At 42.2% G+C, this 60,948-nt stretch overlaps 1 protein-coding gene across 2 annotated transcripts; it reads right to left on the bottom strand.

The window, feature by feature from the left end:
* Positions 1–428: 428 nt before the first annotated feature.
* Positions 429–56,760, bottom strand: map1aa (microtubule-associated protein 1Aa). 2 transcript variants are annotated; one of them, XM_061975106.1, is made up of 5 exons: positions 56,659–56,760; positions 11,835–11,965; positions 4,947–11,723; positions 4,649–4,863; positions 429–3,983 (listed from the first exon to the last, which is right to left on the bottom strand). In XM_061975106.1, the coding sequence occupies exons 3-5, from the start codon at positions 11,566–11,568 to the stop codon at positions 3,828–3,830; spliced, it is 6,993 nt and encodes a 2,330-aa protein (XP_061831090.1). In that variant the 5' UTR covers positions 11,569–11,723; positions 11,835–11,965; positions 56,659–56,760; the 3' UTR covers positions 429–3,827. The 2 variants fall into 2 exon arrangements, with proteins under 2 accessions (XP_061831090.1, XP_061831089.1); XM_061975105.1 differs by lacking the exon at positions 56,659–56,760 and adding an exon at positions 56,440–56,652.
* Positions 56,761–60,948: the final 4,188 nt, after the last annotated feature.

The raw sequence follows: 60,948 nt of genomic DNA, 5'->3' as shown, positions 1-60,948 counted from the left end.
AGCCACAATACAGATGCCAGAACACAACAACTGCAAGGCAAAAAACATGACAATATTAAGACTCAACATAAGGGACAACGGACAAGTTTCGGCGACTCACCGCAAGTTGACTACGGTGTAATGAACAAAGTTGGAAAAGTAAGCGAAGTGTGACTACGTTTTCAGTCATAAATCACTCTTTCAATAATATTAATATACTGTGATCATTACAGTTTTTAACCTTCTGTCTTGGCTTGGTCATTCGGCAAAACTTACTACGCTGTCACTTCCGTTGTGTCTATCACGTCCTTTGTGGCGTACAGATGTGTCGCGGCTTTATAACATTGTCTTGTGGCGTTTGCATTTGTTGTGACTTTTCTCGGCCATCGTAGGTGTACACCATTTTTGTTTTGATTACTGATGGCGTCAGGCAGACAGACTTGAGTATCATTGAATCTAAAGTTTTCTTTTTTGTAGTATCCATAAAATTAGTATTTCCTTTTGAAACAATGTTGGATCAATACCTATTTTCCGGAAGGTCAACTTGCCGAGCACGGATCAAAATAGTTGAATCTTAGGAATGTAAATCGCCCGTAATAGCATGTGTATTAGAGATGCGCGGTTTGCGGATACAACCGCGGAGTCCGCGGATTATCCGCGGATCGGGCGGATGAAATTTAAAAAAATAAGATTTTATCCGCTCGCGGGTCGGGTCGGGCGGATTAATTAGATTTTTTTTTTTTTTTTTTTTTTTTTTGCGGGTGGCAGTTAAACCAATTGGGAAATATATATACATAGTTAAATGTTGTTACCCACATACGAAAAACGAGCAGGCACCTGCTGCATATGCCACAACAGAAGAAAAAAAAAAAAAGAGATGGACACTTTTACGGAGCGGAGGGACGCCTCGCCGGGGTCCGGGACCGAGGCTCCTTCCCCCGAGAGGGCCCCACCGGGAGCCGTAGCTGAGGCGATCCGCGAGAAGGGCCCGACGCACGTCCAGGGTCACTACCGCGCCCACCGCACCGACACCCCGCCTCGTCCGCTTTCGCCGCGGCCGGCGTCACGCGCAGCAGGTAAACAGCTTACCTGCCCGCCACCCCCGTGGCCGGGGGCTCGTAACATGGGTCACTCCGCGCGCTCCGCCCGCGCAGCTTACCTGCTTGCTCGCAAAATGATTATTAGCATTCAGACAGGTTAAAATGTTGCTAAAACCATCACTTTTCTATCAGTCACAGTGACTTTTCAAAACAAAAATATTACAGCAAAAATCATATGGGTTGATTGACATGTTTATTCTGTAAGCTAACTTCAATAGTTTGAAATTATTTTGACAGTTAATGCCAGTTATCCTGTCAACCTTTCACAAGACTTCAATTTGTTAATTGAAAGTATAAATAGTATAAACACTTTTAACAGTGTGTCGTGCTGTGAAATACAGCCGACAGGATGGCGCACCAAACACAAAGCAAGGCCATGCTGCAGGAGAACAATTAAGGACTTCTTTCATTTAAGGTTTGTAATAAACCATCAAACTCATTCGTTAAAAGGACTCTATAGTAATATAAAGCGAATTTTTCTGGACATTATCATGCAAGAAAAGTTTATTTTTGGGATCGCGATCACCGTGTAATGATTTTTAAAGGTTGCATTACATTATTAACTGTCCCATGTGATCAGCCAGTGCGATTGGAAGTCCATGCTCAATTATTGCCTCCGTAAATAAAACTTCGGCATTTATCACATCCAAAGAATCTGTTTGGGCGAGGAAAAACGTTGAAAGTTTTCCACTTGTATCGCTAGCAACGGCATTAGACTTGTGTTTTTTTGTCCCAACGTGGTCTTTTACATCACTAATTCCTCCGTGTCCGATCGAAAAATCTTGTCTGCACAAGGTGCAATTCGCGTAGTTTTCACCCTTTTTTTTTTTTTTTTATTAATATTAGATATATAACAACGGGCGGATGGCGGGCGGATGCAGTTCTGATCAAACGTTACATCGGGTGGATGGCGGATGGTTGACGACTTTCTGCCGCGGTTGCGGATGAAATAAATTGCCTATCCGCGCATCTCTAATGTGTATGTATCAATGCAACAATTGTGTAGCAGTTACCATAGCAACACAAATGCAACTACGTTCTACTAAGAATTTGGCGGCTTTAAAAGGTCTTTACACAAACTGTACAATAGAGCTCCTTGGTAAAAAAAAAGCTTTGGACACCCTTGATATTCGTTGCCAATCATATCATCTTCCAACACATCAGGACAAAAAGGCACTAAAGGTCTCACCTCGACCGCTAACCACGCGGGCCGACGCAGACACACGCTCTCCTTTTGCAATTCATGTTTCTCTTGTCGCACATTTGTCGTTGATTGAAGATCCTAAAAATGCAGCATTTCCTTCCTTCAAATGCACAGTCATGTTCTTTATGAAGACAAAGAAGGTTCTCTGCAACAACTGGACACACATGGCAGGGGTTAAGGGGAGCTTTAACACTGAGCAATGAAAGGTCAAATCCACAGAAGTTGTAACTGCAACAAGGTGATTTTCATCATAGAAATATTGCACAACATTATAAATCTTGGAATAAGATATTCTCTATGCTATATATAGATATATTTGAAAGACATTGACAGGACATTGTGGGTTCTACTTGAATACTTTCTATGTTACTATGTCAGTTTGAGGCACGCAGGAAATAACTGGAGGAGAAGAAACTGATAACTAGCATCATTTTCTAGCTTACATATAGTTGTACTGCAAAACAAAGAGATACTGAAGAGGATAATGACTCCATCTGACCTTAAGGTGCACAAATATGGTCTTTGCCAGGTACGGGTTGAGCGATTTCTGACCCTTTTTTTTGTTATTGCAGAAACTGCCTATTTTGCTTGGCTGAGTCTCAGTTGGCACACTTACAGTACACTTACTATTTTGAGTGCATTCACATAGAGAAGTGCAACAAAATGAAGTGCACTGTCAGTGCAGGAGGTCCTCGGCCTATGAGCAAGTTCCCATCCTATGACTTAAATGAACACCTAAGTTACTCAAACTGTACACAGAACATATGACAATAAAGTAATAAAAAGATACCATCTCTATCCTTGATGATGGTAGCGGCTTTTGAGCAGCTTAGTCAAAGTAGCAACAATTGTTGCTAGACATATCTCTCCTTTATGAGCATTTGACTGTCTAAATGCACTTAATTTTCCTTTTCTTTGACACTCTGCCATCAGAAGAATCTGCCCTACGCATGAGAGGCATAATAAAGGTAAAAATTGTAACTAAAAAGAACAAATGTGACAATTGAGTACATATTTCTCGTCTATGTATTCGCTTCCACCTTCAGTATTCAGCTGCAATAGTCGCCATAGTGGCTGTGTAGCACAAGGGCGGCGGCTAACTTGAGAAATGGCTGGGTAGCAACCCGTGGCAGTGGAGGGTTGCTGGTAAATATTCCAACCATCATTTCCGGTGAGTACGCAATATTTGGGGATTGGAAAATGCGTGCACTTAGGAACTAAGTACGCAGTTTACTTATTGAAGTGTACTGACAGAAGTATTCCATTTGAGACACAGCCTTAATCTAAACAATGGTCTCGTAGAATTCCATTTCCTCACAGGCTTTAAAAACAAGTTTAAAGACAAAGATGTGTCTTTTGCGGGACTCTAATGGAGTGGAGAACAAATATGTTGTAGCTACAACAAACTAAGAAGTTCATACAAATTTAGATTAAAAAAAACAACTGTTATCAATAAGAAGGGACAAAAAGAACCCACATTCTAAGGGGGTTGAGAGTAGTTTAAACAGATCTACAGTAGGGAGACGCAGCAAAATACTACATTCTTAAAACTCGATTTTGCAGGCAGGAAAAGATTCATCCTGCATGACGACAGTGCTGCTTGATGCTAGCACCATGATGTTGAGCTCCTGCTGCCGCTCGTGTGTCTGCTGGTACCACTCACGAGTCACTTCTGTGTCATGAGTTGGAATCAGCGTCACCTGTAGGGGAAAATAATAACAAAAAATGCAGATTTTTTTACATTTGATGCATTAGAGGTGTAATGATACACAACTCAGGTTTTATTCCCAGTCGACTGGTCCCAAGCACTGGTAGGTAAGTGGTAGGGTTGCGTCTGACTTAAAAACCAAGCCAAACAAATCATGCAGTTGACTCATTGTGGCGACCCTTGATGGGAACAGCCGAAAGACAACTTTCAGCATTTTATATGAAGCTGAAAGAAAGTAACATCCACAGACAATTGTGAAATTGAGTCCATTAGCGAGCCACAACTGGATTTGTTGAAAATCTAGGAGCATTAATGTGAACGCTTTCCAAAGGAAGCAAAAAAAATACTGAGCAGCCGGGTGCTGGTAATGAGCAAACGCACATCAATACTTTATCATCAGCAGGTGTGATAACCACTCTAAAAACAGATATTTTTGCACTTTGCTAATGCAGCGTTTAAGCATGTGTGAGCAAAATACCAAGAAGGAAAGCAATGAGCGCAAATAGTCTCTGAATGTTGGTGTATTTTCTTTGTTACACTTGGTCATAAAAAATGGGTTGCCTTATAATACCGTAAAATATTAAGTCTTGAGTCTGAAAGGGTCACCAGTCAATCATAACAAAGGTTATACAATCATATGCAGAGCTAAAAAGTTACCTGAAGATTTGACCCCCATTGAGCTTTGCCATCCAACAGTGCATCAAGAACTCCACGGCTTGGTTCACCACTGGCAGCATCATTACCACTGACCACATAATACGCAGAGCGAATGCGTTTAAAAAACTCTTTATCCACATTCTTGGCGTTGCAGTGGTTGGGAATGTAGGCCATGTCCACATAGATAGGAGCTGTAGAACCAGCCTTTTGAGAACCTGGTAGGTCAGTCAGAAACATTTGTCAAATAAATATAACAAACATCAAAATTTATATTTTACCACTGCAGTGATTGACTTGCCTGAACTATTCTTGTTAATGTTGGTCAGCCCCTTTCCAGGGTTGTAGCTTGACCGTGAGAGGTCATCGTCCTTTGAGCCTTGTCCGTCTGACAGCCGAGACATTCGTGAGCTCTTGTCTGCTTCTTTCTTCTTCAGTGACGCACTGCGAGGAGATGATGTCTGTTTGACAGGCATGGGGGACCTCTTGCGCCTGGATGGTGATGCTTTGGTTTTCCCCGAAGCTTTCTTCAAGCCTTTAGCTTTAAGCTCTTTCTTAACTGAGCCATTATCCAAAGAATCAGGATCCACCATACAAACATCTGGTCGAGGGGGGTGAGGGTAAGCGTCCTTTTGAGGTGTGGGAACTGGGTCCTGGCTTTTCCAGGAGGAAGAGTGGTGGCTGCCTTCACCTATGGCAGCTATCTTGTCGACGGGCATATAGTCTGCGTCCTCATCTGAGTCCATGTTGCCTTCGGCAGTGACAGAAGGATACTCTTCCGTGCCTTGATGCACTTCAGAGTCTGACTGAGAGGCAAAAGACTCACTAATAGAAGTAGGTGGTGTGTCCTCTGTTGCTAGACCTAACCCTGCAGACGTGCCACTTGCTTGATGGACAGAGCTGCTGTGGGATTGCTGATGGTGGGGCTGCTTAGCCCTTCTCTTAACAGACATATCATGTTCATCGCCTTCCTGTGACTGGTCACTTCTTTGTCCTTGATCCTCATCGTCGTCATCACTACATAGCTGCTTCATGCACGGGTTGATAAAGGAAGGGGAGAGGTCTGTTTTACGCTGCCTGTACTCACAGGATGAATATCCGGGAGATGTGTTGCCGGCAGAGGTGGAGGCTGCTCCTATGGCTGCTTTATCAGCAAGCTCCTGGTCACTGTCATCATCATCCTCCTCCAGTTCTTGTTGGCTACACTCCTCAAAGTAAAAGGGAGAGTGGAAAGGCTTATTAGTTGAAGAGAGAGAAAGCGGGCGGGCAGGATGCTCAGGCTCCATTTCACACTCCTCCTCAAACTCATCATCATGACGATAATGGGGAGGGGAGTCTCCAGGCATCCTTCCTATCTGAGGCTTGGGCATTTCCCACTCGTAGGAGCTCTTGTAGCCTCCTGCACTTTCTCTGGACTCCATTTTAGCTGTGCCTGAAATCGCATCATTGGCTGCTGCTCCAGCAAGGAGGGTAGAACTTGTACTGACCTCTGCGAGGCCTTTGGTTGGGTCCGGCTTGCTGGCCTCAAGTGGTGAGGACATGTATGAACCAAGAACATCTGGGTGAACATTGCTCGTCTTTTCACCTCCAAATGAAGCATCTGGCTTCTCAGAGAACAACAAGGTACCTGTGACACCACTGGAGGGTGATATTTTAGACTTCCCCCTCATGTAAACATCCTCATCCTCTTCACTGCTGTCAGTCTCTTCAAAGTAGTGCTTGCCTTCAATATCTGGCCTTGGTGAAGAAGTGACACCAAACAGTGCAGCGCTGGCTGCCTCTTTATTAATTGAGAGTGCTGCCTCTTGAGCGTGCAAGGTTAATGATTGGTCAAAGCCTTTTGCAGACTCCAGCGCAAACGCTTCAGACCACTCAGGCTTATAGAAACAGTCTGAATGAGGGCGTTTATCCAAAACGCTACCAAAAGCGGTTGTGTGGTCTTTTTTGTCTTCAGCAGAAGCAGTGGATGAATGTGAAGCCAAGCGTTTAGAATCCTCAAATGGATTGAGGGGTGAAAAGTGAGACAAGCTGAAGGTATCCTCAGCTGTGGTTGCAGCAGGGACCTTTTTCTCAGACACTTCCAAATAGTTTTCTTTGGTGCCAAGTAAAGTAGAAAACAGAGAATCAGTGATCGGGGAGTGTTCTTCTTTGAAGGAGGAGTATTCAAATAGTGGCTCAGCTGAGGCAGGTGTCTCCAGCTCATCCGCAAGCTGACGACTGGTAGAGAATGAGCCTGAAGTAGAGGAAGAGTAGCTATATGCAGAGGATGAAGAGTACCCGGGGGCAGCGGTACTTGTGTACTGATCAGCTCTATCGCTGTAAAAACTACCCTCTGATGACTTCAAGTTGAAATCTTCATTACCTTTGTCTGTGGTTTGACTTGATAAAAGTGATTCCTTATCCTCACCCCCATATAAGTCTAACTCTGTAGAGTAGCCAGAGAAACCTGTAGCTGCTAACTCAATTGACTTATGACTTATGGATGAGGAGTCAGTCTTATCTTCATCCACTACCTTTGTGAGTGAGCTGAATACGATTTCTTTCTCACTTGGTTTCCCCTGACTGTTAAAACCATATCCAGCCATAGAAACCATAAATTCTGGCTTATTTGAGCCACATATTTCACTGACAGGACTTTTTATCTCCTTCTCAGACTTTTCTTTGGGACCTTTTTCAATGTCAGAACAAATAGCTCTTTCATCATCAATGTTCTCATCCTCTTCGTCTCTCTCCTCATCATCATCTTCATCAATTACTTCATCATCATCATAGTCTTCCTCATCCCTTGCTGTCAGTTTTCGCATATCGATCTCCAAACATGATCCACTATCAGAACCACTAGCTTGGGAGACATTGGATGCTGTCATCGAGGAATATGGTGCAGGTTTTGGGCTGTCTGGTTGCCTAGCAAAAGACAATGGGTCTTTGTCTGATGATAGAGAAGTAGACAATACTTTAGGCCCATCTGCCACTGAGGAAAATTGACCCGGGTATTCAAATGTCTCATAATCTTTGCCATCTTTGACCAATGGAGAAACAACTGATTGGCTCTTGGATTCAAACCTTGTTGGAGTGGAAGGATATTTTCCGTATGAGACATTACATTCTTCCTTTTCTGATATTTTGTCCCTCGCCGTTAGAGGGGATGGAGGAAAACCAACATCATCCTTTGAAATGTCCGTCTCCACCTTATCTAAGGACTCGTGACAATATGAATCTGATTCCACTGAACTTGGTTTGCTATCATAAATGTCACCGTACGAGAATGTTTTGCCATGCACATAAGGTGTGTCTTGTCTTATATAAAGGGCTTTCTCTTTGTGCTCCTTTTCTGGGAAATCACAAAGACCAAAATGAACACTTTTCTCATGCCCTGTGAGAGGGATATCTGTTTCCTCAGCACTTTCTTTGTTAATGTCTGTTTTGGTTAGCTCTGCTGAAGAGAACCTTGATTCTATTCCAGTTGGAAAATTATCTGTTTCATCCTCATCTGAGTGTATGATTTGAGGCTTTGGTTTGTCTTCAGCAGTAGGAGACAGAGACCCATCTGAGCAGAGAAGCTCTATGTCCGTCTTTGCAGTCTTTGCCTCAGTAGTTAAGTCGTCATCCAGGAAGCACCCCTCTTTTGCCTCCATAAGTTTAGCTTTAACAGCGGGTTGGAGATCTTTTTTGGTGTAATAGTCGTCTTCATTCACACTGTCCTCTTCAGATTCCTCTGATGCCTCAAATGCATCCTTTTCAACTGAGTGTCCAGTTAAAGATGTATTGTCAGAAATAGAGACCGATTTTTCCACTTTATTCGTATCACATTTAGTCACTGCTTCATTGTTGCCTTCTGTTTTAAATGATTTTTCCTCTGCAGGAGAGTAACCACTGCTTGTAGGCACTGACTGTGTGGGTGAAGCCAGTTTCACGGTGCTGTCATCTGGACTTTGACATCGATCATCACTTTCTTGCCTAAAGTGTGACTCCAGTCCAGCGGCGAAGGATAGAGAAGTTGATAGAGGTTGTATTCCAGTACCAATCTTGAATTCCCCAGTACTAAATGGAGACTGACTTTCACCTGCAACCTGTGTAGGAGGTTTGTGCTCTTCTGAGAAAATAGGAGAAGAAATGGCGGCTGAGGGGGATTTCTCGTTCTCCTTGAGCATCAAGGATGCAGCATGCTCATAGCCTTGTCTGAGTTTACCCAGTGGGATGTCAACATTTGGAGTCTGATCCTCATCCTCGTCTTCCTCGTCATCTTCTTCATCATTAACTGAATGGGCCTTGGCATCATTCTCCATCTCAGGAATGTTGGGCTGGTACTCATCAGAGGAAGGAGACTTAAAACATTTGTCGTCCTCCAGAGAGGAGGTGGGTGAAATGGTACCAGCAGAGTGGAGATAGTCCTTTCCTTGGGTACCAGGTGAGGGTACATTGTTGATGGTGTCAAGGAGGAGGGAGTTCTTTCCAACTTCCTCAGTCTGAGGGGCTGTAACAGAAGCTATTGACTGGTCCTCGGCTACAGATGTGGCAAATGAAGACATTTTGTCATATTCTGTTATGGATGTGGCTGAGGAGATGTGCTCCTCCTCTGCAAGAGGAGCAGCAATTATAACAGGGTAGGAAGCAAGCTCAGGCTCCTGAACTCCCACGAGGGCTTTGGGTCTGACATCCACAACATCTGACACAACCAAGCTCTTTATTTCCTTCATGCCCTGCATTGAGTCAAAGGTCCCAGGGAAATCTGGGACTGAGATGTCATAAGATCCCACATTATATCGTAACTGTGGGATTTTCTCTTCAGTATCCTCATGGATCTCCTCATCAGAGATAGTTTGCTCGGTCTCAGAGTAACCAGGGATGGTTTCATCTTGGATAAAGGAGAATTGTTCTGAGGCTGATGCCGATACTCCTCGCCCAGGCAGGGCTGCAGCTGACATTGTAAATTGTCCGGTTGGTTGAGTATCAAAATCTTTTCCAGTTTTTTCTTTTTTCATCTCCTGTGTTTTACACTTAATAACCTCATCATCTTCTGTTCCTTCAAGCTCTGCTTTTTCAATTACATCATCTTCCTCTTCTGAGCTATCACTCTTCTTTGATATGAATTTTAGATCATCTTTTGCAGAATATGTGTCATAATCCTCAAATGTCTTCAAAGTTATCGTGCTGTCTTCAAGTTTATCACTGCATGAATCATTTCCTTTTATCTGTTCTGAGGTTATTTTGTCTGTGGTGTTGTCTTCCTCTGGTTTGGCCGAAAATGTGGACGAGACTGTCTTTGTCTCAGTAGCTGGCGTAATGTTCTCATTTAGGGGAAATGAGGTAGACACATTAGTATGCTTGTGAACTGACACCTCAGTAGCTTCTGTCTTGGGTTTGGACAACTCTTCTCTTTTAAGGGCCTCAAAGTCCTCAGTAAGGTCCTCGGGGGAAGACGCAGTGGATCTTTCAGCATGAGCCGCTGCTGCAGCTTCTTCCTGGAGGTGCTTGGGGAGTGGCTTTTTACCATTTACATCCTCTTTAACTGTTACATTTTTTTCAGTCTTGGCCTTTGCCTGAGTCTTTCTCAAAGTTTTTCTCACTTCAGGGGTGAGTGGCTTCAAGTCTGGTTTAGTCATTTTTCTCAATTCTGGCTTACTTGGGTCCTTCTTTTTGTTGTCTTTCTTCTCTTCTTTTGTTATATTTTCATCTGTTTTTGCTTTTTCTCTCTTAATTTCTTTCTTTTCCTTGTCTTTCTTTTCATCCATACGAGACACTTTGTCAGTTTTGCTGCTTTTCTCCTTTAATATTTTCTTCTTCTCTAACTTGCCTGTTATGGGGGCCACCTCGCTATTTTTCTGCTGTTTGGAGGCCTTCAAACTTTCACTTTTGATTTTTTTCTCCAGTTTATTATCTTTGGTCTTCTCACTCTTAGGCTCTTCCTCTTGGCCAACTATTTCTTTCTTGGCTGTTTTGGAGTTTGGTTTTGGTGATAATTTCAGACTCTCTTTGCTGTCAGCTCTTGATCTAATTTTGGTCTGTTTGATGATTGGCAGTGGTGCACCGGATGTTAGGTCTTTTTGAGTTGCCACTGGGTATCGCAGGAAGTCTAGGTGTTTCAGTTTCTCAAGGCCCTCAAAGATTTTATTCTGTGGTGCATTCCCTGGGAAGAGCACCCTAACTATTCTTTCTGTGGGACGATGAGGAATCCAAACAATAAGAGCAGTAACTGATGTTAAATAGGGAACAGATATTTCTCCTTCCTTTCCATTAGACATTAGAATCCCTGTCTTGGCTTTGCTGTTACCAGCCCATTTTTGCATTAGAAATTGCATCTCTTTGCTCTCTTTTACAGGGTTTAGCACATACATGTCTAACTTTCCAACACCAAGTTTGTGAAAGAGTGTGATGGGTTCAATAGTGTTGCTCACTGCCCTGTGAAGAGGCTCTGGTGTTATTCCAAGCTTATTGAGGTATTGCAGTGTTAGAGATGCTTCCTCGATGCTCCGTTTCACTTTTAGAGTGGACTCTGGCATCCGAAGTTTGTCTGGGACGTTCAAAAATACAATCCCAAGTTCAGGGGAAATCAGGTTCTTTATCGACTCGCCATTGCTACTTGAACCAGATCCTTGGTTTTGTTCCTCTTCTTGCTCTGCAATTTTTCTTTGGAACAAGCCATTAATTCCAGGAAGGTTGTCTGCCCCAATGTGGGTGAGCAGAATAGAGTCAATCCTGTCAAGGTGGCGAACCAGTTTCCAGAAGCAAGACTTTCTGTCAGATCCCCCATCTACTAAAATGTTAAATCCATTGATGGCAAACAATGCAGAGTCTCCTCTTCCTCCGGGAAAGATGTAGCAGCAGGGTTTGGACAATTTCAGAAATCCTCCAGAAGTCGGGGGTTCTAAGAGATCAAAGGGAGATGATCCATCTACTGTCTCAGACTCTGTAACTCCCTCCATGTTGGGATGGTGAGGTTCAGGGTTAAAACGATATTTCAGAATATTTTGGAACAGATGCTGGTACTGGCTTTGGCCAAGAGAGCTCCAACCCCCTCTCCTTGACAGGAAACCGTAAGCCTTGGTGGCTCCTCTGTAAAAGAAAGGACTTCAATCACCTAGAAACACACGAGGAAAGGAGAACAATTAATCCTAAATCGAAAGTCACATCAAAAGTAAATATATTCCCTATGACTTCAAATAAAATGAAGATGGTTGACTATATTTACATGAGCCTTGGAGATGATATCAGAAAAGCGTTATCAGGTCAATGTTCTATCTTGCAGCACCTCCCTCCTCACAGCTCTTCCCACTCAGTATCAGCAAATTATTCCCAGCACGTAGCAATCAGAACACCAACCTGAAAAACACGGGACAGCAGTGGAATTAAATATCATACCTCAAAATACAAGTTTCTGCAACAGAATAGCAGAGTGCTTAGAACCTCTGAGTGCCGAGATGACTCAAAAGAAAAACAATGACAAGATGAAAAGCAAGCTAAAGGACCAAAGAAGATAAAAGAGAGGTATTGCGATCATTTAAAACTAAAAACAACATTAATGCGACATGTTTGTGGTGTCAAACGAAGTTGTAATTTCACAATAGCACTGCATCAATGATGGAGCACATTACCAGAATGCATATTTTAGAGCAGAAACAAAGTAGAAGTCTAATTTGGCAGCTAACACCATCTTATATGTCTAACTTGCATAATGTATGTTTTATTTAAACACGTGGGGCCATGTGAGAATCTACAGTTTGTATGTTAATGCTAACAAATTGTTTGTCCAAAAATCAAATACAACTCCTCCAATTAATGATTTTTCAAATGTGTATGTGTTAAATTGTTAAATACATTGTCACTCAAGTTATCATACTCTATCAGAGAGTCTTGTTTAGTTTGGTTCTTTATTATCAATTACATGGTTTTAGGCAACACCGGGTTTTCTTGAACTTATTCTTTTTTTTAATGTATAGTGATGGTAAAAGTCAATGTTATGTGCATTTATGAGAAAAAAGTATAAAGATTTTAGTATTTAGGTTTTCCCTAAAAGACACAGTGAGGCTAGAATGAATGTTTTATTTGATTACTCGATTCATCGAACAAATTAATAGATAGATGAATCCATTTCTAAAATACCGTATTTTTCGGATTATAAGTCGCAGTTTTTTTCATAGTTTGGTGCGACATATACTCCGGAGCGACTTATGTGTGAAATTATTAACATATTACCGTAAAATATCAAATAATATTATTTATCTCATTCGCGTAAGAGACGAAGCAAATGTCCGCAATCGTCACACACACCTTAGCAATCGTCACACACACGTCAACCAATAAGAATTAGGCGGGGGCGGGTCATGGCAGAAGTGCATTGTGCGTCATGGCAGAAGTGCATTGTGGGTCATGGGATGCTAACTGCTGCTACATCCGTAGCTATTAAAATTGATTATTTCAACATTGGTGTGAACTTATAAAAACTGAGAACAGCTGAACTAAAATGGCACAGAAAAGGAAATCATATACTGCAGATTACAAGCCGGACGTAGTGAAATATGCAGCAGAAAACGACGATCGAGCAGCAGAAAGAAAGGAAACGGCGCATACCAGAGGCAACACCGGGGAGGAAGATTTAATCGGATTTAGCGATCGGGAGTGACAGATTGTTTGGTAAACGTATAGCATGTTCTATATGTTATAGTTATTTGAATGACTCTTACCATGATGTGTTGCGTTAACATACCAGGCACGTTCTCAGTTGGTTATGTGTGCGTCATATGGCGTACACTTATTCAGCCTGTTGTTCACTATTCTTTTTTTTATTTTAAATTGCCTTTCAAATGTCTATTCTTGGTGTTGGATTTTATCAAATAAATTTCCCCCAAAAATGCGACTTATACTCCAGCGCGACGTATATATGTTTTTTTCCTTCTTTATTGTGCATTTTCGGCCGGTGCGACGTATACTCCGGAGCGACTTATAGTCCGAAAAATACGGTAATCAATAGCTGCAGCCCTATATTGTATCATTTAAATTCAAGGATTGTGTTCAAAAAGAACAAGACTCTTGTTGTGTTTTATCATTATCCTGCACCTATTATGTCTGCACCTGTGTATTCAGTTCATTCGTCCTCGGCGAGGGGCGGACCTTGAGGCACACCTGCTAGCAATTAGCCCGCTAGTATTTAGGCTTGTCACTGACAGCTTGGCCTTGCCGGTTAATGTCTCCTGAACCTCTCACGTTCATGCGCCTGCTTCACCTCACCAGACCTGGTATGTTGTCGCTCCTTAGTGCTGAATTCCCTAACCTCTTTTGTGTTCCTAGCCTCCCTGAGGATTCTTTTGTTGGACTTTTGCCCTGCTCAGTGCGCCCTGGCCGTTTATCCTGCCGACCACTGAGAAACCTATTTTGTCCAGGTTACATGGTGTGCACTTCTGCCCCATCACCCTTAGTTATACCTTTTTGACTAATGAAATGTTTTCCTTTTTGTAATTCTACCTTATCTCCCGTCTCTGCATCCTGGGGTCAACCCCTTGACCAAGACTGTAACAACAATAGTGCTTTTATTAAAACTAAATAGCCTTGTCTTATTAATCTTATTTACACGAAAGCATGTAGTTTATGTCGCTTCTAGAAAAGCGCAATATAAATCGAACCCATTATTATTATTATTATTAGAGATGTCTGATAATGGCGATATTCCGATATTGTCCAACTCTTAATTACCGATAACGATATCAACCGATACCAATATATACAGCCGTGGAATTAACACATTATGCCTAATTTTGTTGTGATGCCCCGCTGGATGCATTAAACAATGTAACAAGGTTTTCCAAAATAAATCAACTCAAGTAATGGAAAAAAATGCCAACATGGCACTGCCATATTTATTATTGAAGTCACAAAGTGCATTATTCTTTTTAACATGCCTCAAAACAGCAGCTTGGAACTCTCCCTGAGAGAGCATGAGGACGTTGAGGTGGGCGGGGATAGGTGGGGGGTTTGCGGGGGGTGTATATTGTAGCGTCCCAGAAGAGTTAGTACTGCAAGGGGTTCTGGGTATTTGTTCTGTTGTGTTTATGTTGTGTTACGGTGCAGATGTTCTCCCGAAATGTGTTTGTCATTCTTGTTTGGTGTGGGTTCACAGTGTGGCGCATATTTGTACCAATGTTAAAGTTGTTTATATGGCCACCCTCAGTGTGTGTCAGGCTTGTCCCTGACAGTTTGACTATGTTTTAGTTTTTTCTCTGTTTGTCTTAGTTTCCTGTCAGCGCTTTTATTTTGTCTTCATTTCCTGAGTGTCTCCCTGAGTGCTGCTTCCCCTCAGCTGTGGCTGATTGGCACCTGGCCACACCTGGTGTCAATCAGCCAGCTACTATTTAAACCTGCCTTCTCCTCCAGTCATTGCTGGATCATTGTCGTTACTACCTGTCGTGTCGTTGTTTGCTGTATGCTGTCGTTAAGCTATTCCCTGGATCCTGACTCCTGTTCCTGCTTCCTGTTTTCTGGTTCGTGTTTTCATTTTCTTATTTTTGAACATTAAAAACATGTTTTCTTGTACCAAGCCTGCTGCCATCTCTGCATCTTGGGGTTCGTCAACTACAAACTCTGACATAATGATCCAGCCTGTTAACACGTTCCCCGCGGAGATTTCCATGGCGGAGAGGCTTAACAAAGCATTAGAATTAATGGCTAAATTGAAGAGGAGTTCGGCCGCATTTCAAGCCCTCTCCCACCCATCCCTTTCGTCTGTGGGCCTGTCTGGGGACGTCTGGGATCCGTCCCTTGAGGGGGGGGCTAGGAGTGGCTGTGCAGCTGGGGAGGCACAGCTACTCCTCAACCCAGTGGGTCTGCAACAGACGGCGCCATCCTCTTCGGTGGACCAGCAGACGCCACCATGCAGTCCGGTGGGCCAGCAGACGCCACCATGCACTCCGGTGGGTCTGCAACCTACGACGCCACCATGCACTCCGGTGGGCCGGCAGACGCCACCATGCACTCCGGTGGGCCGGCAGACGCCACCATGCACTCCGGTGGGCCGGCAGACGCCACCATGCACTCCGGTGGGCCGGCAGACGCCACCATGCACTCCGGTGGGCCGGCAGACGCCACCATGCAGTCCGGTGGGCCGGCAGACGCCACCATGCAGTCCGGTGGGCCGGCAGACGCCACCATGCAGTCCGGTGGGCCGGCAGACGCCACCATGCAGTCCGGTGGGCCGGCAGACGCCACCATGCAGTCCGGTGGGCCGGCAGACGCCACCATGCAGTCCGGTGGGCCGGCAGACGCCACCATGCACTCCGGTGGGCCGGCAGACGCCACCATGCACTCCGGTGGGTCTACAACCAACGGCGCCACCATCCTCCTCTCCGGTGGGCCAGCAGCAGACGGCGCCACCATCCTCCTCTCCGGTGGGCCAGCAGCAGACGGCGCCACCATCCTCCTCTCCGGTGGGCCAGCAGCAGACGGCGCCACCATCCTCCTCTCCGGTGGGCCAGCAGCAGACGGCGCCACCATCCTCCTCTCCGGTGGGCCAGCAGCAGAGGGCGCCACCATCCTCTTCTCCGGTGGGCCAGCAGCAGAGGGCGCCACCATCCTCTTCTCCGGTGGGCCAGCAGCAGAGTGCGCCACCATCCTCTTCTCCGGTGGGCCAGCAGCAGAGGGCGCCACCATCCTCCTCTCCGGTGAGCCAACAGACGCCGCCACCATGCACTCCGGTGGGCCAGCAGAGGGCGCCACCGCCATCCTCCCCGGTGGGCCAGCAGAGGGCGCCACCGCCATCCTCCCCGGTGGGCCAGCAGAGGGCGCCACCGCCATCCTCCCCGGTGGGCCAGCAGAGGGCGCCACCGCCATCCTCCCCGGTGGGCCAGCAGAGGGCGCCACCGCCATCTTCCCCGGTGGGCCAGCAGAGGGCGCCACCGCCATCTTCTCCGGTGGGCCAGCAGAGGGCGCCACCATCGTCTCCGGTGGGTCCTCCCATGCCGGCGGTCGAGCTGCCTCGCCAATTGCGGCGGCGTTCAACTCGCCGTCGCCACCTAACTCTTCCCCGCTGGTTGCGGGGACACTTGGCCTGGTGGCCCACCTCCTTGTCCTCCCTCCACCCTCCCGTGACTTTGGACTGTTTTTTGGGGGGGGTGTTCCTAGAACGTCTGGTATCCGTTATAGGAAGGGGGGCTACTGTCAGGCTTGTCCCTGACAGTTTGACTATGTTTTAGTTTTTTCTCTGTTTGTCTTAGTTTCCTTTGCTGCTTCCCCTCAGCTGTGGCTGATTGGCACCTGGCCACACCTGGTGTCAATCAGCCAGCTACTATTTAAACCTGCCTTCTCCTCCAGTCATTGCTGGGGGGGCTACTGTCAGGCTTGTCCCTGACAGTTTGACTATGTTTTAGTTTTTTCTCTGTTTGTCTTAGTTTCCTGTCAGCGCTTTTATTTTGTCTTCATTTCCTGAGTGTCTCCCTGAGTGCTGCTTCCCCTCAGCTGTGGCTGATTGGCACCTGGCCACACCTGGTGTCAATCAGCCAGCTACTATTTAAACCTGCCTTCTCCTCCAGTCATTGCTGGATCATTGTCGTTACTACCTGTCGTGTCGTTGTTTGCTGTATGCTGTCGTTAAGCTATTCCCTGGATCCTGACTCCTGTTCCTGCTTCCTGTTTTCTGGTTCGTGTTTTCATTTTCTTATTTTTGAACATTAAAAACATGTTTTCTTGTACCAAGCCTGCTGCCATCTCTGCATCTTGGGGTTCGTCAACTACAAACTCTGACAGTGTGACCTGTATGCATTGCATTCCCTTGTGTGTGTTTGAAAAGCCGTAGATATTATGTGACTGGGCCGGCACGCAAAGGAAGTGCCTTTAAGGTTTATTGGCGCTCTGAACTTCCCCCTACGTCCGTGTACACTGCGAGGTTTTAAAAAGTCATACATTTTGCTTTTTGAAATCGATACCGATAATTTTGAAACTGATCATTTTGAAGCATTTATTGGCCGATAATATCGGCAGTCCAATATTATCGGACATCCCTAATTAATATTACATATATTGGTCGAGGCCAGGCGATAGCATTGATGAAATAGACCATATTAATTGTAACCTTTTGGATTAGTTAGGAGTATTTCTAATTATTTCTGTTATGTACATTTTGTGAAATGTAACTGTGGAGGAGCAACTGCAATAAATTCCGCTGCGATGCACGCATGTATGTTTGCATAAAGTAGCACACCTCCACCCGCCAACCTAAAGTTGGAAGCCTATGGTAGGTGAAACGCCAACTACTGTATATGTCTTTAAACAGAGGCCTTTCTGTCATTAATCTTTGTGGACTACAACAAACTATAACTTTTATGAGCAAAAAATTTCTCAAAGGAACATTTTCCAATTAGACAGAAAAACATGACAATACTATTTCACTACCGATTAAATAGTAATGATCTGGAGTTCAAAAAGTGAAGGCCTGACACAAAACAAATGGTAATATGTCCTTCAACATACGCCATCAATTAATCTAGTAGATTAACTGATGACAGCCTTGTGTAGATTAAATCTACACAAGGCTGTGTATGAGCAACCTCCCACCCCTCCCTATGCTTACTTCCCTATCTTATGTTCACGCTGGGGTTAACCTTAGCCTATAAAAATATGCTACACTTAAATAAAAAAAAAAAAGACCAAAAAGATTTGAAGAAATATGGCTGCCACAAGCCTCATTGGTTGTTGCTATGGACACTAATGTGTCTGTCTCTGCAAGCTAAGTTACACTGACCCAGTCTTGGCTGAGGGAGACGCATTGCAGCATTTCTGCAAAGAGGGAGGGATGGCTTATACTGCATGACCGTACGCATGCACCATCACATAGTATAGGATCTGCCAATACAGTAGCAACATCAATGGCATGCAGCTGTTTCATGACAACAATTTATGGCTTTTTCTCCCAGGAATAATTTATAATGACGCATGGTCCTCTTTGACAAAATCATGTTATAATTAATATATATACATGTTTGATTTAGAATCTGAATTGGTCTGACTGGTAAAAGGGTGCTGTGCTAATCTATACAAAACAATGACCAACCACAGTTCAGTTGGCTGTTTGATGATTTAACAAGCTGTGGTTCAATTTGTAAATGGCTCCCCAACACAAACGGACAAACTCAATTTGCTCAGCTGGCAATCAAATATTGAGCGGAATGATGGCTTATTGTTTTAACCAACATGACTCGAGAGACAACACAAGTTTAACAAGAAGATTGGCCTGCAGCATGTATTTGCCTACTTTTACTCACCTGTGAATTCATTGGGAGTGATATAATAATAATAACAATAATGGATTAGATTTTATACAGCGCTTTTCTATTGTTAGATACTCAAAGCGCTCACAGAGAAGTGGGAACCCATCATTCATTCACACCTGATGGTGATAAGCTACATTTGTAGCCACAGCTGCCCTGGGGTACACTGACAGAAGCGAAGCTGCCAGTTTGCGCCTACGGCCCCTCCGACCACCATTCATCATTCATTCACTAGTGTGAGCGGCACCGGGGGCAAGGGTGAAGTGTCCTGCCCAAGGACACAACGACAGCGATTTGGATGTCAAGAGGCGGGGAGCTCTATCGCCGCCCTCTTGCGGGCAGAGATAGAGTCGAAGGTCAATGACCACAAATTTCCCATGAAAGGGATTTGAGCACAGAATCAATATATATGTCCCGATCCAAAGAACTTTTCCCATTCATGGGGTAAACTAACTGTAATCAACAAATAAAGTCAACACACGGTCGCACATAACACATCTCCTGCTCATTGAACTTTGTGGACATTGTAACAAGTGCATATATAAATTACACATACTGTATATATATATATCCATTACAGTGCATGATGGGTGATATATGCAAAAAACTTCCTCCTTGGCGCATTTTAGCTGCTTGAAATTTCTGATTGATTACAAAAGGTCGTCAGAGAAGTAAACAAGGTAGGAGTCGAACTTTCACATACTCTTAATATTCAATGTTCTATCGTTTATACCTCATTTCAAATCAAATCAAATACATTTTTATTTATAAAGCGCGTTTCATACATAAAAGCAATGCAACGCAATGGGCTTTACAGACTTAAAAGCAATACCCTGATGACCCAGATTCCCCAATATCGCAAACACAAACACACGAACGCAAGCATGCACGCACACGAATCCCAAACACAAACACATATACATATACGTACAGTATATGAACGGATGAATGCATGCCTGAGTACAGAGGAGACATGTGAGTAAACACTATCACAGGAGCCATCTGCACCAGGACATCATCAGATCATAGCCACCAGGGCCCCACAGCACGACCGATAACCCCTGATGCAGATGGCTACCTCTGAGGAACGCTGGAAATGTATAATAATAAAACCTGTAAAATAGTAAGAACCATAAGTAGCGTAAAAGGATAAAATACAAGTAAGACATATGAAGATAAAACATATACATATATACAGTAAATATATAATAAATTAATATAACTAAATACAATATTGTATAACTAATAAGATAGAAAGTGAAGTACAAAAGACTTCAATACAATTGATGAATATTAGGTAAAAGCCAAATCAAAAAGGTGGGTCTTAAGCCTACTCTTAAAAACATAAACATTCTCCAGAGCCCTGAGTCCTCCGGCAAGCTGTTCCATAGACGGGGGCCATAATAGTGGCAAGATGCCATTCCGTGGCTATGCGCCGTAGGACCTCAGGGCCCACGAAGGTTCATAGGGTAAAAGCAAATCTGAATGATAAAAAGGCCCAATACCGTAAAAACATTTATAAACCATAAAAATAATCTTAAAATTGATCCTGAAACAAACGGGGAGTCAATGCAGAGATTTTAAAACTAGTGTAATGTGAGCCCGCCTTCTGGTCTTCGTCAGGAAACGTGCCACTGAATTTTGGAGTAGTTGTAAAGGCGCAATAACCTTTTTAGGAAGACCAAAAAGTAGGCCATTACAATAATCTATACGACTTGTAATAAAAGCATGCATTAGCGTTTCTGTGTTGCGCTGAGAGAGAATTGTTGTCGCGATTTGGGAGGTCAGGGGGGTTAAAGTTGTAGTAGTATAAGTTATGTGCTGGTGTTCAGTCTGTTATAGCTTGTCAATGCAAACTGAAATGTTATTTTAGTACAAAAGATTGTTGTTACGTCACAATCATCGGTCTGCTGTGTGGCAAAACAAACATCGAAATGTGTGTATTTGTGTCAATGTGTGTGTTGAGTGCACGCACATGCATCCATATAAAAGCGTATTGGCGATTACCCTAGAAAATATGGCTTTACTGCAGTTTGTACTATAGTTTTACATGTTTGGCGAACTTCCCTCTTCAATTTGGTATGAAATTATTTTGCAAACTTTAACGTGATCACAGATCACTCTGAAACAGCAGATAGTTGGAATAAATAATAATTTTAAAAAAACTGAAGTTAGTGTAGTGATTTCAATACAACATTTATTTCGATGCTCATTTAAAATATATTATACATATACCGTATTTTTCGGATTATAAATCGCTCCGGAGTATACGTCGCACCGGCCGAAAATGCATAATAAAGAAGGAAAAAAACATATATACGTCGCACTCGAGTATAAGTCGCATTTTTGGGGGAAATTTATTTGATAAAATCCAACACCAAGAATAGACATTTGAAAGGCAATTTAAAATAAATAAAGAATAGTGAACAACATGCTGAATAAGTGTACGTTATATGACGCATAAATAACCAACTGAGAACGTGCCTGGTATGTTAACGTTAACATATTATGGTAAGATGACGGCACGCTTTGAGCAACAAATGTATATTTGAATCTACAATTCTTGAGGTTCACTCAGTTCTTGAGGTTCACTCAAAACACAAAGATGCCACTGACAATGGTTGACGGTAGTTGTGCTAGGACCGAAACGTGCTGCTCAGCGGGAATGGATTCATGTATTTGCGGCCACGCCTAGTTTGAAATCAAAACCCTGCTTGGTGAAGCAGGTGCTCATCCTGCTGTTGTCTTAGCCAGCAAATAATGTGTTTAAAGTGGGTAATGTAAGCTATTATGTAGCGTGCAAAGCTTTTAATGCTGTACTGTGTTGGTCTTGGAGCGCTTGACGAATGTGATGAGACCCTCAGTTACCCTAACAACAACTCGCTTAAAAGACAACGTGATTGTTTTCCACTGCAGCACAAAATAAAAACAACCCAAAGTCAATAACTTCATAGTCCGTAGTTAAAAAAAGGTTTAAAACATGACGAAAAAGTGTACTGTGGTGGGCTCTCCTATTTCTGGGGCTGAGGTTGCTGAGGTAGTTAAAAAGCTCCTCGGTGGCAAGGCCCCGGGGGTGGATGAGATCCGCCCGGAGTTCCTTAAGGCTCTGGATGCTGTAGGGCTGTCTTGGTTGACAAGACTCTGCAGCATCGCGTGGACATCGGGGGCAGTACCTCTGGATTGGCAGACCGGGGTGGTGGTTCCTCTCTTTAAAAAGGGGAACCGGAGGGTGTGTTCTAACTATCGTGGGATCACACTCCTCAGCCTTCCCGGTAAGGTCTATTCAGGTGTACTGGAGAGGAGGCTACGCCGGATAGTCGAACCTCGGATTCAGGAGGAACAGTGTGGTTTTCGTCCTGGTCGTGGAACTGTGGACCAGCTCTATACTCTCGGCAGGGTCCTTGAGGGTGCATGGGAGTTTGCCCAACCAGTCTACATGTGCTTTGTGGACTTGGAGAAGGCATTCGACCGTGTCCCTCGGGAAGTCCTGTGGGGAGTGCTCAGAGAGTATGGGGTTTCGGACTGTCTGATTGTGGCGGTCCGCTCCCTGTATGATCAGTGTCAGAGCTTGGTTCGCATTGCCGGCAGTAAGTCGGACACGTTTCCGGTGAGGGTTGGACTCCGCCAAGGCTGCCCTTTGTCACCGATTCTGTTCATAACTTTTATGGACAGAATTTCTAGGCGCAGTCAAGGCGTTGAGGGGATCCGGTTTGGTGGCTGCAGGATTAGGTCTCTGCTTTTTGCAGATGATTTGGTCCTGATGGCTTCATCTGGCCAGGATCTTCAGCTCTCACTGGATCGGTTCGCAGCTGAGTGTGAAGCGACTGGGATGAGAATCAGCACCTCCAAGCCGAGTCCATGGTTCTCGCCCGGAAAAGGGTGGAGTGCCATCTCCGGGTTGGGGAGGAGATCTTGCCCCAAGTGGAGGAGTTCAAGTACCTCGGAGTCTTGTTCACGAGTGAGGGAAGAGTGGATCGTGAGATCGACAGGCGGATCGGTGCGGCGTCTTCAGTAATGCGGACGCTGTATCGATCCGTTGTGGTGAAGAAGGAGCTGAGCCGGAAGGCAAAGCTCTCAATTTACCGGTCGATCTACGTTCCCATCCTCACCTATGGTCATGAGCTTTGGGTTATGACCGAAAGGACAAGATCACGGGTACAAGCGGCCGAAATGAGTTTCCTCCGCCGGGTGGCGGGGCTCTCCCTTAGAGATAGGGTGAGAAGCTCTGTCATCCGGGGGGAGCTCAAAGTAAAGCCGCTGCTCCTCCGCATCGAGAGGAGCCAGATGAGGTGGTTCGGGCATCTGGTCAGGATGCCACCCGAGCACCTCCCTAAGGAGGTGTTTAGGGCATGTCCGACCGGTAGGAGGCCACGAGGAAGACCCAGGACACGTTGGGAAGACTATGTCTCCCGGCTGGCCTGGGAACGCCTCGGGATCCCCCGGGAGGAGCTGGACGAAGTGGCTGGGGAGAGGGAAGTCTGGGCTTCCCTGCTTAGGCTGCTGCCCCCGCGACCCGACCTCGGATAAGCGGAAGAAGATGGATGGATGGATGGATGAAAAAGTGTACATTTCTAAAAGCAAAAGGCAAAAAAGCTACGCTTTACCCTTCCGCAGGCAAACACTGAGTTTTGCGTCATTATTGATTATGCAAATTAGATGATGACATCATCAAGCATCCCACCGTCAGTCATGAACTCCAAATTGCCCTCACTCTGGAGCTCTATGCAAGCGCAGGTAAAGATTATTCTAAAAAAGGTGTTTTGATCTCAATGGAGTATGGACCACAGTCACCAACAAAAACATTAGGAACACACAGAGTAATTATAATGAGGAATGGACCAAAATCCCACCTGAAATGTGTGCAACCATGGTAACCAACGTCTGACCTCAGCAAGCACTAAGTTGCTTGGGGATTCAAAGTACTGTTTCCCTCACTCAAATACAAAATATTATTGTTTTAATTGATCTTTAAATCAAATATTCATTTTTCTGGATTTTTTTTTCACATTCTTTTGACTGTAACATAAACATTATAGACTAGTGGTTCTCAAACTTTTTTTCAGCAAGTACCGGTATTCAGAACACACTTGGCTCTCCAAGTAACACCATAATAACCAACATTAAAAATACAGTAGCATAGTATGCCTAAATATTCATTCAAAAAGAGGCAGAGGTTTTATTTAACAAGTATATTTATTATTTTGGCCACTGTAACATTACACAGAATATGAACAGCAACACTGTTTTTGAGTATTTAATTAAGTATTTATTTGGCTTACCACTAGATGGAGCTTGCAAGAATTACTGTTGGAGAGTATTAGTAAACTTACAAAATCAGCAGTGGATCAAATACATTTTCCGCAGTGTAATAAATCCTGATAAATTGTTGCAATAAAGTAAAATGCACGTGTATTGTTTTCCTCATAAATTTGGATGCTATTAAAGTACACCTATCTCTATGAGATTTTAGCAGCTAACCCAAGCTTAAAAAGTCTTACTCCAACTATCCACCAACAGTACACAGGTTGTCGCTAATAGAACTGATGTTAGAAGATGTTATTTTTTCCTCAAAATCACATTGCCATTTGTGGCCCGCAGGCTCATATTTTGTGGCTCTCTACTTAATCATAGTTTATTGTTAATGAGGCCCTTGCATCCCGTGCGGCTAATATATTAAGGCAATCTTTCATAGTTCTTTTTATTGATTTCACATTCACATTAACAACAAATTCAAACCCCCTTCATAAAAATAACAAGTTCAATCTCCATCCATCCATCCATTTTCTACCGCTTGTCCCTTTCGGGGCCGCTGGAGCCTATCTCAGCTGCATTCGGGCGGAAGGCAGGGTACACCCTGGACAAGTCCCCACCTCATCACAGGGCCAACACAGATAGGCAGACAACATTCTCTTATTATTATAATCAAATGACAGCAGTCATTTCCATTTCTAATATAAGTGTTTAGGCCCACTTACAATGACAATAACAAAAAATATTGTTTTTCATGAACTGTGTACTTGTATTGTTTGTCTGGGTGGAGGTCCTGCTTTGGAAATAATTTGTACCCCTTTTAGACATTGCATTTAGTTCCCATTAAAACATTCACATGTTGCACAATGAGATGTAAGCAGGGGATCATGTGTACATTCTTGCAACTTCCTGTTTGTAAAAAACATATTTTTATTAGTATTTATTTAATATACTAACAGCATTTAATGATTAATATTTATAAATTAAGATTCCTAATAAATGACACTAGAATAAGCACACATTTGATTGGTAAATCATAGTGTAACGACCTGGAATTACACTTTGTGTGTGGTGTTGGAGTTGTCCGACTTTTTGTGTGGCTGTAAATGCATCACTGGCTAAGTGCCATATGTGCAAGTGTTGGCGCACGTGAGAAAGAGCGAGTGGCTGCTGTTGATATAACAAAGTTGCTTATGGTCTGGTTTGTACTGCAGAAAATGACCACTTTTGCTAGATATAATTTTTTTTACTAATGTTTTGGTGATGTGTTTATGGCCGACAATAAAGACTTTTGCGCAGTAAAGTGATGGATGGAATTCATGTCCTCAAAGCGTCTCGACAGACGTTACAATATTTGAACAATGATGACGAAAACGGTTTTCTCTGTCGTGTCCGTGTCGTGTCAAAAATTGTTAAGTGCTTATTTTTTTATTTGATTTTGGGCATGGCATAGATTTGCCGTGCGCAGAGGACGCTTGAGCAGTGCGCAATTGCACAGGTGCGCTCCTGAGAGGGAATGTTGCTGTCAATTCTCTTATATACTCTTTCATTCTAGACTTCTAGAGTGTTTGATTATCACATCACTCTAAATGTATAGACTATAAAGTTCACAAACATAAAGAGGGATGCTAGTGGGCCAGGCCAATCTTTCCTGATTTCACATTCACATTAACAACAAATTCAAACCCCCTTCATCCCCTACCCCTGCTGTCACTCAAAACAAAAACTAAAAAAAAAAAGTAAGAGTACAAAAGTACCCAGAGTAAAAGAAAAACAAAAAAACAAACAAAAAATTGTTCAATACAAGGCACTTGAGACAAAGTAATTGAAAGCTGAAACACACTGTAGAAGCAGCATGACAAGGCCTGAAACGTCGGCAGTCATATTTAGGTACATGTCTAGGGCTATTCCTGCACTTGCGTAGAGGATTGGTCAAAAAAAGTCAAAAAAGGTCTCCACACTTTAAAAAACTTGTTTTCAGAGCTCCGTAATGTATATCTTATTTTCTCGAGCTTCAGGTTTGCTAGCACATCCCTTATCCAGTGGGAGACTGAGGGTGGGACAGCCTCCTTCCACTACAACAATATCAGGCGGCGTGCGAGGAGGGTGGTAAAGGCAACTATTTTCTGACCCCCTACAGGTAGCTCCATCCCTTCAGGAATGATTCCAAATACAGAAATTATATTACGGCAATCTTGAACCAACGAGACACTAACTATAACAATGTTTTTCAATTATTTTCTGTCATGATCCCACTAGGCAACATACATTTTTCCACAACCAATGTTTATTTATTTATCTGTACAACCCACCGTGTGAGATACATTGCTTATATATGCCGCTGACAGCTAATAATTTTTATTTTCATTCCTGTCACAAACTTCTCCATCTTTTCATCTACGTTAGCTAAGTACACATGTTTTCCTGTGCACTTAATACCTCTGCTTGATAGAACAGGGAGCCGGTGGATTACACTGAACAATGCTTCCCCCACCTATCTGTATCGTTCTAACATGAATACCATAGTGTAGAAACAAAATAATGAAACTTTACCCTGGTGCTCGCGGCCGCCCCCTGACATCTCATTGTGACCCCCAAAGTAGTTCCTACCCACTATTTCAGAAACAATAAATTACAATAACAGTGCAAACACAAAAATTACAGGACAACACACATTGGGCAAAACAAAGAGCAACTTTCCTTAAGCAAGTGTCTCTGGTAATCTCCTGGTGAACTATGTCAAAAAATAAGATTTTTACATTACTTTTTTTTTCATTTTACATTCAAAATGACTTAAGGGCAACTATAGCTTAGGGTCACTATAGCTGCTGGTAGAAGTAAGTAACAAATCTAGTCAGATGCTTAAAACGTGATCCTGAAGTGATTATTTTGTCCAGCACAGACTCACCCAGATTATAACTCCTGTGGCCCTCGGTAAAATTAGTTTGACACCACTGGTCTAGAGGTTTATAAATGTGTGAACGTCTGCAGAGTACTCAGCCACACACATATTTACCTATGGTTTTGTCATTTATGTATGCTCCTTGCTGTAATTCTAACACTGGTCTGTGTTTTTGAGCTGTGCAGCATTCACATTTGAGCTCAAATAAAACTCTGCTTAAGGACCCAATAGTGATGGGCGGTATACCGGTATTAAAGTTAATACCGGTATATTTTAGAATGTGGTATATATTACTGCCATACCGGTATCTTTTGATATGCCTTTGTTACGGCCGTTTGCTCTTCTCTGCGCCTGACGGGCAGAGCACAGGGCATTCTCTTTGGCTCACCCCCGCCCCTTGCGTGTTTACGGAGGCTTCTCTAACACACAATGACGCGCTGCGCATCAAACTTATAAAAAAAATATGGCGGAGCGGTGCCGAGTTCTCGACTAACGAGTGATGCAATGCTTTGTTCCAGCATGCTTGCCAACCTTGAGACCTCCGATTTCGGGAGGTGGGGGGGTGTGATTGGGGCGGGGGCATGGTTGGGGCGTGGTTAAGAAGGGAGGAGTCAATATATATATATATATACATTAGAGATGCGCGGATAGGCAATTTATTTCATCCGCAACCGCGTCAGAAAGTCGTCAACCATCCGCCATCCACCCGATGTAACGTTTGATCAGAACTGCACCCGCCCGCCATCCGCCCGTTGTTATATATCTAATATTAATTTAAAAAAAAAAAAAAGGGTGAAAACTACGCGAATTGCACCTTGTGCAGACAAGATTTTTCGATCGGACACGGAGGAATTAGCGATGTAAAAGACCACGTTGGGACAAAAAAACACAAGTCTAATGCCGTTGCTAGCGATACAAGTGGAAAACTTTCAACGTTTTTCGTCGCCCAAACAGATTCTTTGGATGTGATAAATGCCGAAGTTTTATTTACGGAGGCAATAATTGAGCATGGACTTCCAATCGCACTGGCTGATCACATGGGACAGTTAATAATGTAATGCAACCTTTAAAAATCATTACGCGGTGATCGCGATCCCAAAAATAAACTTTTCTTGCATGATAATGTCCAGAAAAATTTGCTTTATATTACTATAGAGTCCTTTTAACGAATGAGTTTGATGGTTTATCACAAACCTTAAATGAAATTCCATGGCCACCGTCCTGCTCTCTATATCAACCAGGGTGAGCCCCACCCCTTTCGTGAGCGCACTGCGAAAGCGGACGAGGCGGGGTGTCGGTGCGGTGGGCGCGGTAGTGACCCTGGACATGCGTCGGGCCCTTCTCGCGGATCGCCTCAGCTACGGCTCCCGGTGGGGCCCTCTCGGGGGATGGGGCCTCGGTCCCGGACCCCGGCGAGGCGTCCCTTCTCCGTCCGTAAAAGTGTCCATCTCTTTTCTTTTTTTTTCTTCTGTTGTGGCATATGCAGCAGGTGCCTGCTCGTTTTTCGTATGTGGGTAACAACATTTAACTATGTATATATATTTCCGAATTGGTTTAACTGCCACCCGCAAAAAAAATAAAAAAATAAAAAAAATATCTAATTAATCCGCCCGACCCGACCCGCGAGCGGATAAAATCTTATTGTTTTTAATTTCATCCGCCCGATCCGCGGATAATCTGCGGACTCCGCGGTTGTGTCCGCAAACCGCGCATCTCTAATATACATATATATATATATATATATATATATATATATATATATATATATTGTAACGCCGTTAGTTTCGGCGGTAACTAGTAATCTAACGCGTTATTTTTTTATATTCAGTAACTCAGTTACCGTTACTACATGATGCGTTACTGCGTTATTTTACGTTACTTTTTATGTAGTATAAAGTGTGTTTTATCGGAGCGCTGCTGTGTCATCGTTCTGATTCTTCTTGTGTCACAAGCCGGAGAAGAGAGAGAGACATGCGCTCTGTGTGGGTGTGTGTGAGTGTGGGGAGGGAGGAGAGGGGGGGGGGGGGGGGGGGATAGGGGGCGTGTCTGATCATGGCGGAGCCAGAAGTCGAGTTTGCTAACATGGAGATATTTTCACTACTTTTCTTTTGTCGAGCACAAAGAAAAGAACATTTTAGTTAAATGTAAATTGTGCTTTGGATCAAAGATGCCATCTACTGCCCAAAACAGCAATTCAAATCTGCTGAAACAAGCTAAATAAGCAACATGCTTCGACGAAGCTAGTAAAGAGAGATAGAGACTCTGATGCCACTTCACCTCCACCACCACTTAAGGATTAAGTCTGCCTCTGCTCATCATTCACCGCGGAAGGTACACACACTCTGTCAATCAATGTTCCCTCTAATTTTTCATGTGTGTGAGCAAACGCAAAAACTCCCTGAGCATTCAGTGGAGCACATGTGAGCAACATCAGACGTGCACACTGTGGCTACACCAGCAGCACACCTGTCCCAAACCTGACTAAATAACAAGTTCAATCTCCATCCATCCATCCATTTTCTACCGCTTGTCCCTTTCGGGGCCGCTGGAGCCTATCTCAGCTGCATTCGGGCGGAAGGCAGGGTACACCCTGGACAAGTCCCCACCTCATCACAGGGCCAACACAGATAGACAGACAACATTCTCTTATTATTATAATCAAATGACAGCAGTCATTTCCATTTCTAATATAAGTGTTTAGGCCCACTTATAATGACAATAACAAAAAATATTGTTTTTCATGAACTGTGTACTTGTATTGTTTGTCTGGGTGGAGGTCCTGCTTTGGAAATAATTTGTACCCCTTTTAGACATTGCATTTAGTTCCCATTAAAACATTCACATGTTGCACAATGAGATGTAAGCAGGGGATCATGTGTACATTCTTGCAACTTCCTGTTTGTAAAAAACATATTTTTATTAGTATTTATTTAATATACTAACAGCATTTAATGATTAATATTTATAAATTAAGATTCCTAATAAATGACACTAGAATAAGCACACATTTGATTGGTAAATCATAGTGTAACGACCTGGAATTACACTTTGTGTGTGGTGTTGGAGTTGTCCGACTTTTTGTGTGGCTGTAAATGCATCACTGGCTAAGTGCCATATGTGCAAGTGTTGGCGCACGTGAGAAAGAGCGAGTGGCTGCTGTTGATATAACAAAGTTGCTTATGGTCTGGTTTGTACTGCAGAAAATGACCACTTTTGCTAGATATCATTTTTTTTACTAATGTTTTGGTGATGTGTTTATGGCCGACAATAAAGAGTTTTGCGCAGTAAAGTGATGGATGGAATTCATGTCCTCAAAGCGTCTCGACAGACGTTACAATATTTGAACAATGATGACGAAAACTGTTTTCTCTGTCGTGTCCGTGTCGTGTCGAAAATTGTTAAGCGCTTATTTTTTTATTTGATTTTGTGCATGGCATAGATTTGCCGTGCGCAGAGGACGCTTGAGCAGTGCGCAATTGCACAGGTGCGCTCCTGAGAGGGAATGTTGCTGTCAATTCTCTTATATACTCTTTCATTCTAGACTTCTAGAGTGTTTGATTATCACATCACTCTAAATGTATAGACTATAAAGTTCACAAACATAAAGAGGGATGCTAGTGGGCCAGGCCAATCTTTCCTTATCTCTAAACTAAAACTGGGGAAATGTGTACAGTGTTCTGGGCTTCAGACATGATTTTGTATCAGAATTACTTGAGGAAGAAAATGCCTGGTTCGGCTTTGTGTATGTAGTGTGTGCCTTTCTTGGTTTACATCTATGCTGTTATTATGCTGTTTGTTACTTATGTACGTTATGTTGCAGCTATTTAAAATAGTTTTGTCAATTTGTTCTGGCCAGAAACACATTGGCCTTTGTAACATATCTTTGTCTTTGTGTGTTGTCTGTAGACCACATGGCTTAGCAGAGTTCAGTGATGCAAATGCATGTCAAGTTGATCAACACATTGTATTATTCTCCAGTGCAATAACAGTACTGAAATGAAGGCTAAAAGGGCATTAATGGGAGCTTTAAAAAAAAAAGAAAAAAGAAGAAAAAAAGAAGTAACTAAATAGTTACTTTTCACAGTAACGCATTACTTTTTGGTGTAAGTAACTGAGTTAGTAACTGAGTTACTTTTGAAATGAAGTAACTAGTAACTGTAACTAGTTACTGCTTTTCAGTAACTAACCCAACACTGTATATATATAATACTTGACTTTAAGTGAATTCTAGCTATATATATATATATATATTTATTTTATTTTATATATATATATATATATATATATATATATATATATATATATATATATATATATATATATATATATATATATATATATATCTATATCCATCCATCCAATATATATCCATCCATCCATTTTCTACCGCTTATTCCCTTTGGGGTCGCGGGGGGCGCTGGAGCCTATCCCAGCTACAATCGGGCGGAAGTATATATATATATATTTATATATATATATATATATATATATATATAAGAGAAATGCTTGAATTTCAGTGTTCATTTATTTACACATATACACACACAACACTCATCTACTCATTGTTGAGTTAAGGGTTGAATTGTCCATCCTTGTTCTATTCTCTGTCACTATTTTTCTAACCATGCTGAACACCCTCTCTGATGTTGCATTCTGCTTCGTCTGCTTGTTGTGTGCGCAGTTGTGCACTGCACTCTCTAAAAGCCGTAGATGTTATTGTCACATATGCATGTACAGTAGATGGCAGTATTGTCCTGTTTAAGAGTGTCACAACATTGCTGTTTACGGCAGACGAACTACTTTACGGTAGACGAAAACGTGACTGCTGTTGTTGTGTGTTATTACCGCGCTGGGAGGACGTTAATGAAACTGCCTAACAATAAACCCACATAAGAAACCAAGAACTCGCCCTCGATCATTCTAGTTATAACGCGATTGGGCAGGCACGCTGTTTATATTGTGGGAAAGCGGACGTGAAAACAGGCTGTCGACACGTCACTCAGGTCCGCCTGAATTTCGGGAGATTTTCGGGAGAAAATTTGTCCCGGTAGGTTTTCGGGAGAGGCGCTGAATTTCGGGAGTGTCCCGGAAAATCCGGGAGGGTTGGCAAGTATGTGTTCCAGCGACTGCATCTGGCCATTGGTGAATGACTACAGCTTTATTTAAAAATACACCAATTTGCTTGAAAACATATACCTCTCCTTGTTTACTTGTTTATGTTTCACTTTATCACTAATCTCATCTGTTTAGGTTGTTAACTTCTGTTCGCGACTTAGCACCGAAGATAACGATAGCTCCTCTCTGCTGCTCGCTCGGTGTGTCAAATGTTTAGCTACAACTCGGTTTAAAAGTGGCTCTCCCCATTGCCCGTGCGGAGTAACCTACTGTAGTATAGTGGCTGGGTGGCTGAAAGGTAGTATTCAACTTAACAGCCAGCTTTCACCTCAGTGAGTGAGTAGTAGCTGCATCTATACCCACACACAAGCGTGAATCTATAAACCTAACATTAATGAACGAAAACTTCTTTGACATATTGGCTAACTAATTACTCCATAAAAATAAACAACACATTACATTCTGAGTTCTCTCAACACCGGTTATCTAGTCGTAAAAAAACTTAAGCAACCTTAAGTACGTTTGTACTTTGCAAGTTTTTTTTAAGATACCGTATACCAGACCAAAAATACCACCCCAGCCCGAGGCCCCTATTTAGCCTGGGGCGGTTTTGACTGCCAGGGTTTGATGTGCATATTGACCAAAAAAAACGCACTAGCAGAGCAAATGCACCAGAGCTCATTTTAACCAAACTGGAGAAGTGTAAACCATCACACTCACATTCACACCTATGAACAATTTACAGTCTCCAATTAACCCAGTGCTCTCAATTATTTTCTGTTATGCCACCTCTAGGAGGAAGAAAATGTTTTGCGCCCCCCTTCCGACAACTCTCCACCATGACTATAAATAGTATCATTTGTCCAAAAAATTGTTATAAGTACATCTCAGCATAACATTGTATCCTTACTGCCTTAAATAAATATAAATAATTAAATAAAAAATAATTAAATATATATCAACTTACTACAAAGAATAACTTTAACAATACTGTATTTAGTCTGTAACAGAAAAGATTTAAAATGCATCAATTTGCCTGAAATTTAAAAAAAAAACATCCTTATTTATACTATAACAATTTTTTGACTGACTTGAACCATTTGATACTAAAAAATAAAATTAAATAAACTCAATAAATAATAATACATTCAATTTGATCAGCAACATTCACAAAAGCAGCACACTATTTAAAATACTTTAAACTACAAAACAAAAATTAATAAAACAATTTGTGGTGATTTTTTTGTCGGGAATTTTGCCTATCATTCGCAATCCTTATGTAGGACAAGAACACACATGTCTTTTTTTGTTACTGCATTCTTACTGGTAGATAAACGCTAGAAAAAGTCAGCTAACAATGGCGCAAATGGGAGTCGCGCTATTGCGCCAATAGAGTACTCTAAAAACATCCACAAGTCTCCATCATAATTTTATAAACACATTGTAAGTGTAGTAGTGTAGTAACAGGCACATTCATAATAACATGTAATACGTTCGTATTTTGATTCTTTTAGGCATACGGGGGCGTATTACCGTATTTTCCGCACCATTAGCCGCACCTAAAAACCACAAATTTACTCAAAAGCTGACAGTGCGGCTTTTAACCCGGTGCGCTTTATATATGGATAAATATTAAGATTCATTTTCATAAAGTTTCGTTCTCGCAACTTCGGTAAACAGCCGCAATCTTTTTTCCCGGTAGAGCAGGAAGCGCTTCTTCTTCTACGCAAGCAACCGCCAAGGTAAGCACCCGCCCCCATAGAACAGGAAGCGCTTCTTCTTGTACTGTAAGCAACCACCCGCCCCCGGAAGAAGAAGAAGCGCGCGGTGCATGCTGGGATATGTGACGTTTCATTTCCATTTGTGTGTTTATGTAAAGACCCCAAAATGGCTCCTATTAAGTGTGTTGTCTGTCTAATTATAAATAATGCAGACGAGGCGTGTTAACTGAGTTCTCAACGTTTACTCACAGCGTGCTCATAACCACATTCTAACTGCCAGCATACAACAACGCTTCTCAGGGCTACCGCGCATGCTCGTAACTATCGTTGCATGCTGGGTAGTGTAGTTGTTATATTTGCTAGCTCATAACATCACATTAAGAGACACGCTTACGCGCTTAATTCAATACTCGCCGTCATTCCGGGTGGATTGACAAAAGACCTCCAGCCGCTAGATATTGGTGTCAACAGGGCATTCGAAGCTAGACTGCTAACTGCGTGGGAACAGTGGATGACGAAGAAGCGTGCGGTGCATGCTGGGATATGTGACGTTTCATTTCCATTTGTGTGTTTATGTAAAGACCCCAAAATGGCTCCTATTAAGTGTGTTGTCTGTCTAATTATAAATAATGCAGACGAGGCGTGTTAACTGAGTTCTCAACGTTTACTCACAGCGTGCTCATAACCACATTCTAACTGCCAGCATACAACGCTTCTCAGGGCTACCGCGCATGCTCGTAACTATCGTTGCATGCTGGGTAGTGTAGTTGTTATATTTGCTAGCTCATAACATCACATTAAGAGACACGCTTACGCGCTTAATTCAATACTCGCCGTCATTCCGGGTGGATTGACAAAAGACCTCCAGCCGCTAGATATTGGTGTCAACAGGGCATTCGAAGCTAGACTGCTAACTGCGTGGGAACAATGGATGACAGAAGGCGAACACACCTTCACTAAGACAGGGAGGCAGCGCCAGACGACGCCAACATCTGCCAGTGGATCGTAAATGCCTGGGCAGATATTTCGGTCACAACTGTGGTCCGAGCTTTCCGGAAGGCAGGATTCACAGAACTGCTGGATAACAGTGACACTGACTCCGATGACTTCGACGAGACGGAACCGGCCATTTTGGATCTCACATTTGCCCAACTTTTCACTTCGGACACCGAAGACGAAGGATTTACGAATGAAGAATAACTTCAGAAAGTGAGCGCTATGTTTATTTTGTGTGTTGTGACATTAACGTTCGAGCAACATTATGTTGCTATTGCTCTGCACTATTTTGAATTTTACTATGTTTGTGATTGCACATTTGCGTACATTTTGGGAGTGAACAGAGTTGTTAGAACGCTGGTTTTTAATATATTATTAAAGTTTGACTGACCTATCTGACTGTTTTTTTGACATTCCCTTTAGCGCAGCGTAGGCGCGGCTTATAGTCCGGGGCGGCTTATTGGTGGACAAAGTTATGAAATATGCCATTCATTGAAGGTGCGGCTAATAATCCGGTGCGCCTTATAGTGCGGAAAATACGGTAATTTCACAGATGCATCACAATGTTCGCTTTTCCCTTTATCAACAAACAATAAGCACATGAAACAATATTGCTAAATGCTAAACAACAAATACAAACTATGAATATAATAAAACAAAAACTGTACAATGTCTGCTCTCACAAGAGCCAACTGGTGGCCTGGTCAGATCTTCCCATTTAGATGAAGAATTAATCATAATCCTCACGCAGGGTTCAAATAAAAAATGTGCCACAAATGACCATTTTTTTGTGTCTTTCTCGCCGTGACCGGCTATAAATTTAATGTCAAAGTCGACCGACTTCTCAGTTTATGACCACAACTTTCTACTATTGAGGTGAGAGGCATGATTTATAATCAATAATTAACTATTACCAGCTCAGTGGAGATCCACCAGCTCACCGACTCAACAATAAGTCAATATAGCAGCATAAGCTAGTAAGCTCTCTGTGATCATGGCGCCGCTAAAAATAACTTGTCTCATACGTGCTCATTATAACAATATTGCTAATACTCATGTCACAAGATGTAAATGGAGTACTGTTGGCGGTTTTTGGATATATTTTAGAGCGCCTCATGGTACATCGTACTGGCCCACTTGGAATGCATAAAAAAATACAAATATATGTGTTCGTATCTTACATAGGGATTGTGAATGATTGGCAAAATTCCGAAAATGTGCAGTTCCCCTTTAACCAAAATGAGGAAGTCAGGATTATTATAATATATAACTAGGGCTGGGCGATATGGCCTTTTTTTAATATCTCGATATTTTTAGGCCATATCGCGATACACAATATATATCTCGATATTTTGCCTTAGTCTTGAATGAACACTTGATGCATATAATCACAGCAGTATGATGATTCTATGTGTCTACATTAAAACATTCTTGTTCATACTGCATTAATATATGCTCATTTTAAACTTTCATGCAGGAAGGGAAATCACAACTAAGTCAATTGACCAAAACTGTATTTATTAATTAAACAGTTATTAAGCAGTGGCACAAACATTCATGTCATTTCAAAACAGAAAGTGCAAGATTGTCAGAGACATTTTAAAACAAGCTATTAGTGCACTTTTGTGCATGATATTTCAATCACTGTCAAATAAAAATTAGCTGCATAATAGGAAATCAAATATAGGACGTCCTTCGCTATGTGGTAGGTTCCGGCGGATGTTATCTCCTTATGTCATTTTTTTTTTTTCATACAGTGTTGATGTGGAAATGGTTGCCTCGGCATTTTGTTGGTGTGGCACCGAACGGAGATGTTCATTCTCTAGCAGGTGACTTTTCAAATGATGCTACAAATTAGCAGTAATGCTACTTTTTATAGCAACGCTTTTGCTCCACACTTGACAAATGACGGTTGTCTGTTCGAAATATTCCTACTTGACGCCAAACCACCGCCAGACGATGAACCCCGTGCTGTTTTTGTTGGGAATTAATTATTCCTTCATTTGTTGCCAGACTCGCACCTTCTTTCTCTCGTATTACCACTCGCACCACAGCTAACCTCACCCATGCTGCTACCTCTCTGCTCCGCGAGGGCGTATACGTATGTGACATATGTAAGAAGGTGCGCTTGTTTATGTCTCTGTGAGAAGGAGAGACTAGAAAGAGTGAGAAGAGCATGTAGTGTAATGCCTGCAGCTAAAAGCAACTGCGTGAGTACGTTTACTCGAATATCCCGATATAGTCATTTTCTATATCGCACAGAGACAAACCCGCGATATATCGAGTATATCGATATATCGCCCAGCCCTATATATAACATGAGCACGTTTTTAAGTAAGCCAAGGCTGCCCTTTGTCACCGATTCTGTTCATAACTTTTATGGACAGAATTTCTAGGCGCAGTCAAGGCGTTGAGGGGATCCGGTTTGGTGGCTGCAGGATTAGGTCTCTGCTTTTTGCAGATGATTTGGTCCTGATGGCTTCATCTGGCCAGGATCTTCAGCTCTCACTGGATCGGTTCGCAGCTGAGTGTGAAGCGACTGGGATGAGAATCAGCACCTCCAAGTCCGAGTCCATGGTTCTCGCCCGGAAAAGGGTGGAGTGCCATCTCCGGGTTGGGGAGGAGATCTTGCCCCAAGTGGAGGAGTTCAAGTACCTCGGAGTCTTGTTCACGAGTGAGGGAAGAGTGGATCGTGAGATCGACAGGCGGATCGGTGCGGCGTCTTCAGTAATGCGGACGCTGTATCGATCCGTTGTGGTGAAGAAGGAGCTGAGCCGGAAGGCAAAGCTCTCAATTTACCGGTCGATCTACGTTCCCATCCTCACCTATGGTCATGAGCTTTGGGTTATGACCGAAAGGACAAGATCACGGGTACAAGCGGCCGAAACGAGTTTCCTCCGCCGGGTGGCGGGGCTCTCCCTTAGAGATAGGGTGAGAAGCTCTGTCATCCGGGGGGAGCTCAAAGTAAAGCCGCTGCTCCTCCGCATCGAGAGGAGCCAGATGAGGTGGTTCGGTCATCTGGTCAGGATGCCACCTGAGCGCCTCCCTAAGGAGGTGTTTAGGGCATGTCCGACCGGTAGGAGGCCACGGGGAAGACCCAGGACACGTTGGGAAGACTATGTCTCCCGGCTGGCCTGGGAACGCCTCGGGATTCCCCGGGAGGAGCTGGACGAAGTGGCTGGGGAGAGGGAAGTCTGGGCTTCCCTGCTTAGGCTGCTGCCCCCGCGACCCGACCTCTGATAAGCGGAAGAAGATGGATGGATGGATGGACGTTTTTAAGTATACAGCATTTCGAAGCATGATACTACATGATACCGTAAAGCATGTCCCTCAGGGTCATACGCACCCCCTGGCATCGCAACACAACCCCCCCAGGTGGGGCCCACCCCACTGTTTGAGAAGGACTGAATTAACCTAAATGGCATTGGAATGTGGGAGGAAGGAAAAGTACCTGGAGAAAAACTGGTCCTCACAGGGAAAACATGCAAAGCATGTTAACTCCACACATAGACATATAGAAGATATACAGTGTATTTGGCATTGCTAACAAATTGATACAGCTGTATTTCTTATTTAGCAGTTATACAACACTAATATGACTGAATCCTTAAGGTGAAGTGGCGCAGAAGAACAACTTTACTGATCATGTATAGTAAGAGAGATGTCTAAAGGTGTAGGGGTGTTTAAATGAATAAATCAAGAGCTAAAGAAGCCTATGTATCTATTAGAGATGCGCGGTTTGCGGACACAACCGCGGAGTCCGCGGATTATCCGCGGATCGGGCGGATGAAATTTAAAAAAATAAGATTTTATCTGCTCGCGGGTCGGGTCGGGCGGATTAATTAGATATTTTTTTTTATTTATTTTTTTTTTTTGCGGGTGGCAGTTAAACCAATTGGGAAATATATATACATAGTTAAATGTTGTTACCCACATACGAAAAACGAGCAGGCACCTGCAGCATATGCCACAACAGAAGAAAAAAAAAAAAAGAGATGGACACTTTTACGGAGCGGAGGGACGCCTCGCCGGGGTCCGGGACCGAGGCTCCTTCCCCCGAGAGGGCCCCACCGGGAGCCGTAGCTGAGGCGATCCGCGAGAAGGGCCCGACGCACGTCCAGGGTCACTACCGCGCCCACCGCACCGACACCCCGCCTCGTCCGCTTTCGCCGCGGCCGGCGTCACGCGCAGCAGGTAAGCAGCTTACCTGCCCGCCACCCCCGTGGCCGGGGGCTCGTAACATGGGTCACTCCGCGCGCTCCGCCCGCGCAGCTTACCTGCTTGCTCGCAAAATGATTATTAGCATTCAGACAGGTTAAAATGTTGCTAAAACCATCACTTTTCTATCAGTCACAGTGACTTTTCAAAACAAAAATATTACAGCAAAAATCATATGGGTTGATTGACATGTTTATTCTGTAAGCTAACTTCAATAGTTTGAAATTATTTTGACAGTTAATGCCAGTTATCCTGTCAACCTTTCACAAGACTTCAATTTGTTAATTGAAAGTATAAATAGTATAAACACTTTTAACAGTATGTCGTGCTGTGAAATACAGCCGACAGGATGGCGCACCAAACACAAAGCAAGGCCATGCTGCAGGAGAACAAAGGACTTCTTTCATTTAAGGTTTGTGATAAACCATCAAACTCATTCGTTAAAAGGACTCTATAGTAATATAAAGCAAATTTTTCTGGACATTATCATGCAAGAAAAGTTTATTTTTGGGATCGCGATCACCGCGTAATGATTTTTAAAGGTTGCATTACATTATTAACTGTCCCATGTGATCAGCCAGTGCGATTGGAAGTCCATGCTCAATTATTGCCTCCGTAAATAAAACTTCGGCATTTATCACATCCACATCCAAAGAATCTGTTTGGGCGACGAAAAACGTTGAAAGTTTTCCACTTGTATCGCTAGCAACGGCATTAGACTTGTGTTTTTTTGTCCCAACGTGGTCTTTTACATCACTAATTCCTCCGTGTCCGATCGAAAAATCTTGTCTGCACAAGGTGCAATTCGCGTAGTTTTCACCCTTTTTTTTTTTTTTTATTAATATTAGATATATAACAACGGGCGGATGGCGGGCGGATGCAGTTCTGATCAAACGTTACATCGGGTGGATGGCGGATGGTTGACGACTTTCCGCCGCGGTTGCGGATGAAATAAATTGCCTATCCGCGCATCTCTAGTATCTATGCTTCAAAAAGCATAATGCTAAGTGGTTTGCAGCCTCCATCATTTGAGCTGGCAGGAGCACATTTCCTGCCCACACGATCCTACAGCCAAATCATCATGTGCTGAAATGCCACCTGATGCCAAAAGAGATGTCTTCAACTATGTTTTTGCTCGGCCAGGGATAAGTGTCTCACTGTGTATGTCTCTGTGTGGGACTCAACATATTGTGATGCCCCAACAGCCGACTACATCCACGACGTAAACACATTTGAAGTGCAGGTTCAGCATTTCCTCAAAAGACATCAGATGAGAAGTACTGACTCATATGACTGCATTTACTCCATAAACAGAAAAAATAATTCCATTCAGGAAGTGACAACTACTGTAAATGTATCCCTACGTGGTCACAAGTTTGCAGTTCTCCTGTAATAATGTACCGTTTGTACTTGCGTAAATGTAAACTTCTTTTTTTTTTAAGTAATTCGAGTCTTTCGATTTATTTCTAATACGAAAGGTGGCAGTTGTCAAATGTGCATCCACAGTTACGTACATATGCATCTTTATATTGGTGTTTGTCGCCATCCTAAAGCAGACAGGACTCATTGTAGGACTCACAAAAAAGTCTCAAGAACCCATGCTCACAAACAGGAAGTCGGCCATTATTGTTTAGACCGGCCATTTTGGGCCAAAATGGTCTTATTGTGTCAAATTCCTCCCGGAGACTTTTACCATATAAATCTTGGTTAAAATCCCATATACTCCACAGATGCACGATGACATATTGCAAATAATTTTAGCCTATGCCATAGGATGTGGGTTGAGCCTAGCAACAGATTTCGAAGGTCAATTTGACGATTTTTCACAAACTCCGCTGCACAATGTCAAAACATATAATTTGTACATATGATAAAGGATGAAAAGGTCACATGAATAAGTCGGTTAAATAATTAGTAACATAACGTTGCATTTTGCTATAACTTTTAGGAAATGTCAGAACTTGGATAACGGACAAGTGGTGAGATTTTGGGGGTGATCTGGATTAGAGGATTTTTTTAAATGGCTCTCTTCCATTGCGATATAGGGCCTGACGGAGGTTAAAAATGATCTTCAAACGGGCAGAGAAATGTGTCTTTCAGTCTGTATGTTGAACCTACGGTGATCCCTTCTGTTAAAAAAACAATGGACAATCTTTTCTGACATTATGAGGCAGATTACTGTCGTTAAATTGCACATATGTGTTTGTCAAATGTTTTTCATAGCTTGATATTGTATTGCCAATCTCCTCAAGTATACCATTGTCACAGTTTTCAGGGTACAGATAGGTTATCAGCTTTGGGGGGTACACAAACACATTCCTAGTTTCACACGCAGCTTGACCGACTGTAATGTGATCGCACTGTGCAGTGTTTCCCATACATTCATTTATTAGTGCCGCCGCATGTTTTCATGTTCATATATATGTTGTTCCTTGTTATGAACAAGCGTCAGCGATAGATTTGTAAATGTACCTGCTTTCGATCGGAATGTACACAACACGCTCACCTGGAACCATAAACAAGGCAGTACACACATGCGACACTGTAACTCAAAGTGATTTATGAATCCAAGACACAGGCACTAGCATACTGTAGGTGTTATAAAAAGAACATGTCCTTCAGAAGATATTACCATGACGTGTCGGTGGTTTGAACCTGCTACTTTCACTGACAGACATGTAAACACTAAATTGTTTAAAAGAATATCAAAAGGAAATTATGTCTGTAGAGAAATGTAGACATCCATTGATTTTTTTTTTTCCAACTGATTCAATCAAAATTTAAGACCCGTCCTGTCTTGCTAGTTCTGTGCGACAAACACAGGTGAATAAATATTAAATACAACTCTGATGTGCTAATTTTGCAGGGTTCCTGCGTAAAAGAAGCTCATGTTTTGACAAACCAAGTTTACCAGTTTACAGGCAGCATATAAAAGCATATAAAAAAACAAAATACGCAAGTTTTCATCAAAAACATACACTGCTGGAGGATATTTCAATGACAGTTGTCAGTTCGTGTTACGTAGTTGTGTTACATATTGTTAAATAGTTTTTAAAATAAACACTAAATAAGGTCACAAAACTTTGTCAACTGATGCCATAAAACGCATGGCCAACCTAAATTTAAAAGAAAAATGTGTTTACTTGAAAAATGTTTTATAATTCATGGTCACATAGTCAGTATGTTTTCATGCACACAATATTCCTGAATCAACCAGAATATAGTAAATATTCTGATAAACCTTGAGATTAAAAAAAATACTTTTTTCAGAGAACCAATTCGGAATCTAGATCATTTTGCGGTTATCAAAACTCTGATTTGGACCCCTGACACAGGTATGTGTAAAGGATGCTCGCTAGCCTAGCTGTGCGTCTGTACTTTAAGTATGAATGAATAACTCTCTATTTATATAGCACTTTTTCACAATTGTCTCACAGCGCTGTATATTTGGAAAGTAAACCTCACTCCTCGACGCCTTAAAGTATTAGTAGAGTGGAAAGACAAGTTGCCTCTATATTGAAGCTATTATCGTATATATCTGATTTATGACACCAAAAGACTTCCAAAGTTTGGGACTAAATATATATGATCAAAACAGTATCAATCTCACAGAGATTCCCAAGCTATTTTTAGAGATAATGAGGAAAACAATAGCAGCATAAGCTAGCATTAGCTCACTGCTATCAATGTGCCGCTAAAATAGTCTGTCTGTGTTCGCGCTAATAATAACAATATCACTCATATTTGGTTACATTTTAGGTTATGACTTGTAAATAAAGTATTGTTAGTGCTTTCTGGAAGTTTTTAGAGAGAGTCTAACGAGCGCAACAGAGGACCCTCGATCTGTTGACTCAATTGTTAGCTATTTATTTATGATTTCAAATGCATAAAAGAAGCCAAGCACATGTGTTCTTGTCTTATATAAGGATTATGAATGAAAAACACGACATCTCTTTTCAAGTTTTAAGTATCTGATAACATGGTCAGAGTGCAGAAGCGTTACTACCGTAATGTCACTCTCCGAAAATAGCTGAAGGTATTCGGAGCGGAATATTCAAAATGGCTGACTCAATTTGTGGCATTTTGTAATGTTTAATGTTTTCACATACTTTGTGGATTGTAAATACAATTGGATATGGTTTATTGGCTACAATGAAACACAAATACGCATATAAAGTCAACGTATTTTTCCACTTTACTGGTACTTTAAGACCCATGCTGGAATGTGGGTTGTAGAGATGCGCGGTTTGCGGACACAACCGCGGAGTCCGCGGATTATCCGCGGATCGGGCGGATGAAATTAAAAAAACTAAGATTTTATCCGCTCGCGGGTCGGGTCGGGCGGATTAATTTTTTTATTTTTTTTGCGGGTGGCAGTTAAACCAATTCGGAAATATATATACATAGTTAAATGTTGTTACCCACATACGAAAAACGAGCAGGCACCTGCTGCATATGCCACAACAGAAGAAAAAAAAAGAAAAGAGATGGACACTTTTACGGAGCGGAGAAGGGACGCCTCGCCGGGGTCCGGGACCGAGGCCCCTTCCCCCGAGAGGGCCCCACCGGGAGCCGTAGCTGAGGCGATCCGCGAGAAGGGCCCGACGCACGTCCAGGGTCACTACCGCGCCCACCGCACCGACACCCCGCCTCGTCCGCTTTCGCCGCGGCCGGCGTCACGCGCAGCAGGTAAGCAGCTTACCTGCCCGCCACCCCCGTGGCCGGGGGCTCGTAACATGGGTCACTCCGCGCGCTCCGCCCGCGCAGCTTACCTGCTTGCCACCCCTGTTGCCGGGGGCGCGTAACAGGGGTCACTCCGCGCGTAGTGCGCTCATGAAAGGGGTGGGGCTCACCCTGGTTGATATAGAGAGCAGGACGGTGGCCATGGAAGTTGGAACCCGCTAAGGAGTGTGTAACAACCCACCTGCCGAATCAACTAGCCCTGAAAATGGATGGCGCTGGAGCGTGGGCCCATATCTGGCCGTCGCCGGCAGCGAGACGCGCTTGGAGGTGCGCTCAGCGCGGCTCCCATATGATTGCGCACAGGTGTGCGTCTGGGTCGTGACAGCGTGGCACGCGAATGTCTGTGCATTGGATCAGTCTCCTTTCTTTAACAGGCAAAAGCTTTATAACCTCACCATACCTGCCAACTTTTAAATCAGAAAAACCTAGTAGCCAGGGTCCAAGGGCCGCAGGCCCCGGTAGGTCCAGGACAAAGTCCTGGTGGAGGGTTCAGGGCTTCGCCCCCCGACGCAAAATGACTATTAGCATTCAGACAGGTTAAAATGTTGCTAAAACCATCACTTTTCTATCAGTCACAGTGACTTTTCAAAATAAAAATATTACAGCAAAAATCATATGGGTTGATTGACATGTTTATTCTGTAAGCTAACTTCAATAGTTTGAAATTATTTTGACAGTTAATGCCAGTTATCCTGTCAACCTTTCACAAGACTTCAATTTGTTAATTGAAAGTATAAATAGTATAAACACTTTTTACAGTATGTCGTGCTGTGAAATACAGCCGACAGGATTGCGCATGCATGGTGCAGGAGAACAAAGGACTTCTTTCATTTAAGGTTTGTGATAAACCATCAAACTCATTCGTTAAAAGGACTCTATAGTAATATAAAGCGAATTTTTCTGGACATTATCATGCAAGAAAAGTTTATTTTTGGGATCGCGATCACCGCGTAATGATTTTTAAAGGTTGCATTACATTATTAACTGTCCCATGTGATCAGCCAGTGCGATTGGAAGTCCATGCTCAATTATTGCCTCCGTAAATAAAACTTCGGCATTTATCACATCCAAAGAATCTGTTTGGGCGACGAAAAACGTTGAAAGTTTTCCACTTGTATCGCTAGCAACGGCATTAGACTTGTGTTTTTTTGTCCTAACGTGGTCTTTTACATCGCTAATTCCTCCGTGTCCGATCGAAAAATCTTGTCTGCACAAGGTGCAATTCGCGTAGTTTTCACCCTTTTTAAAAAAAATTTATTAATATTAGATATATAACAACGGGCGGATGGTGGGCGGGTGCAGTTCTGATCAAACGTTACATCGGGTGGATGGCGGATGGTTGACGACTTTCTGACGCGGTTGCGGATGAAATAATTGCCTATCCGCGCATCTCTAGTGGGTTGACACCTTGGGCTTTTTTGGCCAGCATTGCTCGACTCCAAATGTGTGGGGATGCGTGGTCACGGGATAAGCCCAGACAGTTTGCAGGCCTGGTCTATGCAGAGTTACCATTGTTATAACTACCATTGGAGAACTATATGATAAACTGATGTTGTTGTTGTTGTGCTGGGACTCTTCACCCGTGAGCGTACTCCGGTTAGGGAATAAGGACACCGTTTTACGTTTCAACTTCTTTATATATGACTTTGTAGCAGCAGCAGCAGCTAAGCACACTCTACATACTAGAGATGCGCGGATAGGCAAATATTTCATCCGCAACCGCATCAGAAAGTCATCAACCATCCGCCATCCACCCGATGTAACGTTTGAATAGAACTGCATCCGCCCGCCCCCGCCCGTTATATCTAATATAGACGATGCAAGGCATTAGTGAGGCACCTGCCAACTACTCCGGTTTTCCCGTAATTCGTACGGTTTTCATCAACCTATTCCGGGTTACGGGTGCAGTGATAAAAAATACGGTTTTTCATTAATTAAAAAAAAAAGGGTGAAAACTACGCGAATTGCACCTTGTGCAGACAAGATTTTTCGATCGGACACGGAGGAATTAGCGATGTAAAAGACCACTTTGGGACAAAAAAACACAAGTCTAATGCCGTTGCTAGCGATACAAGTGGAAAACTTTCAACGTTTTTCGTCGCCCAAACAGATTCTTTGGATGTGATAAATGCCGAAGTTTTATTTACGGAGGCAATAATTGAGCATGGACTTCCAATCGCACTGGCTGATCACATGGGACAGTTACATGTTTGTAATGCAACCTTTAAAAATCTTTACGCGGTGATCGCGGTCCCAAAAATAAACTTTTCTTGCATGATAATGTCCAGAAAAATTCGCTTTATATTACTATAGAGTCCTTTTAACGAATGAGTTTGATGGTTGATCACAAACCTTAAATGAAAGAAGTCCTTAGTTCGCACCATGCACCATGTTCGATGTCCCGGTTTTATGACAGTCGTAGACGTACACAGCGTCGCAGCTCTTGCAACTCACGTAGCCAGCATTGCTGTCATCCTGATTTACAACCTCATAAAAACGAGTCCACGCTGAACTTTTCTGGCCTTTTTTTTCCCTGGTCTTTAGTATTCCCTTTTTTAGTTTGTCGCGTACCACGTTTGCTGCCGGTGTTGCCATTTTTTTTTTTCTTCTTCTGATGTGGCGTGCTGCAGGTGCCTGCTGATAAATAATTGCCTGTTTCAAAGAGTGCTGCTCGTTTTTCGTATGTGGCTAACAACATTTAACTATGTATATATATTTCCGAATTGGTTTAACTGCCACCCGCAAAAAAATAAAAATAAAATAAAAAATATCTCATTAATCCGCCCGACCCGACCCGCGGCGCGGATAAAATCTTATTTATTTAAATTTCATCCGCCCGATCCGCGGATAATCCGCCAAATCCGCGGTTGTGTCCGCAAACCGCGCATCTCTACTACATACACACTGTTCAATACACTGCCCGAAGGACCCCGAGAGGTAAACATAGCTGCCCGGTAAACTGCCTGACTCAAAAAACTCAACTTAAAGGTGCATGACTACATTAGTAACTTGTTTACGTCAGCAATAATATAGTCAATTATATTCAACAATTAACATTAACTAGGGAACTTTATCTTCTATCTTAATCACTGACAGAGGGAATTTATAACAACTACATTTACCAAAAATATTAGGTTTTTATTGAGTATGGATTGTAGGATTTATTTGGTAAAGGTTTACATTTGTGGGGTGAGGAGGGAACAAATGTAATGATAGCTGTCCTTAAAGACCTATGTTATGGAGTTCATCGACCAAATCCAATCTACCTTATTGAAGCCACTTTTGTCGGTACAATTATGATCATATACGTACAAATTAAGAGTTTTGATCAGCACATTACACAAAACCACAAAAATAAAAATGTACAATAAAGGCAAGCATTTTGTCTTTGGGGTCCAACTTTTAGGGAAATTTGGAAACGTCAGTGTTTGTCATACATTCATTTTTGATTGATAATGTTGATACACCTCCATCATAAAAGTATTGCAGTAAAGTTAAACTGATTGACATGAAAACAGGAATATTATTACAGCTGGTGGATGCAAACACATAATGCCTTAAAAAGAATGTCAACCTTTACCGGAATATTGTGTACTGAATTGTATATTAATTTCACGGATACACAAACTATGTCGCCTTTCTGGATAAAACCGCCATCAGGGTTATTTTTGATTTTTTTAATGTTTGTGTTTAAACCCAGCAGTTTTCAAAGTGTGATCAGGCAGTAGGTCGCACAGCAGCTTGAGAAAAATTAAGAAAAAGTTTTTAGACAAACTTTATTGATCCACAAGGAAAATTGTTGTTTTGGCTAACATGCTGAGGATGGCTGCACAAAAATATTAATTCACATTAATTAACAAACTGCATTGCAAACGAATTCTGCCATTCTACTCAAAGACTCACGCTGCACTGTCAATAGCATGACAGCTGACCCTTCTTCCCGTGCCCCAGCGAGCTTTGCCAGCACAGCCAACTTGTCCTGGCTGGCTGGTGAAATATTCATCAACACACAGGAGACCCAATCACATTCATTAGCTGAGTTTTCTTTTGACTTGTCTTTATTACATGCATGAATGTTCTGTGGACTAAGCGAGTGTGCCAAATTTTTGACTTGATGGATTACTTTTGAGTCGTTCTATTCAGTTCTAATAAAATAAAATAAAAGCCCCTGTCAATTGTCCTTTCGGACCACCCATTAAAAACATGAGAATGACCACTGGAAGACAATGAGGAGTCTAATAATAATGATATAGAGATGTAACGATAAACAGTATAATGATAAACCGCGGAAAAACTCCCGACATTAGAATTTGATTGATCCCTGGCTTTTGATAAACTATTGGATACGGCTCATTTATTGGAGAAGCAAGCTTACGCCAGCTTGCTCGCTAGGTTAAATACTAAGACAAATATATAAGACACTTTAATATGAATAACATTTTCCAATCTAAACTTGTATAAACAAATTGCAGTCAGAGCAACTAAGTTATTCAATTGTGCAAATTAAACCCACAGACTGTGCTCTTTAGAGTAGAGTGATCGATTCTAAATCGAAGGAATATTTCACGGTGTCTACAACAAAACGTCTCTTAAGGATGCGCGTCTAATTTACATAGCTCCACTTAGACTGCATCTTCTCCCTGTCAGCTATCTTGTAGTTTTGAGCACGTCCATATGGAGTCTACTGACAGATATAAGTTAAAACTACTATATTTAAAAAAAAAAAATGTTCTCTCGAAAATTGCAATTGCAATCAGAATTGCTTTTTTTAAATATTTTATCCGTAAAATTGCATAAAACTGTCAAAATAACGACTCAAAGAAGACATGTTACTTTTAGACTGTCAATCAACATATGTTTTCCCCAGTTGCCACATGTTAGAACAATGTGCAATAGTTTACTTTCAAAAATATTTGGCTTCATGCAGACAGACTCAGAGCTTTTGTTTACATCATGCTTTTAAACGTAAGAAATAACTGATAAAAACTATACAGTGATTAAAATGTAATGTAATCATAATATATAATAATAATGCAAGTAACCATTTAAAAGGATATTAACTTTTGTTTCTCATTACTGTAGGATTATTTACCATTGTACTGTAATTGTAAGGCACATAACTTTGTTATCCTAAATAAATAAACAAGCAAAAATAATTTAATTGGACTCATTTCTGTAAGCAAAAATTAAAGTTAAATATTTATTGAACAAGTAAAGTGCATATTTTCCTAGTTGGAAATATGACATCCAACATTTTAATTTTGTTTATTGCTATGTGATCACGGCATTCTCACCCGTTCCGCCGTGTCGATGGGCTCATATTGCCGATATATCATATATACAGGTAAAAGCCAGTAAATTAGAATATTTTGAAAAACTTGATTTATTTCAGTAATTGCATTCAAAAGGTGTAACTTGTACATTATATTTATTCATTGCACACAGACTGATGCATTCAAATGTTTATTTCATTTAATTTTGATGATTTGAAGTGGCAACAAATGAAAATCCAAAATTCCGTGTGTCACAAAATTAGAATATTACTTAAGGCTAATACAAAAAAGGGATTTTTAGAAATGTTGGCCAACTGAAAAGTATGAAAATGAAAAATATGAGCATGTACAATACTCAATACTTGGTTGGAGCTCCTTTTGCCTCAATTACTGCGTTAATGCGGCGTGGCATGGAGTCGATGAGTTTCTGGCACTGCTCAGGTGTTATGAGAGCCCAGGTTGCTCTGATAGTGGCCTTCAACTCTTCTGCGTTTTTGGGTCTGGCATTCTGCATCTTCCTTTTCACAATACCCCACAGATTTTCTATGGGGCTAAGGTCAGGGGAGTTGGCGGGCCAATTTAGAACAGAAATACCATGGTCCGTAAACCAGGCACGGGTAGATTTTGCGCTGTGTGCAGGCGCCAAGTCCTGTTGGAACTTGAAATCTCCATCTCCATAGAGCAGGTCAGCAGCAGGAAGCATGAAGTGCTCTAAAACTTGCTGGTAGACGGCTGCGTTGACCCTGGATCTCAGGAAACAGAGTGGACCGACACCAGCAGATGACATGGCACCCCAAACCATCACTGATGGTGGAAACTTTACACTAGACTTCAGGCAACGTGGATCCTGTGCCTCTCCTGTCTTCCTCCAGACTCTGGGACCTCGATTTCCAAAGGAAATGCAAAATTTGCTTTCGTCAGAAAACATGACTTTGGACCACTCAGCAGCAGTCCAGCTGGTGTCGGTCCACTCTGTTTCCTGAGATCCAGGGTCAACGCAGCCGTCTACCAGCAAGTTTTAGAGCACTTCATGCTTCCTGCTGCTGATCTGCTCTATGGAGATGGAGATTTCAAGTTCCAACAGGACTTGGCGCCTGCACACAGCGCAAAATCTACCCGTGCCTGGTTTACGGACCATGGTATTTCTGTTCTAAATTGGCCCGCCAACTCCCCTGACCTTAGCCCCATAGAAAATCTGTGGGGTATTGTGAAAAGGAAGATGCAGAATGCCAGACCCAAAAACACAGAAGAGTTGAAGGCCACTATCAGAGCAACCTGGGCTCTCATAACACCTGAGCAGTGCCAGAAACTCATCGACTCCATGCCACGCCGCATTAACGCAGTAATTGAGGCAAAAGGAGCTCCAACCAAGTATTGAGTATTGTACATGCTCATATTTTTCATTTTCATACTTTTCAGTTGGCCAACATTTCTAAAAATCCCTTTTTTGTATTAGCCTTACACAATATTCTAATTTTGTGACACACGGAATTTTGGATTTTCATTTGTTGCCACTTCAAATCATCAAAATTAAATGAAATAAACATTTGAATGCATCAGTCTGTGTGCAATGAATAAATATAATGTACAAGTTACACCTTTTGAATGCAATTACTGAAATAAATCAAGTTTTTCAAAATATTCTAATTTACTGGCTTTTACCTGTATTTATATATATATCATTTGACGCTTAAATATTACTACAGCGGGACCTTTGGCTTTGTAATTATATTTTTTCCTCCTAGTTTTTGTTACTTTGTGGCACTTCTCACTAGCGAGTCGCGAGCAGAGAGACTGTCTGTGCTTCCTGTGTGTGTTAAGCTGGCACCCCGCTCTCCACTCCCAGAGGAAAAGATTGTGGATGACTGAAAAGAGGGCTCACTGTGTTCAGTTAATTCTACTGCTAGATAAACACTTAGGTGCTAAGAGCAATGCATAGACTGAGACCTCTTTCTCACTTGTTGAAGCTGGAGACAAACAAACGAGAGGCTCAACAATTCTGATTGGCGAACATATCTGTCACTCAAATGCCGGTGACGGCATAGAAACAAAAACTCAGCCTTTAGCGGTTCTGTTACAGCACAAATGAAAACCTTGATGATGTTTTGATGTCGATTAATCATGCAGGCCTACTATACGCTACTTTGTATTAGAAATGGCAACAGCAAAGGATGCATGTGCATTTATGAGTCAGTCTGCCCCACAACAAGAGGATAGAGAAAAAATAACTTCTTAACGAAAATGTTGGACTACAAAGGCGGATTTGCGCAAGATCCTCAGGTAAATTTCAACCGTATATGAAGATATCCGCTGACATCACAGGGCAGAAAACATCACAGGTAGAGCAAATTCCAAACGGCTCGTTTGGAGGAAGTATGAAGGAAGGCAAGATTATTTTATAAATATCTCCACGTTGCCTCCACAGTTTGATTTCTAAAATTTTCAGGACTTGTGGTGATCCCAAATACACAAAAACAGGTACCATCAAGTAAGAAAAGTTGGTTTTGCATAATAGGTCCCATTTAGAGGGGAATTTTTGAAATATGTAACTATTACATGTTATTATGAATGTGTCTGTTACTACATCACATATATACTTACAGTGTGTATATTAAACCTTGATTAAAGTGTTTCAATGTTTTTTTAAGCGCTTTAAAGGCAGAATAGAGCAGCTCCCATAGGCTCCATTGTTTTATAATCTGTAAGGATTGTGAATGAATGGCACAATGCCCCCAAAAAGTGAAGTTCCCCTTTTAGAAACCAGAACAAGTTCATTTAGTTTCTTCTGCCAAAAATGTATACTGTGTGTCTATTTATTGCATTTTTTTAAATAGAACTTGGTTAAAATATTTCAGTCAGTGTATAAGTACTTTTTGAGCTCATTCAACGTTACCATGATAATTTTGGCCACAATAACCGTGATATGAAATGTTCATATCCTAACATCCCTATAATGATAAAAAAAAAAAACATTTTAAAAACAGTGTGATTTATTTAAATATATGCACGTTTGAAAAATTTGCCCCTGAGAATTACTGCAATTTTTGGGATTTTTTGAAACGGACCGTAATCCTTCGCCGCCCTCGTCTTTTCTTTTTAACCCTTGTCCATTCCCCATTCGGATGTACAGAAACAACAGGTAGGAACTAAAGTGCAGGACTTTATGAATAAACTAAATAACACAATATTACAAATGAGCTACTTTAAAGTAATGATTTGGTCCAATAATATTTAAATAATAATTACTGCATAACATAAATTCCTTTCCATACTTAAATAAGAATAACGGACAAAATTAAACGTTACACAGATCACATATTACAGATTACATGAATTTCCCCCAGGGATCAATAAAGTACTTTCTATTCTATTCTATAACTTCCTGGCAGTAAACCTGCAAAAATTGTTCGTCTCGGGTTTCTCTATGTTTACATTTTTACACTTTGCAACACTATTTTGTCACACTTTATTAAGCATTTCTTACATATTTCTTATTTTTGCACCTTCATTTAAAGAAGTATATTGTCAAGGCTTTATCGTGATTTTAGATTTGTGGAGTGTTTTCCATGGTTATGTTGACATTTATTGTCCTTTCTGCCTTGATATCTGAGGGGATTCTAGTCAGAGGAAGTTTACATTAACTAAAATGTTAATGTTACTTATATTTATCTCCCGGTCCATATTTTACATAGGTCATAAAAACTATCAATAATTATTGACATCGACCAATAAGGCTGGGCGATATATCGAGTTTGTAAGATATATCGATATATATCTTAAACTAGATATGAAATAAGAAAATATCGTAATATCGATATAATCTATTTCACGTTAAAATGACCAAACACTGCTTATTTGTTGTGTTCCTTGATTTCCCCCGCTTCCGACTCGCTACTAAAACCCCTCCCCTTCCTCCTTCCAATACGTGCTTGCACATATTAGAACATTCATGATTGGTTGTTTGTTTACTACGATGAGTCACGATTGGTTGAGATTATGGCAAAACATTAGGGACGGGCCAATTAGAGGCAAGATAGGACGGGTCATCGAACCAGGAAGGGAAATCATAACAGACATCCCAAATGACGACGAGAGAGTCATAGAAAAGAAAGAAGGAATATTCAAGCGGGCTATTTGTATATTTAAAAAGACTAGTGGAAGATGGCAGAGGGATTCTCTTCTTTAGATTTTTATTTTAAAGTTAAAGTTAAAGTACCAATGATTGTCATTGCATTTGACCCATCACCCTTGATCACCCCCTGGGAGGTGAGGGGAGCAGTGAGCAGCAGCATTTTTGGTGATTTAACCCCCAATTCCAACCCTTGGTGCTGAGTGCCAAGCAGGGAGGTAATGGGTCCCATTTTTATAGTCTGTGGTATAGCGATGCAGACGACGTCCAGGAAACCCACAATGCGTCTACTTGGCCACATTTGGACTAATGTATGCATCTGGATAAAACCTTCATTTGAGTTGTTTACCATGTGGTTCCCGGCTGGGAACATCTCTACGCTGCTGACCCGTCTCCGCTCGGGATGGTGTCCTGCTGGCCCCACTATGGACTGGACTCTTACTATTATGTTGGATCCACTATGGCCTGGACTCTCACAATATTATGTCAGACCCACTCGACATCCATTGCTTTCGGTCTCCCCTAGAGGGGGGGGGGTTACCCACATATGCGGTCCTCTCCAAGGTTTCTCATAGTCATTCACATCGACGTCCCACTGGGGTGAGTTTTTCCTTGCCCGTATGTGGGCTTTGTACCGAGGATGTCGTTGTGGCTTGTGCAGCCCTTTGAGACACTTGTGATTTAGGGCTATATAAATAAAGATTGATTGATTGATTGATTGATTGATGTAAGCCCAAATCAAAACTGTTCTCGAGTTTCCAAGCCGGGCATATTTCGCACGAGAAATGCTGCCAAAAATGTATGCCGAAGTTTGGAAGATCATAGCCGCACAATTGAGTCAAGTCACTTTCTTGGCGCTGACCAGAACCGTACATGTGTCCATTACATCGTCGACTGGGAATTAAAACGTGCCTGCCTGCAAATGTATTTTTTATCTGTGTTTGATACCTTTTGTATTGTTATTATACTACTTAAACAGTTTATTTTATGTGCTTTTAATACCCATCTTGACTAACTGGGTTAATAAAAGTGCCACTGACTGTTTACAGTACAGTTGTCATTCACTTCAATTTCAGTGAATCTCGCTCAAAAATAAATATCTGTATATGTATACTTTCACTTGAAAATATTTTGAGATATACAGGTAAAAGCCAGTAAATTAGAATATTTTGAAAAACTTGATTTATTTCAGTAATTGCATTCAAAAGGTGTAACTTGTACATTATATTCATTCATTGCACACAGACTGATGCATTCAAATGTTTATTTCATTTAATTTTGATGATTTGAAGTGGCAACAAATGAAAATCCAAAATTCCGTGTGTCACAAAATTAGAATATTACTTAAGGCTAATACAAAAAAGGGATTTTTAGAAATGTTGGCCAACTGAAAAGTATGAAAATGAAAAATATGAGCATGTACAATACTCAATACTTGGTTGGAGCTCCTTTTGCCTCAATTACTGCGTTAATGCGGCGTGGCATGGAGTCGATGAGTTTCTGGCACTGCTCAGGTGTTATGAGAGCCCAGGTTGCTCTGATAGTGGCCTTCAACTCTTCTGCGTTTTTGGGTCTGGCATTCTGCATCTTCCTTTTCACAATACCCCACAGATTTTCTATGGGGCTAAGGTCAGGGGAGTTGGCGGGCCAATTTAGAACAGAAATACCATGGTCCGTAAACCAGGCACGGGTAGATTTTGCGCTGTGTGCAGGCGCCAAGTCCTGTTGGAACTTGAAATCTCCATCTCCATAGAGCAGGTCAGCAGCAGGAAGCATGAAGTGCTCTAAAACTTGCTGGTAGACGGCTGCGTTGACCCTGGATCTCAGGAAACAGAGTGGACCGACACCAGCAGATGACATGGCACCCCAAACCATCACCCAACCATGCAAATTTTGCATTTCCTCTGGAAATCGAGGTCCCAGAGTCTGGAGGAAGACAGGAGAGGCACAGGATCCACGTTGCCTGAAGTCTAGTGTAAAGTTTCCACCATCAGTGATGGTTTGGGGTGCCATGTCATCTGCTGGTGTCGGTCCACTCTGTTTCCTGAGATCCAGGGTCAACGCAGCCGTCTACCAGCAAGTTTTAGAGCACTTCATGCTTCCTGCTGCTGACCTGCTCTATGGAGATGGAGATTTCAAGTTCCAACAGGACTTGGCGCCTGCACACAGCGCAAAATCTACCCGTGCCTGGTTTACGGACCATGGTATTTCTGTTCTAAATTGGCCCGCCAACTCCCCTGACCTTAGCCCCATAGAAAATCTGTGGGGTATTGTGAAAAGGAAGATGCAGAATGCCAGACCCAAAAATGCAGAAGAGTTGAAGGCCACTATCAGAGCAACCTGGGCTCTCATAACACCTGAGCAGTGCCAGAAACTCATCGACTCCATGCCACGCCGCATTAACGCAGTAATTGAGGCAAAAGGAGCTCCAACCAAGTATTGAGTATTGTACATGCTCATATTTTTCATTTTCATACTTTTCAGTTGGCCAACATTTCTAAAAATCCCTTTTTTGTATTAGCCTTAAGTAATATTCTAATTTTGTGACACACGGAATTTTGGATTTTCATTTGTTGCCACTTCAAATCATCAAAATTAAATGAAATAAACATTTGAATGCATCAGTCTGTGTGCAATGAATAAATATAATGTACAAGTTACACCTTTTGAATGCAATTACTGAAATAAATCAAGTTTTTCAAAATATTCTAATTTACTGGCTTTTACCTGTATATCGAATATCGAGTTTGAGTAAAAATATATCGAGATATACTTTTTTGTCCATATCGCTCAGCTCTATCGACCAATCTAAAATACTTACATCGTGATAGTTTTCAGCCAAATCGACAAGCCTTACGAAGGCTACCATGCCACACTGGTCTAGCCTGTTGCATAATTTGGGGTTTTTTTTGGAGAGTGAGGTTTAAATAGATTCACTATCTCAGTCAGCCTCAGGTCAGAATTAGATGCTTTTACCCCCCAAATATAAACCAGGTCACCTAAATCTACTGAACTGAAATGATAGTTGCAAATGCACTGATAAATGTGTGGCCCACGGTGGTCAATACATAGAAACAATATACACTGTATGTAATCTGATGAGACGGATGAAATTTTCACATTAATCCCCCCCCCAAAAAATGGCGTTTCTTAAGTCCAGCTGCCGAAATGGTCGTCATCATGCATCATATTACTTACATGATAACCTGAATCCACCGATAATACCGATAGATTCCTCCGGTGTGACACATCAGCATACACCGTGACGCTCCAAATGGCCGTAAATTGATAAGACAGTGCGTTAACGACACGACTCCGTCGAATCCCCCACCTAATTCTGTATTCAACCGTGGAAAAAACCCGAAATGTCCTAGTTTTAGGACGTTAAGGACGAGATTAAACGTGGAGGTGTCTTACCGCGTCCGTTGGCGGTCAGGATGGAGGCGAGGGCGGGGCTTTGATGCTGCTTGGGCTGCGGATGAGGATGGATAGTCAACGCTGCTCATGCTACATTCAGGGACCGCTCGTAAAATTCACCACAATCAACGTTACTGATTAACACGTTTAGTACTACAGTGGCCTATTATCGAAGCAGTAATTAGCAGAGGTGGGACCAAGTCATTGTTTTGCAAGTCACAAGTAAGTCTCAAGTCTTTGCCCTCAAGTCCGAGTCAAGTCCCGAGTCAAGACAGGCAAGCCCCGAGTCAAGTCCAAATAGTCAAGACTGGAAAGTCTCAAGTCAAGTCCTAAGTCCTGCATTTTGAGTTTCGAGTCCTTTCAAGTCCTTTTAACCACAGACTAATATATTAACACAGATTGTGTATGCTTTTCAAACGCTGTATTTATTTATTAAAACAAGTGCATTTTAAATTGCAGGAAAGAAAATTGTGCTGACATTGCACTTTATAATAGCACTATTAACCAGTCATTTTAAACATTAACTCATTCCTTTACAGAACAAACACATTGAAAAATAAAGTGCAAATGTACTTATTTGTACAAAAGTGTTAACATTGAAAAAACATGACATATACGTGAACATAACAAAAAAGTTGTACTTTTTATATGTCAGGGCCCTATGCTGCATTGCATTTGCAAAAGACCAAATTAGCCAAGAGTCTGTCAGTCATTTGTGCACGATGGGGGCGTAGTATGATGCCACCATGGCTGAAAACTCGCTCCACTGGAGCACTGGAGGCAGGCACTGCCAAGACTCTCATGGCCACTCGGAACAGTGAAGGAAGAGTCTTCATGTTCAATGCCCAGAACAAAAGGGGGGAGAGAGTTGTTTTGGGTTGGTGCACTACTTGTAAGTGTATCTTGTGTTTTTTATGTTGATTTAATTAAAAAAAGAAAAAATTTATTTATTGTGCGGCCCGATACCAATCGATCCACGGACCAGTACCGGGCCGCGGCCCGGTGGTTGGGGACCGCTGAGGTAAACAACCAACAGTATGTCAGAAAGCTAGCTAAAACGGTACACATATTCATAATATAGTATACATTTTAACTGACCTTTATTTTACTATTTTTGTCTTTTTTTAGGTGGCTAAAATACGCGGTGCTGCTGACCGCCGTCTAACGTTACGTGTGATATATTGACTCCCTGCTTAAAAAAAAATCACTGAACAAAAAGTATGAATAAGGTAGTGAACTGCAACAGATTCCCGTGTTTGCAATAACGTTATAACGTTAGCAGTGAGTTTACAGCCTCACTGATTTAACTACACAGCAAATAAAAGTCACGTTACTTAGCCAATAAACGTTATCTTACATTCAAAACTTACCCTTCTTTGTGCAACTTCAAATGCCGGACGAAGTTGGAAGTTGTTGCCTCTCCATCGGTAATTTTCGAACCGCATGTGTTGCATACTGCAAACCGTTTTGTGTTGACCACCTCGTAATTTTTATACCCAAACGAAATTATTTTAGGCATCATTTTTTGTTCACTGGCGTGTGGTTTGGACATGTCTTCTTCGTTGGTTGTCCTGCAATTTGATTGGATGAATGCTGTGTGATGAAAACAAAGTAGATCTAATTTGATTGGCTGTTGTACTGAGAGCACACCAGCTGACACACGCAACGCTGATAGACAAGTACCCAATGAAAAATACGGAGCGCTCCCGAATAACTTTTTCATCTTTGGGTTTTGGGGAAAGTAGCAAGTCATGTCAAGTCATGTCAATTCAAAAGGCTCAAGTCCAAGTGAAGTCACAAGTCACTGATGTTAAAGTCTAAGTCGAATTGCAAGTCTTTTTACATTTTGTCAAGTCGAGTCTAAAGTCATCAAATTCATGACTCGAGTCTGACTCGAGTCCAAGTCATGTGACTCGAGTCCACACCTCTGGTAATTAGGTTCAAACGGTCGTCAAAATAAAAGGTTTATCAAACTTAAGCCCTGTTTCAAGACACAGTCATACAGTGTAAAAAAGTTTACCACTGTTAATACCAAAAATACATATGTCAACCTAGCCATTGTGTATATAAACATGTGTGTGGCATGTTCTTGACTGAGCTGATACTTAACTGCAACAATTCAATTAACTTTCTGGCTTTAGGGAAGTGGTGTCCAAACTATGGCCCGGGGGGCATTTGCGCCCACAGAACATTCTAAAAAAAATTGAAAGAAACATTAAAAAGTGGGACAAAAGAGCAAACATGTGAAATGTAACAAGTTGCAATGTTGACCTAATAAAGCAAAACTGCCATGCAAGCATTTTTTTTTCTTTAAAGCTGTTGATGTGTATTTCTGGCCTTGTCCCCCTCCCCCGGGCAGAAAGGTGACGCGGCAGTGTGCCTGGGTCAAAGGAGACGTCGGGGATGCATCGTTGAACAAGTTGCTTTATTACAAGTGAGCCTCATTATACAGGTCTGCAGTACCTGGAGTAGGTCTAGCCAAAACAATGTGTCACTCCCAAAATGGAGACGCCAGACCAACAGTTTTATATTCCTTACTGTCTAGGTGTGCACTAGTTCAGTAGAATACAACCTGACCATGTAAGGAGATGTTTGTGTGTCTAACTGTCCGAAAACAACAGATTTAAGTCATAACATAAATGTTGGTGTAAAGTTGATCTCTTCTCACGGATAGGGCTGTCACTTTGCATACCAAGGTCCAATTTGCTGCCTTTTATCTTGCGAGGACTATAGTCAACATGTGATGTCAAAGTTAACGGCTGTGTTTTATTGTGTGCTCACAATGAAATACCCCTATTTACCTAAAACTGGTGCTTCACTTTCTACAAGATGAATATAAGCATTCACTATATGCAAAACATAATATGTGTTCATCAATAAACACTTCACTGTCATTGCTCAAAAAAATATAATTAATAAAAATCAACTTACTCAAGGTTCCAATTACTTTACATCAAAAAAATCCACTTTGAAATATTTTTGGGGCAAAATATTGCATATCTTGTATGTTTGCCTTAAAAACAAAGTTTTGTTTGACAAAAAGGGCACTAGCAAAACACATGAAAAATAAAAACTTATAATCGAAGCGTTCAAAGTAAAAAAAATAAAAATAAAAATAAATATAGTTATTTTTAACATTCATATGAGTTGGCCCCCAGGTTGGATCTCAAAGAATTTTAGTGGGACTTTTTTTTTTTAACTCATGACTTTCACCGGCCACATAAAGACCTTCAGGAGTTGAACAACAGCCATTTGCATATGGAAAAAAATGTGGGTAACCAACCCCTTAGATCAGAGATCTTCAACGTTTTCTAGGCCAATTGTCAAGACTTGGACTGTGGAGTTTTTGTTTTCCCAAGATGCAAAAGGATTTGGATCGGACATGGCTTGAAGGTAAATACATATTTAATAATATAACTATAAAGAAAGGATCAAACAAAAAGCGCGCACAGGGGCGGAGGTACAAAACTTGACTAATGAAAACAAAAGACTTGCACGGGGGCAAAAAACTATGAACAATAAAAAACACTAACTGTGGCAATAATAAACAAACTTACTTGGCATGGACATGAAGTGCGCAGACGTGGACAGAGTGTGACAGGGGGCATAAATGCGAGGATAGCAGGGTGAGAAAGGCTATGACTCCAGGACGAACAACAGAAAATCAAAAGCTTAAATAACACAGGCATGATTAACAACAGGTGCGTGACTCAAAACAGGTGCGTGACATGACAGGTGAAACTAATGGGTAACTATGGTGACAAGACAAGGGAGTGAAAAGACAGAAACTAAACAAAACATGACTTAAAACAAAACATGATTACACAAACATGACAGAGCCCCTCCCTTAAGGACAGATACCAGATGTCCATAAAAATTAACAAGAGTCATGGGAGGGCGGGAGGGGGACATGGCGGTGGGTCGCCAGACCACGTGTCCCCGTATCCACCGGGGCAGAGTTAGGTGGCGGCGGCGAGTGGAACGCCGCTGCAGCAGGCGAGGCGGGCGCCCAGGGATTGGCCACATTCGTGGCCGACTGGGAGGTGGGCGCACTTGGCGTGGCGGGCGACCAGGTAGCGGCCATATCCGTGGCCGACGAGGAGGCAGGCGCGTCGTCAACTTGGCAGGCGTGGCAGCTCGGCGTGGCAAGTCAGGCGGCGAAGCTCGGCGTGACGCGTCCAGCGGCGAAGCTCGGCGTGACGCATCCAGCGGCGAAGCTCGGCTTGACGCATCCAGCGGCGAAGCTCGGCGTGACGCGTCCAGCGGCGAAGCTCGGCGTGGGTCTTGGTC

The sequence above is a fragment of the Nerophis lumbriciformis genome, linkage group LG15 (assembly GCF_033978685.3).
Source record: "Nerophis lumbriciformis linkage group LG15, RoL_Nlum_v2.1, whole genome shotgun sequence".
Lineage (NCBI taxonomy): Eukaryota > Metazoa > Chordata > Actinopteri > Syngnathiformes > Syngnathidae > Nerophis > Nerophis lumbriciformis.
Note: the sequence above shows the minus strand (reverse complement) of the source record. Positions and strands in the feature narration are given on the sequence as shown.

What these genes read in the sequence shown, in the direction of transcription:
- map1aa (XM_061975106.1), bottom strand. Translation starts at nt 11,568, where the DNA reads ATGGAGGGAGTTACAGAGTCTGAGACAGTAGATGGATCATCTCCCTTT. An exon ending in CATTAACAAGAATAGTTCAG is followed by an intron (nt 4,864 to 4,946) that starts GCAAGTCAATCA and finishes CTGACCTACCAG; the next exon opens with GTTCTCAAAAGGCTGGTTCT. An exon ending in AATGGGGGTCAAATCTTCAG is followed by an intron (nt 3,984 to 4,648) that starts GTAACTTTTTAG and finishes TTTCCCCTACAG; the next exon opens with GTGACGCTGATTCCAACTCA.